The sequence below is a fragment of the Pollicipes pollicipes genome, unplaced genomic scaffold (assembly GCF_011947565.3).
Source record: "Pollicipes pollicipes isolate AB1234 unplaced genomic scaffold, Ppol_2.1 Scaffold_4740;HRSCAF=5597_pilon_pilon_pilon, whole genome shotgun sequence".
Taxonomy (NCBI): domain Eukaryota; kingdom Metazoa; phylum Arthropoda; class Thecostraca; order Pollicipedomorpha; family Pollicipedidae; genus Pollicipes; species Pollicipes pollicipes.
The window spans coordinates 15,892,847-15,946,905 of record NW_023596545.1 but is presented as its reverse complement, the minus strand read 5'-3'; the positions used below and the strand labels follow the sequence as shown (position 1 = coordinate 15,946,905).

General features: G+C 50.1%; 2 protein-coding genes across 4 annotated transcripts; both read left to right on the top strand.

Moving 5' to 3' along the window:
• The first annotated feature begins 7,309 nt into the window (after positions 1-7,309).
• LOC119099162 (lysM and putative peptidoglycan-binding domain-containing protein 1) lies at positions 7,310-14,003 on the top strand. 3 transcript variants are annotated; one of them, XM_037222270.1, is made up of 5 exons: positions 7,313-7,545; positions 8,301-8,502; positions 10,108-10,421; positions 12,129-12,222; positions 12,572-12,702. In XM_037222270.1, the coding sequence occupies exons 1-4, from the start codon at positions 7,535-7,537 to the stop codon at positions 12,205-12,207; spliced, it is 606 nt and encodes a 201-aa protein (XP_037078165.1). In that variant the 5' UTR covers positions 7,313-7,534; the 3' UTR covers positions 12,208-12,222; positions 12,572-12,702. The 3 variants fall into 3 exon arrangements, with proteins under 3 accessions (XP_037078163.1, XP_037078165.1, XP_037078164.1); XM_037222268.1 differs by lacking the exon at positions 12,129-12,222 and having other exon boundaries at positions 7,310-7,545; positions 12,572-14,003; XM_037222269.1 differs by lacking the exons at positions 7,313-7,545; positions 12,129-12,222 and adding an exon at positions 7,723-7,805 and having other exon boundaries at positions 12,572-14,003.
• A 3,340-nt stretch (positions 14,004-17,343) lies between these two features.
• Positions 17,344-51,333, top strand: LOC119097980 (SEC14-like protein 2). Its single transcript, XM_037220915.1, has 11 exons — positions 17,344-17,508; positions 31,270-31,345; positions 33,237-33,280; positions 40,961-41,081; positions 42,470-42,548; positions 43,839-43,969; positions 44,571-44,651; positions 45,891-46,084; positions 46,360-46,508; positions 49,595-49,743; positions 50,146-51,333. Exons 1-11 carry the CDS (start codon positions 17,467-17,469, stop codon positions 50,217-50,219), a joined length of 1,140 nt encoding a protein of 379 aa, XP_037076810.1. The 5' UTR covers positions 17,344-17,466; the 3' UTR covers positions 50,220-51,333.
• Positions 51,334-54,059: the final 2,726 nt, after the last annotated feature.

Below are 54,059 nucleotides of genomic sequence, written 5' to 3'. Positions count from 1 at the left end.
AGTGCCACTTTCCACTAACAGTGCCACTTTGATGGGCAGTGCCACTTTCCACTAACAGTGCCACTATGATGGACAGTGCCACTTTCCACTAACAGTGCCACTATGATGGACAGTGCCACTTTCCACTAACAGTGCCACTTTGATGGGCAGTGCCACTTTCCACTAACAGTGCCACTATGATGGACAGTGCCACTTTCCACTAACAGTGCCACTTTGATGGGCAGTGCCACTTTCCACTAACAGTGCCACTATGATGGACAGTGCCACTTTCCACTAACAGTGCCACTTTGATGGGCAGTGCCACTACAGCACAGTCAAGACATAATAAGGATGGTAATTCCAAACATTTTTTAGTCCAAATTACACTGTCAATGCTTTGCAATAGCACTACCCAATGCTTCCCTGCAGTGGCGACCACTGTCGTCATCAAATGACCAGGTGCACCTTTACTGGTGCCAATAAAGGAGGGCCTGTGATTGACCCAGCGGGCAAGTGCGGGTTAACCGGGAGCTGGTTGGCTGAAGTTTGAACTAGAACATTACATGGATCATTTGATACTCCTTTTCCCACGGCCAAAGTGCGCCTCGCAAAGAGTCTCTGCGGTAAACGGGAGAAATCAGACGTCATAGGGCATCCATAGACGGACAATCTCCGCGGGATTGGCCACACGACACATCGTAGCCACCACGCGACCGTCACCTAGCGAGGTGAATATCCTGGTGAGGAGCGGACACCGGCCGGACGGCGGACGTGGGCGAGCGCGCGCCGCTCGTCGGTGGTATCAGGACTGCGTTATTCCGCAAGGAAACGGCATACTAGTTTTGGTAGTCTCGGCTTCTGGTCCAGATATGCTAGTCTTGGGCACATAGCAATAACGATGCTTTGGGAGCTGTGCTAACGTGCTGCAGAAACAAATACTGAGGTAGTGCTTAGATATGATTTGATATGTTTGGTAACCACTGGAGGACAGAACGCAAAATCAGCTTTGGCAAGAAATGAATGCAGATTGTTAAGGGTTAATCCCACACATCTACGTCATCAACATGTTAAGGGCTTATCCCATACATCTACTTCATTAACAAGTGATAGATGCCATAGGTTTGTTGCTTAACGTGGACTGACCGCTGCCCCATACTCTGCTTCAACAGCTAATTGAAGCACCAGCAGGGTTTGTTATGCAATGCACTCATAGCCAGACAGGGCTAGACAGAACAGCTCCATGGAGTGGTCCGTTTGCTGGTGCGTGCGCAAAGCCGGCCACCATATTGGCACTGTCAAGAAACATGGACTAGCTCTCACAGAGCCATTGCAACGTATGGGGCGAGGTCTCTATGGAAGACCGTAGAGTCAAAAATTTAAGCTAGTGGGTGCCGATCTTAATTGGCAAAACGAGGTCCGGCTGTATGTCAACGTTCCTGGCCCACCTATTTCTTGTACTTCACTGTTCAACGAGCTACCCGTTAGTGGAAATCCTCGCCTCCGACCTCCACGGCCGCTGCCTGCGTGGACGGCTGCCGTGCCCGCACCGAGCGCCGCCGACCTCCACGGCCGCTGCCTGCGTGGACGGCTCGCCTTGCCCGCACCGAGCGCCGCCGATCTCCACGGTCGCTGCCTGCGTGGACGGCTGCCGTGCCCGCACCGAGCGCCGCCGATCTCCACGGTCGCTGCCTGCGTGGACGGCTGCCGTGCTCGCACCGAGCGCCGCCGACCTCCACGGCCGCTGCCTGCGTGGACGGCTGCCGTGCCCGCACCGAGCGCCGCCGATCTCCACGGTCGCTGCCTGCGTGGACGGCTTGCCGTGCCCGTACCGAGCGCCGCCGACCTCCACGGCCGCTGCCTGCGTGGACGGCTCGCCGTGCCCGTACCGAGCGCCTCCGACCTCCACGGCCGCTGCCTGCGTGGACGGCTGCCGTGCCCGCGCCTAGCGCCGCCGACCTCCACGGCCGCTGCCTGCGTGGACGGCTCGCCGTGCCCGTACCGAGCGATGGTGGGGGCCGCTATCTTCCCATCCACCTGGTGCTCTAGAACCCCGCAGCGGTCGGCTGCAGTCGTATCCGGTATGGTGCGGGTGATACCCGTTCGAAAAGTCCGGGGAGTGCGGGCCCACCGCTGGTGCCGATCGACGCGGTGCCGCCGCTGGGCCGGGCGGCCCCGCCGCGCTCACGCCAAGCATCGGCGAGACTAACGTTCTACCTGGCGTTCATGTGGTGAGTGGCATGGGGTTCACCCGCCTTTGTGCCGGATCCCGCGATGGGGGTCCCGGAGCGCGACATCTGATACTGCCGTGGGACGGACGGTGACGCACATGGTGCCGCGGTGGTGCTGCCGGTGACCACCGCCGGCAGCCGCGTATGTGGCGCCAACGTACGAGTTGCTGCCGAAGCTGCATCGTGCGCGGCGTGATATGTCGTCCTCCATTGCCTTCGCCCACTCCACGGTCTTCACAAAGAGACGAAGAGCACAAGTATTTGCCACGCTCAGATATCATTGGGCGCACGAGCAAGCGCCCATCAAGATCTGGGACTGGTTAGCCAGCTTTTTATAAATGAAATGAATACCTGCGGGCAGTCAAGACCAGCTTGTTACCCACACAGCGAGAATTATCACAGTAAGTGACGGAAAAAGATATACCCGATAACACAAACTCATATTTCAACTATCTGACATGGCATGACGTCTTGTATTCTAATGCACATATTAATCGCCTGGCAATGCATGAGGTCCGTGTTTTACCGATTTCATTGTGCCGAAACACTCCTTGATTCAACATTGTCATCAACTGATCAATAATGTAGCTGCAGCAGATCTGCCATTCTTCCAAAGGTGTTCTTCACGAGCCCTCCATTTCGACTGGCTGGCTCCAGGTATGCGCGCCGCCCGCCGGACTGTTGCGAGGCGCAACTAACTCCTCCGACAAAAATATCAAGCATTAGCGCGTACTTTTCTGTAAAACCACAGAGAAACTTCAATTAAATTACGAGCAATTATAAAGCTAACTGGTACATATCATCGATGAAACGTCGCACAAAACCTGATCATGTGTAACAGAAGCCTAGACAGAGAACAGGGACTGAGCCGGACGAACCCAACGATCGGAGAGGCGTGGCAATTGTGGGAAAGGGTACATGTTGGATACGCCATCGAACAAATGAATACACAACATCGGCACCTTCAGCTGGCCCAGTGTGTTATGAACAGCTCTCCTTCAATACATTTTTGTCAGATGCTGTTCCTCTGCAGGCTTACGCTGTGCAGCTTCGCCCGCTGATGAAGACATACCCGTCGGAAGGGGGCCACCAGCACCCTGATCAGCTCGGTGTGGTGGTTTTCCAAACCGTACTGGGTTTCCGGGAGGTGGCGGCCGGGAGCTCCCACCTCACCGGTACCGATGCGGCACAGCGCTGCACTCCCCAGCATCCGCCAAGACACTGCATGGTAAGCCATGCCAAGCTGCACAATGTAGCGGCAGAGCTCCCCCTCAGCATTCAGGACAACCTCTTGACAACTCCTGCGGGGGATTTACCAGTCCATTGCTCTTCTTCAGCCACAGACGGTGACTTAAGGTGGAATGTGGGGACGTCCGACCCCCGACGGCTCGCCAGAGTTTCTTGGCAGGTGGCGCATCCTGCTCTGTCTAGTGCCCTTCAGAAGACGAATACGGCGATATTGCAAACGGCATTGGCGACCACGAAGGACAGCCGCAGTCGGCAGCCATGATCATCCAGTATATCAAGCACCTCGGTGCTCTCGGTGTCACACGTGCCATCGGCACCGCACTGACTCGGACTGTGATCCACAGCTAGGATGGATGCGGGATGAAGCCCAGTGCTGCTCTTGCTGTGTCCCGTGCACGCAGGGTCCTAGAATTGCCGACCTTGGGTGTAAGGCAACACCCTATGAAGGAGAAATCTTCTCTCCTTTTCCCCATATTTTATGTGAATTTTTCACTCCCTCCTGTATGGGTGTCGATGTCTGAAATGATTGGGGGGGGGGGGGGCCAGATTCGTGGCAGTCAGCGTAAAGGGGCAGCGCCAAAAACTCCTTAGGAACTCGCGCCTAGTGTTTTGGTTATTAGTCATATATATATATATATATATATATATATATATATATATATATATATATATATATATATATATATGCATATACATATATGTATATACACATAGATATTCAAAACCACAATTCATACCTAAATATACACTATGCTTACACATCTTTTTAAAGCACATGTACGCATACATGGCAATCATGCATGGAAACCTTACAAGATAACATCCATTTCTTGTAAAGACACATGCTTTGTGAAGCTGAAAGGATGCAACTGCACCTCTCTCTTGCATGCTGGAAAATGAAGTTGGTGTATAATTTACTACTACGTGCTTAGAATTTGTGTATACTTATTCATCTGTTTACGAGAATCGTCCAGTGTCCACAACAGATGTGGCCATCATAACGCATTTATGCGCAGGTTTCCAGCACACCAAAATTTCATCGATGAAACGCACGCATTTAAGTGAATGTCATTGCTGACGAATTTATGCCAAATGCGGTTAATGTTTATCCCATGCATAAGCTACGAGCACGGTTTTCAGCCTTTCCAGTTATACGCTCAGGCAGATACCTTCCTGTTGAATATCCCTTTTCTCCGCTCTTTTCAATAAACACGAAATATATACCGGCTATACATATGGGGGGCACTGATCCAAGCTGTTGCGTCTCTCAAGGGAAAGTAACCCTCATCCGTTTCACTTCGAGCGCGTCAAAAATGAAACACCCGTCATATAAATGTAATGCGTAATGCAGATTGATTGTAACAACGTTGCTAGTTGAGCTGGCTTTTTCGTTACCATGGGGTGATATTTACATGCACATTCTCGGTGCTCCGTGAGTGTACCGACGCAAGGACGCAGCTTAAGTCTTGGTAATTGTGGGGTGGGACACCGGGATGACTAAGCCTGGTGTCCTGGAGAAAGGCCCCCCCCCCCCCCCCGCCCCTTAAAAACATCGGATATGGTCCATTTGATTTAGAGGAGAGCTCTGCCCTTCTTAAAAGCAAGGAGTCGCCAATAGATACGATGCTGTTTGTATTTTGAAGTCGATAAAACAAAGTAAACTCACCGGTCCTATTAATTTACAAAGTGTCAGCGGAGTCTTCCTAAGCCGATAGCACTCAGGGACTGTACCGACTTTTTTCTGTGTTCTACAGGGGTATCGTGAACGTAGATATTATATCGAAATAAGGTCGTAAATTTGCATTTACATCCACCTGTTTTGGTTCAACTTGTTGAGCATGAAATAGGGGAAGAATTACATTTCCAAGTTTTGGTCATGCGCACTCGCGAGTCTGACAACAAAAACCCTGACGCCCGGCGTTGCAGTCTCCGTGGGCCGCGCCGCGTCGGTCTCGTGTTTAATACTAGGCGCTGACAGACGGGCGGACGAAAACGACAACGTTCATGAAGGAAATACTTTTGAATGCTTTACGACGTCAATTGGAACGTTTGGAAAGTGCTCCAGGAGCATGTTTCATCTGTGCATTTTCTGGGTTTTTAATATGAACTGATTAGCATTCATAGCATGGCGAACCGTTGCAAGAATTTGGTGGTAGGATTAGACCGTTAAAGGTACAATCTCTATTTTCGTGTTACTGTCGCTGTTTATCTCTGCAGAGGATTATCTCAAAATTATTCAAGTTCAATATACGCCGCTGTCCATTTTCTTAATGGTGCGAATAGTTTTCAAAGATTTTTGGCAGCACTGTTTCGCGATGGCTGTTCTCGGGCTCCAGACACCCACCACCCGGTGTTAGCGGCAGTGACCAACGGCGCTCGGTCGCATGGAGACTGCAAACCCGGCCATTGGTGTTCTTGTTCCTAAGGTTGTGAGTACGCCGGCCCAAAACTGTTTTATGCAAGTTGCTTCACATGATGATCGTGAACAAGGGTGGACGCCTTAATTGTGTTGGCGTTTTTCATTTTTGACCTCATTGTGATTCGCCCTGTTAAACACTAGGGAAACCCCTTTTCTTCTATGGGCAAGGGAACCAGTGGGTAGACCAAAAGGGAACACATTTTATTTCCCGCTCAGGGGCTTCAGTCGTTCGGTCACAGCGTGGGATGCCTGCCGGCTGCCATGCCAGTGATACAGGGACGGGATCCCCTGGTCAATGCCAAACCCTTAAAGGGACACATCATACATTGGTGGTTTCCCTGATGCCGGAGGTCCCCTGATCCGGCCATTTGTTCCCAAATAGACGCAGGCCCACGCTGATGTAAAAGATCCCTTATCGTCGCAGGTGTCCAATAATTGGCATTGAGACTACAGTTCGGCATAAAATATAATCGCCGAGGCGTTCAGATCTGGCGATCGTGAACGGGATTTCTGGATCCTACGACCATCAATTGGCTCTCAATCAAGGTGATGCAAGGCACCATGGTGTAATCAAAGCTGGACACATTTAAGAATATATTCATTAAACGGAGAATTGTGCTGTCTAGAGTAGTCTTGACAGTAAAAAGTAGGCCAACAGCTGTTCCATCTGAGTTGAGCACTGAGCTTGTTTCACCATGTCTGATGATTGTTTCAATATCTTCAAATGACAGGCAATTCCTTTAGCGCCGATTGACGTATTCTGTTGATGATTTGTGGTTGCTGAATTAGACACGACGAACGTTGACGAGCAACCCAAGTGCCTTCCAAAGGTATAAAATGCTTACCCAGCAAAGTGAGGAATTTTCAGTCGCGTTTCATCATACCAAAAGAGCACCGCATGAACGATGCAAAATCATGCGCGAACCTCGCTCCAAATTTGGTTTGTCTCTTGGTAACAGTAAAATAATTGGATCTAAACTTCCGAACGGCATGATGTCGCTACGTTTTGAATTTCCTCTCCGTCTTGTCGTCTGACGTATCGGAGCCGTAAAAGACCAGCCGTTTCGAAGGTGCTCGAACGTCGATCACACGTGCCCTGCTTCTGACCGTCGAACGGCGATAGCCGTGAGGAGGCGCCGATAAGAGCCGACCCACGCTCCCAGCCGACCGCCCCTCTGCGAGCGCGCCTCCATCGCGACGGCCGGGCAGGCGGCGTGAGGCAGCGGACGGCCGGCCGCTCGACCGGTGTCACCCGGCCCGGCCTCCGGTGTGTCAGGTGCGACGCCGCCCGCCGCCCGCCGCCCGCCCACCGGTCGGGCAGGTAGTCCGGCCGTGACCGGCCTTGAGCGGGGCGCGTGACTCCGGCGGCGCCTTGGCGCGCAGTGCGCCGCCCAGCGCGCGCGGACAGGGTGCGTGTGAGCGAGAGAGAGAGAGAGAGAGAGAGAGAGAGAGAGAGAGAGAGAGAGAGAGAGAGCTACCGCGTTGGGAAAGTGGGCTCGCAGTGGAGACCGACGGCTGACGAAGATGGGGAGTCCGGACGACGTCAGTGACAAGGAGCTCACACTAGAGCACGTGCGGGCGGCTGCGGTCTTCAGCATGCATACGGCAGCCCCTCCAGAAGACGTGGTAGAAGGAGGACGCAGCAATCCAGTCGGAGATCATGCAGGGACAGTGAGTTTACCGCTGCCAATCGCTTTAGCACAGCGCTCGTAGAATCGGGATCGCAATCGGGATCGGCCCAGGCAGTGTAGGGTTCTGTTTTATGTTTGCATCCAATGACAGAGCTCAGATGGTCTGTTTTGGTTGGCCCGTCGACGATTTGCTTACGTTATATGATGTCCCTGGTCACTAGCACACGCTAAGTGGGTCAGCTCTTACTTTTCCTTCTGTGTGATGCGGAACGCAGAGCTCCGACAGGCGTTCAAACTTTGGTAAGATATTTCTTCGCTGTGGTGTTTTCAGTACGGCGATGCAAGAAATGGGATCGGAATTCCTAGTAAAACCAAATAGTTTTGCCCTTTTTATTGTCAAGTGTTTGGCAAGTAAGTGCATGCTAGTTACCAGCTATATCCCAGCTGTACCAAATCGTTGGTAAACGATGCGGGTAGAACCGTTGTCACGAATTGCTGCAAATAATCGTATCATACACGTTACCGAGTGAACATATTGCGGAGATGCATGAGTGCATCGTTTACACTGCAGCAGTGGGGCATTTGTGTGTCGACGGTACATGTTAAGACACTTGCCATCTAAAAAAGTAGGTACCTTCTCTTCACTCTGATGCAACTTGATTTTACCTTCAACTTGCTCGAGAAGTGTCGTTACCCAAAGTGTATCCCGTAATAATGCGAGTTCGTCCTAGTTGCCGTTAAATAGGGAGTGAGGCAGGCACGTGACATGGGAATCAGCTGTTTCGGTGATTTCAGAATGCTTGTCTTGGCGACATTGAATGAGACGAAAATGGCGTACTCGAATGATGAGGAGAGGTCTTTAATCTCTTCGTTTAACAAGGATCAGCGCAAGTATGGGAGTACATCAACATATATAAAGAAGCCTGAAAGGTTTATTACCTATGAAGTGCAAGTTGGGGACACGCTGCAGGGCATTTCTCTGAAACACAACGTCACGGTAAGGTGTTTCGTTTATGGCGCACTATCATGAGCATCGTAACGTGATCAATATGGGGACATACTCAGGATGTTTTTAATGCGTTCAGGATGTTTTTAATGCATTCAGGATGTTCTTAATGCATTCAGGATGCTTTTAATGCATTCAGAATGTTTTTAATACGTAATGCACCACATTGTAGTGCAGACCAATGATTAATTGTGATAGTAACTATATATTACATTTTTCATAAAGATGTCATAAACATGAGATGTGCATTGTATGCACTGTTGATGCATGCAAATTTTGTAGCTAAAAAAATGTGGGCAACTCAAGATGTGGTTTTACAGTGAGGTGTGGGTGCTCAGGGTATGGGAGGGTCAGAGGCCAATCTGCCAAAAAAATAGATGTCCAGGGTAGGAATGACAGGTGGTCAAGATTTAACGATTTTAGTCAACCGACTCCGAAAAGTCCTGTGCTCCAAGTTTGGCTCTCAATGCCACCAATTCCAGTGCACAAAAGCCAATATTGGAAGAGTTAAGATGCTGAGTTAAAAGTGGTGTGCAAAATTGCACTCAAACAGTTTTTGCTTTGAAGTGCTCATAATTCAGCTCAGTGTGTTGTGGCCCAAGTTTTGTGCACACAGGTACAAGGTTCATCACACTTTTGTGGCCTAGGCATTCAGTGCAGTAGATGCATTTTGTGCAAGCTGGTTAGAGCATAGAGCCACATCTTATGCTTAATCTCAAGAAAACACTATTAGACTGTATTCCAAGATAACATATAAACCATATTTTTGGCCAGCATTTAATGTAAGCTGAATAGGCTTGGTCTCGTTCCCTCCTGAAAATGATGCTTTAGTGAAATTTACACTCATGACATGAATTGTTCTGCCAACACCACAGTATAACTGGTGCTCAGTTTTTGTATGCTGCATGTCTTTCTCTGATAATTATTTTACAGGATGTTTGGAAAGCACTGTTATTCATTAATTTTATTTGTTCATTTGAGTACATAGGTATGTTATTTAATGCCAATCAGTTTCAAAATGGGTAGAGAGTGCACATAGGCCTATGACACAGCAAGGAAGGAATTTTTGGCCAAAAAATAGGTCCTGTTACAGAAAATGTTGATTTGTGTTATATAATCTGTATGTTGCATCCCATATGAAGCTCTCAAAATAATGTCATTCAAATGTGTGTTGCAAATTTTGCTGTTATTTGAATGATGTATCCAGCAGTGTGGCTGAGTGTGAAGGATGTATTATTCCAAGAAAGTGAAAGTATTACCTCAGTAATGTTAAGGGCACACATGTGCCTAGATCCTAAGGGTGTGCAGGATTCTGTAGGGTTCCATGCTTAAGAGATCCTGGGATTTGGGGGGGAGGGTCAGGCACATATCTGGTCAAGGGTGTCAGGTTTTCTGCATTCTGCAATAAGGTTTGCCTCCTCTGCTCACTCTGCTCTCAGAAATTCCGGACTCATGGCCAGACACTGCAGTGGACACAGATTGGTTTTAAAATGGCTTCTTTTCATTAGAAGCAATCCTTCTTCATTCAATGTATGCCAGAGGTCATACCAACAGTGACCACATGTTACAGCACCATGTCACACTGTGTTCTGGCAGATGGAGCAGCTGAAGCGGGCCAATCGGCTGTGGACCAACGACAGTCTGCACCTGCGCCGGACACTGCTGGTGCCTGTCCCGCTGGAACCGGGCGACGTATCGGCGCCAGAGGGCGCCGTGCTGTCGGGCTCCACCAGCCTCGACAGCCTCCACTCGTCCTCCTCGTGCTCTACGCGCACCAACGGCCTGCACCGCACCAGCTCGCAGACAGAGCTCGACAAGTCTGAGCAGAGCGCCGCCGACTTCCTCAGCAACATCGACAGCGTCATCGCCAGCAGCCGGCGCAGCGTCAAGAAGCTGGAGACCTGCCAACCGTGAGTGGTCGGCTGGTGAGGTCGGGCGGCTGGGGCGCGCCACAGCGGCGCCCGGTCAGGCTAGACCCTGCATGGCTGCTGTAGTTGGCTGATAGTTCCTGGTCTTTGTGCTCCGCAGCTAGTGGAATGTGTCTCCTTCGTCATACATCTGACATGTAAGGGTTTATGTATGCCACGGCTGCTGTGCGTGACACGTGTCTTTCGCGTGCATAGTCGTCATTTGGCTGTATTTTCATGTTGCAACTGGCATATTTTTAGGCATGAGAGAGAGAGAGAGAGAGAGAGAGAGAGAGAGAGAGAGAGAGAGAGAGAGAGGAGAGAGAGAGACAGAGAGATAGAGAGAGAGAGAGAGAGAGAGAGAGAGAGAGAGAGAGACGAGAGAGAGAAAGAGAGAGATAGAGAGAGAGATAGAGAGAGAGAGAGAGGAGAGAGAGAGAGAGAGAGAGAGAGAGAGAGAGAGAGAGAGAGAGAGAGAAGAGGAGAGAGGAGAGAGAGAAGAGAGAGAGATAGAGAGAGAGAGAGAGAGAGAGAGAGAGAGAAGAGAGAGAGAGAGAGAGAGATAGGAGAGAGAAGAGAGAGAGAGAGAGAGAGAGAGAGAGAGAAGAGAGAGAGAGAGAGAGAGAGAGAGAGAGAGAGAGAGAGAGAGAGAGAGAGAGAGAGAGAGAGAGAGAGAGAGAGAGAGGAGAGAGAGAGAGAGAGAGAGGAGAGAGAGAGAGAGAGAGATAGAGAGAGAGAAGAGAGAGTAAGGAGAGAGAGAGAGAGAGAGAGAGAGAGAGCCTATCCCTAAATGATTTTAAGAATGATTTAATTGCACATCCTGGACTGCATTGGAGGCAAAGTTTGCATGCCATCATGTGTTTGGCTTTGTGTCATTAATGACCCTTTCTTGATTGTTTAGAGCATTGTGTAGAATATAGGATTGAGGCTTTGCAAAATAGTTCAAAATCCCACTTATACCCATGGCCCTCATTTCAGTTATGATGACCCCTAAGTCCTTTCATTTGACATGTGTTTGTTAGCTTAATTATTAGGGTGTTTTGTTTTTTCAAACCCATTCCAATGCAGTTAACATGACCATGTAAATGATGCTACGGCCACTCATGTTGGAAATGACACTAACTAATAAATGATGGAGTGGGCTTTGATATTGCAGCCCCTATTTTCGGGAAATGTAAATATGACGTGAGATTGTGAGGCAATGTTTTGACCATCTACATACACACACTAAACCGCTGACAGCGTTCTTGTCAAGATATTGGGAAAAGATTGGAAATTTTATGTATGTTATGTTCTTGAAGTGTCCATGCTGGGTAAACTTTGTTGACTTCTACTACGCCTTCTTAACGTTCACATTCTGCCCCCCCCCCCCCCTCCCCCTCCCCCCAGATCGAAGCACAGATACCTGGATACGCAGGTCGAAGTATCTATGCCCCCTCTAGTTTTGTAAGGCAAACATCTGGCCGTTCCCGGACCATCCCCGGGGCGTGTGCTGGAACTATCACAGCGGCCTCGTTGGTCTTACTTTTTGCATGTACCATAGATGTGATTTGAGATGACATGGGGACAGACAACACCGGGGTTGCTTTGGATACACTCAGGTCATGTGTGCCAAATGAATCGGGCTGCCTACTGCATTAGATGTGCCGTCGTCCAGTTTGAGACGTTTCTTCACACCAGGTTCTACAGCGTCTGTCGCCTCTCTTTCAGTTGGGGAAGCGAGGCGGTGGCGTTCGCGCGAACCAAGTGGAATAACTTTAACGACGACTTTGACGAATCCGCCGTGTGACATGTGCTATATTAGGTCAGATTTCTTCATGCTCTGCTGTAATTGGCATGCTTTCGTGACTGTTGAGCAGCTGCTTGGCGCGGGAAAGGTCACTATCGCATGCCAGTTCCCTCGCTCCCGCCCGCTTTGCTAAGTGGCGGCTTTCGGCTTTGTTCAGCGCTGTGCGACTGCACCCCTGAGCGACGCTGAGCGACCGCTGTTGGTCGATCACTTCAGCCATACCGGTCTTAAAACGTGTCGTGCCACTGTGCTATCGGCCGTGCTCTCGCCAGCTCACCGTACACCAGAGCACGCGTGTGTGTGGGTCGCGGGCCGCCTGACTGTCGCGCCTGTCTGACCGTCTGCCCGACCGACCGGCCGGCAGCCTCTCGGAGACGGACGAGGACGTGCTGTTCGTGCGGCCGGCGCACTCGCGGCTGCGTGACCGCCTGTACCGGCCGACTGACCCGGCCGCCGTGCCGACCACGGCCGTGCGCGGCTCGCGGCGTCTCGAGGCCGCCCGCCGCCGCACCGAGACGCGGCACAACGACATCTTCGAGCTGTGATGGCGGCCACGGTCCGCGCCGCCGGCTCGCCTGGCGCGTCTCTCGCCGCCGCGGCTGCAGCGGCGGTCTCCGGCAGCACGGCTTGCCACGGGCGTGACGCGCGTTTGGTCGGCTGACGCTGCTCCTGGTTCGGTTCACGGTTGGGACGCACGGTGTAGACGATCTGTCCTACTTAACGCAGCCATCTGTCAGGGAGGGGCAGTCAGCTTGCCGCGCTGATCGTCTCTGTTACCGCCGGTGGACAAAAACAGAACCATACGGAGCAGTTGGTTTGCGTTGCGTCTTAAAGGCAGGGGAAACGTTTTGGCAGGCAGGAATTATAATAGGCTGCTTTGCACTTCGGACGAATCAATCTCTGCAGTGATTATATTGATGCTGATATCCTTGCTCCTTTTACTGGGGTATGCTTCACTGATTATGGTTGGCATTGTGGGTGATGACAAAAATTTAAAAGTAGAATGTGCGCACGTCATGCTCGGCGGGAGCTGGTCGGACGAGCGGTTCCTGTCGTTGCCCCCCTCTGTCGTGGAAAGCTGTGGTAGGTTTTTCATATGTGAGGCTGATGCCGCAGTTTCTGTGATGATCGGAGATTGTAAGTGTGCTCATATGCCGCCGAATGTTGATGTTTCGAACATGTTTATGTGTTGATTGGAGGCGAGGCAGGTGCTTACGTGCTCTTGCGAGTCAGCCGCGCTCGTAAAGTAAGTTTGTTTCTCACAATGAACTGGTCTAGTCTTCTGCGTAGCCTTAGTTTGTAACGGGATTTCATTATGGGATGCATACTGCAGGTTTACGTATAATTTTGAACAGCCTATGAATGCATAATTATGTTCCGTTTGCGCGATTATGATACGCCAACCTAAAGTCGCCAATGGGTCGCTTCCACCATCTAGGGGCCACTATCATTAAGGTCTAGTCACTTGATGGATACAAAGATGGCAGCACGTATTGCCGGGGGCGTTCATACAGACGATATCTGTTCCGACGGCTGGGCGAGCTGAGCACGCCGTGGCCATTGATGGCCGGCAGCTCTGGTATGCGGGACCGTGGGGTGTGTCGTGGCTCGACGGCTGTCCGTCGCCCTTTAGTGTTCTGACCGGCTCTGGAATCACGTCCGCATGATGCACCGACTGCTGGGTGGTGGCGGTCTGTGTGGTGTGGATTCCAGGTTGGCAACCATTGGACAGACTAGCTTGGAGGAAGAGTGTAACGTGTGTGGCCCATGGCGGCAAAATACATTATTTTATCATGTTTCGTCATGGAACAAAATAGCAAGCGATGTAAACAGATGATTGACATTTTGCTGACTGGGGCCCAATGTGTTTCACGCCTGTTGGAGACGGCTTACGTCATCGCTGCTTGGCCGTCCGGAACCACAACCATTGCAGAGTCTGTAATGAGGCGGAGCTGATGGTCTCTGACGAGACGAAGCGAAGCAAATGTTAAACGAGGCGAAGCCCGTGATCCTTAACGGGACGAAGCGGAGTGAGACGCGGAGGAGCTCGGGGGCGTACGTTGAAAGAGTTGATCCTACTGCAAATCGCTTCTTTAACTGCGTTGTCAACCGTTTGTTCTACACTCCACTATTTGTGCAAAGTTTTGGTCTTCACGGGCCTGAAGTTGAGGCTGAGGGGAGGGGGGGGGGGCGAGGGGAGCAGAACACCGTAATGACAGCCGTGCGACGACGGCATTTCATCGTAATCGTAACCGTGCCGCTAGCTGTAGAAAATGTGCACACATGACAGTACTTACCTTGCTCTGCATGCAGTGGTTGAAAATTCCCTTTCCTGGTCGCGAGTGGGCGTTCTCGAACAAAAAACAAAAAAAACGCAGCTGTGGCACGCCTAATCCCCCTAGATTGTTCCAGGTTTTTGTGACGCTGTTGGCGCTGGGCACCGAATGCGTACGTCCGTTGTATTCCTTTCTGTCGTGACATTCTGTTTGCCATCTATAAGCGAACTCTCAGGGACTCGCGCCTTTTCATCCCGGTGACATTGGCGTAATATCGGTTATGTGCCGTTCGTGCCAAAGTGCACCGCGGCAGTGTCCGTGTAAAGTATAGGCTAGATCATTCGCACATATGATGGGAATGAACGCCTCGAGTTTCCTCTGTCTTTACCTTCATGCCTACATGAAATGCTGTTCTGGCGTAATGTAGTTGGAAAGCCGTCCATCACTAAGTCACAGGAAGCGGATCTGGATAAGAGGGAAGCAAATATGGCTTAGAAGCGACCGTCACCAAACACGGCAGTCACTGGAGGCCATGAACGGGCTGCATGTGCTGGAGACGAATCTAACGATGGACAAAACGTCAAGTGGGCTCTCCATGCCTCGCCACCAGACTAGTGATGAACCAACTCCGCGAAAAGCCGGTGGCAATGTCCCCCTCCACTTTCCGTTCCTAAGCCTGCTTTAAGGTTTGCTTCGCTATCGCTCGTGCCCGAGTTACTTCAGCTAGCTCACCCACATTGACAGTAATGAGGCGGGCAGACGCCTTCGTCAGTGTTTGATGATCTCTGCAGATCGCCGGCCGGCGGCGAGGGCTTGTTACCCGCGCTTTGTCGCCGGTGAGAACGCTCAACATTCGCCTCAGTCGAAGCCCACACCTGGGAGCGTTTGACCGCGTGTCGCCTCACGGGACGGCTGGCTTACACAAAACCGGCCGCGCCGCCTTCCGGCGACCGCCAGGTGCACGCCCGGGGCTAGGTGGGATCGAACCGAACTAAGTCTACCAGTTACATGCGGATTCGCTTAGTCAACAGATTTCGGCCGTAAAAGATGGTAGCGTAAGAGCCAATTTGGTGAAATTCGGTGTTTGTGCGCGCGCGCGCGCGTGTGTGTATGAGTGTCTGTGCGTGTGCCTGCGTGCGTGCGTGCGTACGAACGTGCGTGCGTGCGTGAGTGAAAACCGACAGGCGCGGCCCTGCGGCCATTATGGGCTGTCATGGCTGCCGAGAATGGGTCTCCCGCGCAAGGGGATTACTCCCAGCACAGGCACCGCGTGCCAGTTCTCGCCGGTATGCGGTCCTCGACAGGAGCTCCTAACGCCTGATGTCGCCCCAGCCCGCCGCTGAGGCGGCCCCAACATACAGGGGCCACACAAGCCATCGCTGGCCGTGGCGAAATGCCAGGAACAGGGCGGAGCGGCACATGTCGATCAGAGGGTCCGTCTATGAAATATCAGCAATCCTGTGCGAACGAAAGGGTCCAGGTATTTCGCTGTACGCAATTTCCACGTGCGCTACAGATTTCGCATCGTTTTTTTTTTCTTCTGTGCACTGCATAGCGTGCCGCCAGTTGCGTGTCCTGGGAAGCCAGGGAAGTGTTTTTCCCATCTGGGGAAATGGCCAGAACCATGAAAGTAATGTTTTTCAGGGTGCAAGAAATTAGAACCGTTTCTGAAAACGAAACCGGTTGTTATGGCGATGAGTGTAGCAATTTAAGAGAAAACAATTTGCCTGTTGGGTAATCGCTTGTCAATGTGATTACCCAACAGGCAAATGTGACCTAAAGGACCTACCCAACAGCTTGATGTGTTGCGACAGCCATGTCCTGCTAATGTGGTAGTATACAAACTGGTGATACAAGAAAATTACTTAATAGGTGAACAGAAAGCTTTAGATGGTCTCGGAAAATGGACGTTAGGTGCTGGGAATGAGCTACCTGTGTTAGCTGATTAGAGATGACTAGCACTAGGTCAGCTGATCAAGAGATGGCCAGCACTGGGTGAGCTGATTCTGCAGAAAGACTGCGGTAGGTGGCAGCCCACGCGCCTTGGAACGTCTCTCTGTGCGGATAGAAACATTTCGAGACGAATGTTGACAACATTGGATTTTTACCAACTTGGTGTATCTGTATGTTCTATGATTAAATTATATAATGCAACTCTATGACACCGAGTTTTTACGCACAATGTTTTTGGATAGTTCTTTGAAATCTCTCTGGAAATGGCACCGAATGCAAGACGTGAACATCGATCACGTATCTCCACGTTGGGAACCAATATTCCATCTGTAAGAGCTTCCGACCTTCCAAAAGGAACGTTTTTTAAACTGGAAATACCTTGCTCCGAGAACCAGCACCGCGTGCAGTGTGTCTTCCAGCGCCTGTAAGATAGGTTTCGTGAATGTCTTAAATGAGTAATGTGAAAAACGGGCCGATCGGCAATCCATTCTACGCATCATCATTATGGGAAACTCATTGGGATGCCCGGCTCTGTTCATTTGGTCTTTTTTGTCGCATCATGCAAAACAAAAACAGGATTTCGGAGCAAGCCGAGATGATCGAAACGTTACCATCAAGAGCTATGTTTGCGATGGACTATCAAACCCTACCCTACCAGATCCGGTCGGGCTTCTCTCCTGTGTGGAGTCTGTTCATCAGTGGGCCGTTCATCGTACACATGACACTGAGGCTGGGCCGGTGTGACCTGCACGAGCTTGTGTCACCTGTCGCTTCGCAGGCTGACCCCAGCCGCTGTTTCAAGGTCGCGGTCGGATGCCCGGCGGAGCAGCGTGCTCCGGGCGTCCGGGGCCGGCGGTGGCGGCGGCAGCGGCGGTGGCGGCCGGCGCTGCTCAGTGCGTCGTGCGAGGCTGAGGAGGCGGCAGCACACGCTGCGTTAGAGGCAGCGCGGCGTGCTCGTGTCAGTGGGCGCGTTCCGGTGCTGGACTGGGCACTGCCGCCAGCTCTCATCACAGGCAGCGCCACCGCCACCATGGAGAAACTCACACCACAACAGCGCAGCAAGTTTAACGAGGTGAGGGAGAGAGGACGAGGGCGTCTGGGTCCGTTAGGCGCCGCCGGAACGCTGACGGGCAGCGCGCAGCGCTCCGCCCGGACTCTAACGGTGCCTCCGGACCACGGCGGCGGTAGCCAGCTAGCCAGCCAGCCAGCCAGCCAGCCAGCCAGCCAGCCAGCCAGCCAGCCAGCGGCAGCCCTCTGGGATCAGAGCGCCGTTGATCTCGGCAGCCGGCGCGCTGTCGCCGGCCACAGCCGACCGAGAAAGTAGCGGCGCGAACGGTGAACCGCTCGAAAGTTTCCGCCTTCTGGGCATTGGTGGTGGAGTGGTGCGCCACTCAGGTGCGTGCCGGCGCGAACCTGCACCTTATTTCGGGAGGAGTCATAATCGAATCATGGCTAGAGCTGCGTTCTAATGGATGAACGGAAAACGTTCCTTTCCAGGTTTCCTTGAGCCAGGCGCTAAGGTCAGCGAGACATGTTGGCTTGGGCCATTACAGTTCGCTACGCAACATGTATTGCACAAGACCATGATTTGCAACAACTTCATTCGGCGCTTCGTCGGCTGCGTTCCGACTTCATTCAGAAAACTTCATCGCGTCAAACTGTCAATCAATATAATTTTTGTAATAGTCACGTTAAAAAGATATTCGCCTATGGCTGCACAGCATCTGCACCACGGCTTTTGCCGCCGTTCCACAACAAACGGCGGGGCCCGTAGCGTAGCGGTTATCGCGTCTGCGTTAACCGCTGTGCGTCTGGGGTTCGACTCCCAGCGGTGTCCGCCCTTCCTGCCAGGACGAGTAACACGCTACTTCACAAAGCCTCAGCAGCAGAGTGCAGTCGTAAAACTCCAATGTCGGCTTCAGCAAACTGCGAAAAAGACCATTTGAATCATTATTACTCGACCATTAACTAAGCCTGCCGTAGAAAGAATTTGACTAAATTCAGAACTTCATCTGCCGCATTACGCTTACGAGCTCTCGGGAGTGATAGGCATTACATGGTTTTTGATTCGCATCATTTTTCGACCACTCTGAACGTCACCTGCTCTAATAATAAAAAGAACGATGGTGATAAGAATAGTTAACTGCGCACCACCAGGCTGGTGCACATCTTTGCACATACAGTCATAAAAGCACAAAACACACTCGGGGCAAGGCAGCAGGCAAAGCACCCAGTGTTTGCTGGACAGGTCAAAGAACCTTATCCAGGGTCATTACCTCATTCACCCATTTGATGGCGATAACGGACAAACCGACCCGGATGGGCGGTAAAGACGTTACGAACATCTGACCTGCTGACTGCCAGGGGGTCCAGTGTCATGAGACCGTACACATGTCGGATATGCTCACGTGTCCTGACAACGATGCCACTAAGCCCCACTTCGCTATGCTGTTTGCCTTCCACTGTTGTGTTTTGAGCGCGGTCAGTCAACGCATACCGTCATGCCCACTTAATTGGTGCACCGAAGTGTGCAGTGCCAGCCTCCCGGTCTGCAGTGTTGGAAGACATGCCAGCCCACTGTTGGATGAGATGGCTCTGTGATCTGGGTACTCACTAAGCAGAGTTCGTTGTGAAGACAAATCGAACGAGCGTTGTGCACACGAGCGCTGCAATTTCATCAAAGGCGAATCTCACAGGCGCTGCGTGTGATGTGATCCCACGTGCGTGTCACCCGTGGGCTAGCGAGTCTAGCGCTCTGCCCACGGGGATAAAGAACGCATTGTTTTATGCCCGCCGGGTACTGGAGCCTGCTGTCTAATGCCAACCTTTCATAGTTCCTGACCGATCACATCCTTTCCGGCGCTGTAGTTGTGGAGTGAGGGGGGGGGGGGGAGGGCCGGAAGCTTCTTTAGCCCTTGCAAAAACGCATCCGTACTCTCACCAGATCAAGCGGAAACAGTTAACGCGCTTTCATGTTAGACACCGACTATTCCATGTATTCCTAGACCGTTGCCATATTATTCTGGGAATACATTTAATACGCATTGCCTCCCCCACCTCATGAAAACAGTTCAATATATATATATATATATATATATATATATATATATATATATATATATATATATATATTGAATATATGTTTCACATTGAAGATATTGAAGTAAAAATCATATATGATCCAATAAACTCGGCAAAAGATTGCCATGTTGAACAAATATACTCCTCGACATGATGTTCTTTGATGACGTCATCATATCTTGCACGACACTGTTTTAAAGGCAATTGACAGCCGTTATGTCTGGAAATCGTGCTTACGAACGCCAGACATGAACGACTCGACAATGATATTGTTTGCCCTTGATCGCAACATGGCTAGTGAAATGACGGAATTTCAGTGACGTTCTGATGACGTCATGGATGCTTAGGTGATCTTGAAATAGTCACCCCGAGATAATCAGCACATCTTCGCCGACGTGTAGCTCGGAAATGAGAGGGTTTTAGGTCTAAAGGAGAGCAAGACCGTGAAATGCGCCAAATTATCTCCGAAACGGCTATTTTAGTTAAAAAGCCCATGCAAGTTTAGTTAAAAACCTCACGCAAATGAGGGACACTCCCTTTAAGTTGCAACGTGAAGTAACTACATTGCAATATATATTTTATGTATGCATAACGGGTACCAATGTGATGAGTAAATAATTGAGCATACATTTTCAAAGTGTACATTGTAGAAGAAGCATTTATCCACAATGGGACCGACCACACTTGGTGGCCGGGCTCGAGATGTCGCCACTGCCATACACCCATATCATCAGTGGAGTTTTTCCTCTCCGTCTAGGGGCCACTTTCGTCATGACACGCCTGTAACGCTACTCGTTCTAGACCGAAAGTGCAAGCACCGGCGTCGTGGCTTGGCCCGTCGGGTATTGCGTGGCCCCTAACACGCACGGCACTTGTGGTCTGTTTCCACTGACCGGCCAGCCACGTGGAACGGGAACGTGAGTGCTGTGAGCGTGGAACGTGGGAATCGTAAGCGACGGTGGGGTTGGGGGAGGGCGGGTGTGGGGGTGAGGGAGCTCCCGGGAGCCTTATCACACCACTGCACTGCTGCAGACATCCATCAGTAAGGCAGCTTAAATGAAATGGTTTTCAGTGTCCTTTCGTTGCAATGTTTCAAGTTGTCAATCGGCATCTGGATTGTTCAAGAAATATGTGCGACAGCAATCTGTTTTGGCACATTTTTGTACTTTTCTAGCCTACAAAAAGCGTTGCTGAAGATCTGTTTGGGGTCGAAATGAAAGCCACCGAAGTGACCAGTCCCACCACTGTTTTATAGCATTTTCCCTCGCCAGTGCTTAGGCGGGATTGTAACACGGGCTTTATTAACTGCGACGTCACGAAATGAAGAAGAGACCCCAGGTTTCAGACAACGGTGCCGACAGCTAGTGTAAGTCGGCGCCGGCATTTCTGGAGTGCAGTCTTGGCTGACTCCAGAAATTAAAATGGAAAGAAACAGCAAAAAAGTATATATCCGATGAAAACTAGAATCTGACGACGGCCTCCTGACCAATGCATTCCCGACCTGGAAGATTGGCACCAAGACACAACCTGGCTCAGCGGACATACCATCCTGACTTAGTGGGCAGACCATCCCGGTGCCGACAAATGTCGCTGCTGATGATATGAGCTCGAACATTCTGAAGTGTCAGCATGGGGAGAAAAGGACTGGCAAGTCGTTGGACACTATCAAAACCCATGAAACTATGGTGAGCCCATAGTGAGCTACCCTGGGGGCTTCTCAGCAGCCTGCAACCTCAGCACTGCCATCGCACAACTTGCACTCAAGCAAGATGAGCCAAGCATGCTTGTACTGAACCTGGTTCCCCAAGCTTTGCAATGGTGACCATCATAAAAGACAAGGTCAAGGGGCAAAGATCTTTATCTCAAGAATCCCCCCTCGCATCGTATGTGGCATGCCTTCGAGTTCAAATGGATTCCAATTTCCTGTCAGGCAGAGCCACGCTGTGGCGATAAACAAAACGCAAGGCTAGCGCCTGTAGATTATTGGGCTTAACCTGACCGAACCAGTCTCCTCCGGCTCCACGACATTAGTGCTGGACAGCAAAAACTCCTACTGACAAGAGCGCTACGGTATGCTATTGCCAATCGTAGAGCACGACAGTAGTGCTACGCGACACAACCTGTGCAACAAAAATTTGTGCCCGTCATTACATTTACTGCAAAAACGTGCACAGTCATAACTTATACACGATATTGATTTTATTGCAAAGACCTATGCGCGCCATTGGTGCAACACGAAAAAGCATATGCTTAAAAAAGCAAACACTAGTGTACACACGCACACACACACACACCAACCCAATATGTGTATATGTGTATGTTCGTATGTATGTATGCATATATATACATATATATATATATATATATATATATATATATATATATATATATATATATAGCCACTAAGGCCGTATGTCACGGACTGGGAACTTTTAGCCTCATTTCTCCCGTCCAAGTACTCTTACGTGTTCGCTCCCTCCGGAATTTTGACGAGGCTTAACCTATGACTGGAAGTACTGACCGGTATGATTTGTGAGGCAAGCATGTATGCCTGTGTCTTGTATAAGTATGGCAGTGGAAGTGATGTCGCTTATAAGTACATAGATGGCTGCAGGCATCATGATGGGTACAAGCTTTTAAGCATAAGCTTTGTCGTGTAGCACTTATGCCAAGTACAGATACTCACAGTAGAAGTATGCATGTCGCAAATAATTGAAGACTATTTGAGCCTTGCTATAAAATCGCTTACAGTGTAAGTTTTACAGCGTAAGGTTTGTCGTGTAGTTCTCATGCTATGCATGAGTTTTTGCAGTGGAGGCAATGCCTCGTTTAGGTGAAAACTGTACGTGTTCTTGCAGAAGAAAATATGGCGTGTATACGTTTTTGAAAGTATATTTTATCGTGTAGCTCTCATGCAGTCTTTGCAGTAGATGCAACGTGGCGCATACCTCAAGCCTGCGGACGTGCCATAGCCGTAATCTTGCAGTAGATGTAACGTCTCGTATATCTCAAACCTGCAGACGTGCCATAGCCGTAATCCTGCAGTACATGTAACGTCGCGCATACCTCGAAGTCTGCAGACTTGCCACAGCCGTAATCATACCTCAAGTCTGCAGACGTGCCACAGCCGTAATCATACCTCAAGCCTACAGGCGTGCCATAGCCGTAATCTTGCAGTACATGTAACGTCGCGCATACCTCAAGTCTGCAGACTTGCCACAACCGTAATCATACCTCAAGCCTGCAGACGTGCCACAGCCGTAATCTTGCGTAGAATAATGTCGGAGCACTCCTGTCGGTAGGAGTTATTGCGTAGCACCAATGTCGTGAGACAGTCACTGCTTCACCTGCCCCCTGCAGGGAGTGCCGTAGCGGGATAGCGGACCGTACCATGACCTGTCCGCTTCCGGGAGTGCCCGAGCCTGACAGAGGACCGTACCATGACCTGTCCACTGCAGGGAGTGCCCGAGCCGGACAGAGGATCGTGCCATGACCTGTCCGTTGCGGAGAGCGCCTTAGCGGAATAGCGGACCGTACCATGACCTGTCCGCTTCCGGGAGTGCCCGAGCCGGACAGAGGACAGTACCACGACCTGTCCGCTGCAGGGAGTGCCCGAGTCGGACAGCGGATGGTACCATGACCTATCCGCTGCTGGGAATGCCCGAGTCGGCTGGATAGTTATCTCACTGACTGGTCAACTGCTCAAAGACTCTTCAGTACGACGGGGCGACCTATTTTGTGTCAGATACCGTAAGTAGGTTATCTGAGACTGGTGTGTATTTTCTACAGATTGCATGTTACATGTGTCGACCGTTACTTTGAAGTTTAGCGGTTGGGGTGTGGTATTTTTCAAATGTATTCGCTGTGTTGCTCGAGGAAATGTTCAGCGGCCTAAAAGTTCGTTCGACTGTGCCCCACCATTCAATGCAAGTACAGATTCAAACACCCACGATACAAGTCGGATCAATTTTGGATCGTAAGGCGAAATACAGTTGATGGTTCGTCTGCTGTATACATTTTCAACTGCCTGGACATTGCGGGGCATCTCAGCCAGTCCCGAATATTTGCGAAGCTTTACATGGTGAAAAATGTGAAGGGGGAATATTTGCGTACGCATTTGATGATCAATGCGTACCAAATGGCCTAGAACTAGCTGAGACATATTTTGCACCCTTGATACACGAATCAGTTTCACTTCATTGGGGTGGGTGCTAGTGGCACCAAATGCGTCTTCCTCAGGGCGGTGAAATCAGCGGCAACCACCTCCTAAGGTACGACATTAAAAGCGTACGTCTTTCTGAATGTCCTCTTTGCCTAAGCCAGTTACACAGCACGCACACCCACTCGGACCACCACTAAATTTGCGCATAAGACCCGTCAGTCCTTGCGCCGATGCACGACATAAGGCCATGCCGTCCGATAGCGGTACCTACCACGGCGTGTACCGTAAGCCGCGCAATTCGACCTTTATCAAGGTGTCGTCTTTCGTGCAGGTGTGGGGGAATCGGACATGCATGGCTCAACCCTCTGAAAATGCGCCGCCGAGCTCGAACAGCGATCAACTTATTGTACCCAACAGCGGAATGCCACTTCAGGCGGGAATGGCATTTGTTCAATATTCGAAGTGCATGGAAAAGTGATACACTGAGAGCAGGTCAATGTGATCATGAGAGTCAAACCGGCTGGAAATTCTGACCGGGATCCCTATTGCCTTGTTGAAACACGAGGGTACGTTGCAATACAACACTTTGACAACTGTTGTTACTTTGCAGGTACGAATGCTACTTTGCGACGTTTGTAAAAATATTTGGGCTCAGGCCGGTGGCTGGTTTCCCAAATGTTTTGGGAAATCCGAGACAAAAATGAAATGTACAGCAATTGGAGGTCAAGATACTCCCTGCACGTTCTATATCCTTCATTGATCCGGACCATAACCATAGGTATATAATGTCACTTTATCGGAGACGGCTATGCCCAGAGTGTGCAGTCGGCAAAGACAGGAATTGTGCATCGCATTAAACTAAACCCACATGTATAAGCGGCCGAGTTATGGGTTATCAATAACATCAACGACGCGCGCAAATAAAGCGACATTCCATGCATTCGATACCCAGAGTGAGGACAGTATTAATAGCCTTATTTCTCGTAGAATAACCAGGATAATAGAGAAGGAGAGAGAGCGAGAAAGAGAGAGGAGCAGAGAGAGAGGGGAGAGCGAAGAGAGAGGGAGAAGAGGGAGAGAGAGAAGAGAGGGAGAGAGAGACAGAGAGAGAGAGAGAGGGAGAGAGGGAAGAGAGAGGGAGAGAGAAGAGAGAGGGATAGAGAGACAGAGAGAGAGAGGGAGAGAGATGAGAGAACTGAGAGCGAGAGAGCGAGAAGAGAGAGATGAACTGATGTTCAGTTGCATGCTTTTATCGGAACGAATATCAGTAGCTTCTGATATCCGTTCCGATAAAAGCATGCAAGCGAAATATCAATTCATCTATCTCTCCGTCACACTAACTACTCCATGAGAAATAAGGATATTAATACTGTGATATCTGTATACATAATGCTCCTCGCAAATTTACTCAACAACTCACGAAATCCGAAGATCAATGGTGAAGCCTTGATTCATCAAGCTTTTATTTCGGCTGATGAACGCATGCGTTTCCCAAGAGAGATTCGTTGGGTTGGGTTCCCCAGGCGCAGGCAATGCCAATTGTGCTTTAGCACGCGATTCAGCTATAACCAAATCATTTGTTACGTGATGAGAACATGTATGCGGGATGTGAAGCTATGGCACTACAAGCCCTGACCAGCCCCCCCCCCCCCCATCCAAACGCTAATGTCCGCAGAATAGCAAAGGCACGTCTCAAAGGCGCATCTCGTCGAGGTACAAAGGTGCATCTCGTCGAGGCTGGCAACGGGACTTCACTTGCATAGGTTTTTAGGAAACAAAATATAACATACATTGCATCTGGGGCGGTACTACAAATGCATGCTCTAATCAGAGCGTGTATCAAAACACACTTTCCTTTGTCTCAGTTCTTGCTTTACAATGTCGTCGGAAACCTTGGCCATGCAACGTAACTCTTTGCTTTGTCTTACTTTGTGCTTTACGTTGCCGTCAGGATCATTGGTCACCACGCAGCCTAGCTTACTGAAACGCCGAAATGGCGATCAACAACGTAGTGCATTGTGTGCAAAACAGGCGCGAGGCCGGACTTTTTGCAGTCAGCTGTCTAGATCCGCACCGGCCACCATTTTACGTCACGTGGCTTATTGGAGCAAGGCGCTTCGGATACTGGGCCTTCTTAACTGGGATGTCCATTACAAGAACAGGAAGGCCGTCAAAAAGTTCTTCTTGGTTCATGTCCGACCAAACTTAGAGTATTGTGTACAGGCTTGGTCCTCCTGCTTCCAAAAAGGCATGGCTTATCAACAGTTGCTTTTTGCTGTACCCTTTACAGCCTATGTGATAGGCTGGAGAGAGTGCAACGAACAGCAACTGGGATGATAAATGGGATAGACAACTTATAACATAAGGATAAGGTAAAGGCCTTGGATTTATATTCAGTGAAATATGGTAGATTTAGAGGGGATCTGACAGAAGTATTCAAGATTGTGAAAGGGAAAGACAATATCGGTCTACTAGGAGCACTGGGAACTAGGCCGAGACTCGAAGGAAATCAGTTTCAATAAGCGAAAGGTAGGAGTAGAACTATCAAGAGGAAGATGTCATTTAGTCAAGGAATAGTAAATCACTGAAATGGACTGACAAATGAACTTGTAGGAAGTCCCTCCCTAACTAGATTTAAGAATCGTTTGGACAGTTTCTATATATATATATATATATATATATATATATATATATATATATATATAAAATAAGTCTAAGGATCTCATTTATAGCTAAATTCATGCAGGTTAGGTGGTAAGATAGGTTCAAGGATGGATGAGTAATCTAGGGTAGGCCAACCATGATGGGCCCGTTTGGCTCTTTGCTGGCCTGATGTCTATATGTCTGCATATCTATATGTCTATATGTCTATAATACATAAATAAGTTTTTGTATCAACACCACGGACATTTAATGGCAGCATTGCCCAGCTGGGGTGCCCTCCTAACCCGTGAGCTGTTCCTACACCCCTACCAGGTGTCATCGCAATTTGAACTCCACGATAAGCATAAGCTGTAGAAGCAATATTGCATATACGTAAAAGACTACACAAGCTTTTGCAGTAGAAGCCATGGCAATTTTACACTTTTGAAACATAAGCTGTGTGATGTGGCACCAATGTCGCGCGTAAATTTTTGCTTTAGAAGTAGTACCGTGTATAAACAACGGTTGTACAAGTGTTTGCAGCACAGGTAATGACAGATATAATTTTTGAAACATTAGTTTTATCGATTACACTGATATCGTGTATAAGTCTTTGGAGTAAAAGTAATGCCGTTTATATGTAGCAGCTGCATACGTTTACGCAGTAGAAGTAATGATGAGTAAACATTTTTTGAGGTAAAAGCATTGTCGTGTGGCACTTCTGTCGTGCATAAGTTTTTGCAGTACAAGTAATGTCGTGTGTGAGAAACGACTGTAAAGGTGTTAGAAATAAGGTGTGTAGTGTGCAGTAGAAGTAATGACTAGCATGCATTCTTGTAATATGAGTGCTGCCGCGTAGCACCAATATCGTGTATAAGCATTGGCAGTAGAAATGATGTCGTAGTACTCCTGTCGGTAGAGCTTTAACTGTACCACTCATGTCGTTGGACCGATGTGAAGTGGCGCAACGAGGATGGTGTGCAAATCACTAACGTGGGATGTTTGTAGCACCACCAAGCTGTGGCGTGGTGTTCGGAACACCACGGTGATCTGCTCCAGCGGTGTTCGTGGCGCTAGGGTGTGGTGTTTGAAATATCTTGGCTACGTGCCCAACGAAACAAAGCTTGTTTTCACGCTGAATGGATCATTTACGTTATATAAACCGATAACAAAGGCATGCCAGTAAGGCACCACCACTTCATGATACATGGCCGCACACTCGCGTCTTGAATAAGGCTGCTCAGCATGGCGCAGGCAGAAGCACCCATATGGTGACCTGTGGCGAGCCGGCCGGTAAACGGTCCTCTGGTCCCGCCGCAGTCACGGCGGTCACGTCACATCAGGACGGCATTATAATTTTGTCGATGTGGAGACGCTCACCAGTGTCAGTACCGAGTAGCACAGCTCTCCACAATAGCAACAAAAGCGTTTGTGGCAAGACTCAGCTAACGTGAATGCGGCATCCTGGCATGGTTACCGCGTACTATTTGCGTTTGTTTTTCACAATAAGCACTGCTGCATGCAAACCAATACTGCATTTCATCCATTTAAGAAGGATATCACACTTTAACCATCTTTGCGCAAATTAGCACGCAGTTTGATAGTTTATAAGCAACATATTAAAGGACACATACAGTAATATTGCAAAATCGATTTCCGCCAACTTCTCATCCACATCCTCATCCACACCCACAAACATAATAGACAGACAGACTGACTACCACAACCCATCCATAGACTATGTCGTCTAGGAACCCCAGTCTCCGATGTCGCCAGGGTTTTTGTCCCGCAGCGGCTATGCGGGTCGTGGCTGTATCTGGAGGTCTCGCGTACCTCACATATGCTTTCATTTCAGGCGAAAGTAGCATTTTCGCAAGAAGGGTGGCGTGGTCGCTTTTTGCTGGCACACTGGGCGTTGCAATCATGCCGATCTCTCCAGTTTGAGGCCTTTTCCCACAGTTTGGTGCAGTGGTATTGATGCCTGAGGTTATTTGAACGCCTCAAACGGCTTAGGAATTTGCCTTCATGCTGTCAATTCTGGATGTATGAACCATGCCACTAACCGGAGACCTATTTGTGGAGAGGTAGCTGCGCCGTTTTATGTGATAAGATTGCCACAAATAGGAGCGCAGCAGGGTAATGTCAATTTTTAAAACATTATTTGCCTTTGAGGCCATGAAAAGCTTGGGCGTCAACTAACACTAACTTCACTAGCTTAGCTTCACTAGCTTCACATCACGACTTTAACACTCGCTTGCGGCGGGACGGGTTCCTACGAAGCACACTGTTCCAGGAATCCTCACGGGATAATCGTGAAAGCAGGAAACCGGCTCTGGGATCATGCGGATGTGAGTCACTCGCTTATGCTATGCGTGGCGCTTGAGACCTGCCGAAACGGAGGCGTCGTGCTCAGATCAACAGCAGCAGCTGTCCGCTGACCGCTACCCTGCAGCAGCTGCTGCAGCTGGTCACGTCAGGTTCAGGTCAGCGGGAGCAGCTGTCCGCTGACCGCTACCCTGCAGCAGCTGCTGCAGCTGGTCACGTCAGGTTCAGGTCAGCGGGAGCAGCTGTCCGCTGACCGCTACCCTGCAGCAGCTGCTGCAGCTGGTCACGACAGGTTCAGGTCAGCGGGAGCAGCTGTCCGCTGACCGCTCCCCTGCAGTAGCTGCTGCAGCTGGTCACGTCAGGTTCAGGTCAGCGGGAGCAGCTGTCCGCTGACCGCTCCCCCGCAGCAGCTGCTGTAGCTGGTCACATGTTCATATCAACTGCAGCAGCTGTCCGCTGATCGCTCCCCTGCAGCAGCTGCTGCAGCTGGTCACGACGCGGTGAGCTCTGCAGCTGTTGTTGTTCTTGAGCTGGTGTAGCGGCTGGGACGTGGCCCTTCTCCTGACGGCGACCTGGTCTGCATTCAGCACCGATACCGCCAGCCGATCTCACTGCCGCGACGGGCCGGGACGCCGGGCCGGTGCGCCGGGCCGACTCTGGGTCAGTGAGGCGTCACACAGGCTGAGTACCGGCCCGGCCACTCGGGGCTGTGGCGCTGCGGTGCCGGCGCAGTGGGGCCGTCAGTCGGGGGGATCGGAGGGAGTGCCGGTCAACGACGACGCCGAGCCAGTGAAGTGCCACTAGCCACGCGGAGGCAGTGAAATGCGAATGACATGGAGCCAGTGAAATGCGAATGACATGGAGCTAGTGACGTGCGAATGACCTGGAGCCAGTAAGAAATGTTTGTGTGATGGGTTAGGAGTGTTGGCCATTAAATAGCGCCGACGTCCCAAATAACTTATTTTATTGCTTCATGCTCAGTATTAGCCCCAGCTACGGGCAGCAAGGGCGTGCATAACACAGAACCTTTGCTCCAATTGGCCAGCATGTGGAAGGTATGCGTCCTGCTAGGCTGCACAACGGACACAGGATAGCAAGACCATCGCGAGGCCTAGGGATGTGGGTACGCTTTGCATGGTTGGCATTCTGCGTGCTACTCCACTTCAACTGGCTCCGCGCGCTTCCCTGCAAAATCGTGCTGCACACATCGGAGCTCGTTTCAATGACGCAATGTCTGGGTGGACAGCTTTGAAACGTTTCGTGGTGCGCAGCAAACTTCTTTGGGTTTCCACGGTCCTTGGATTCGTAGCTGGACATTGGGATAAGCTAGCCGGTTCTACAGCTCGCCAAGTACGCTCGACTGGCCGCTGCAGCTTTTTCTTGGCCCGTTCCGGCTACCTTGGATATCAATCGCTTGATTATTTGGAACTGTGTTAAGAACAGGCCAAGTGTCTTGCAGACAATCAGAGTGGGCGCAAAACAAGTTCGAATGGCCGGAGAAACCTTCACTGGCCTTCACTTACCCACTTGCGATATGTAGGGTACGTCATACAGGGATGGCGTCACCGATAGAGAGGGGTACGGGGAGGGCCAGTCCGCTATCGTCGAAGAGGAGGGGGCGGACTGTGCCACTCATGCATGCGAACGATTTCAAACTATCACGCATCACATTTTAAGGCACTTAACACACTCATTTACAGAAATTTTGCCCAAATTCGAAGGGTTTTGGAATGAATCTGACATTTGGCCCCATGGAAAGGATTTTGGTTACCTGTCCGAGGTAATGGCGATAAAGATATCGTAGGCAATGCCTTGTTTCATTTTAGCGGGGCGTCGCAGGAAAATCTTTAAGCGTGTCACAATTGTTCTTGCCACTTGGACACTTGTTTTTAATCTGTACTACACGTCAAACCATAAAACTTAAACTGTACCTTTTGAAGTCCATCTCACTCATGTAACCTGAAGAGACCCCTTCCATTCATTTCTTCCCTCTTTTTTGGCTCGTAACATTCGTATTTGAGGTCCCATGGCATATACTGCCTCTGGGAGGCGCCCAGGGCAGCACCACGAGAGTGACAAAGCAAAAACCCCTCTTGCCATTTACCAAGGAGGCAGGGTGCTGCCCGCCCTGGTGACTCCCTGCCTTACCGGGGTGCAGCGGTCAGCCCCTGCTCCCCTCCCCAGCCTCCGTGACTCCCTGCCTTACCGGGGTGCAGCGGTCAGCCCCTGCTCCCCTCCCCAGCCTCCGTGACTCCCTGCCTTACCGGGGTGCAGCGGTCAGCCCCTGCTCCCCTCCCCAGCCTCCGTGACTCCCTGCCTTACCGGGGTGCAGCGGAGGACGCGTGGGGAATCGGCATAGCGATGCTCATTTACGGGAACGCCAGTTATGGAGCGCATTATCCATCATTCCTTTTGTATTCAAGTGTCTTTTTTATTGTTTTGCGACTTCGTCTCCTGTCAAAAGTCAGAAAGTCAGTCAGAGAGCAGCGATGTTGTGTTGAAAGGTGGTGATGTCTATGCATTTATCGTGTTGAGCTTTCTTGTGGCCTACTCATTGCGAAGAGAAGCGTTGAAGCCCTCAGGTGAGCGCTCACATGATGACAGTGCGTCGGTATGTTTCAGTTTAAGGCCCGCGTGCTCGACGTCTGCGACAGCACTCCCTACAACCGCGACATAGACCTGTTGTCGTGGCTGGTCGGTAAGTAGCCGGCCACACCGCGACATAAACGTGCTGCCATAGCTGGTCGGTAAGTGGCCGGCCTCACCGCGACGTAAACCTGCTGCCATAGCTGGGCGGTAAGTAGTCGGCCCTACCGCGACACAGACCTGCTGTCATGGCTGGTCGGTGAGTAGTCGGCCACACCGCGACACAGGCCCGCTGTCATGGCTGGTCGGTGAGTAGCCGGCCACACCGCGACACAAGCCTGCTGTCATGGCTGGTCGGTGAGTAGTCGGCCACACCGAGACACAGGTCCGCTGTCATGGCTGGTCGGTGAGTAACCGGCCACACCGCGACACAGGCCCGCTGTCATGGCTGGTCGGTAAGTAGCCGGCCACACCGCGACACAGGCCTGCTGTCATGGCTGGTCGGTGAGTAACCGGCCACACCGCGACACAGGCCTGTTGTCATGGCTGGTCGGTGAGTAGTCGGCCTTACCGTCGGCAGCTGACGGCTCACGCCCCGCTGCCGTACTCCAACAGTCGCACAGTGCCGTCGCTGGAGCGTGCTGAGCCGTTGCCGCCAGGTGATCACGTTTCCCACACTTCTTCGCGTCTTAGAAGGGGTTCTCTCCAATGCTCTGAATTGTTGGTCATACCGTCCACCGCTGTCTTTCAAGAAAATCTGTCCATCTGGTATTGCATCGCTTTTGTCTGTCTTTATTTATCACAGAAACGCAACTGTCATAGGCAGCGTAATCGTTGCCTAATAGGCATGTTGCCTGTGCTTATGTATGCGTATAGTATGCCACATAGGTAAATCGAAGTAAGTGTTTAATTTTGTCTCCAACGCACGCTAACGTTATGCATATGTTAAATCCTCCTAAATATCGTCTTTTCGCGTCAGCATGCTTGCGTATCTCGGTCATGCACATGTGTATGCATGTGATATTTGCTCACCATTTGAAGTCATATGGCGCTGGGAGCACATCAAATGGGCGGGAGGCTGCTGCAAATAGAATAACCGGGCTGAAGTGCCCGGGTTTGGCTGATCAGAGGTGCATGGATGTGAAGGGGGTGTATTCAGAGCCTTGCTTATTCCGGCATGGGCAGCTTAAGCGGGCAGCGGCCATGGGAAAACTCACAGATGGCCTTTGTCTGCTTTGATCTTTGCAATGAAAGGGAGTGTGACACCTTTGGAAGCTTCGCAGAAATCGTCCGCGGGAACGCGAGGAACAACTTGTCAACGTTGATGCATAGTTCTGGAAGTCACCTTGGCCAGTCAAAGTCTAAAATAAGCAAATGATTCTGAAATCGGAGATGTGAAAGGTCGGTCAAACCAGCAGCACCATCTCACTTCAAGTTTGCTTACCAGCATCATCGGGCTGGGCCTTTAGTCAAGGACAAAACAGACATATCTGAGGGTTCTCATCGATTCGTAGCGATGTGTTATCAGTAGGCCTCGGCGATGCTGACAAGATCAAGATTACGTCCTATCTTATTTCTCCCTCATGCGCGCGGAAGCCACAGTGTTATGTGGATTAGACTGGATCCTTGTAGAGTCACTAAAAGCACTTTTTTCAAAATAAGTGATCATAGTTTCTCATGCGGATTATTGCGGCAGTGATATGCTGACCGTCTGATGAGAAGTATTTTGGCAGCTGGTGGGTAACACTGAGGCAATTATTGTTGAAAAATGAATTTTGCTAATGGTGGCAATTGCCCGGATGAACAATCATGGGTAATCGTGCTTCCAAGTGGGATGACTGGGTTCATGAAAGGTTATGTAATAAAAACACTCGCGTTACGAATCTGGCGCGCCTGATCCAGGTACGTTGTGCACATTCTGTTTCGAAGTAGCAAGGATCACTCTCATTTCACCGGCTTGTGCTTGCGTTTCGCCTCTCATATTAGTTCTTGTTTTCTTTCAGCTCGGAGCTTCGACCTAGATTGTGCAGTGGACATGATGAGAAAGGTAGGTGGGTTCCCCTCCCCTGGGATGGAAGCACAAGGGCCTTTGAGGGGAAAAGCGCATTGCTTCGCTAATGTAAGGTATCTTATTATGGTATTCTGTGGTAGCTACAGCCGTGAGCGAGCCAGATTGCTACCAACTATGTAATAAGTGCTTCATCCCAGACCTTTATGTATATTCTACTTTTCACCCCGCGTATAAGTCTGGTCAGGGTCAGACACGCCCTGGAGTGCATTTGCAGTGACCCGAACGGCACAGAATATATACTGTCGACGCTCATAACGTCGCTCATGACATCATACTCCATATATTTTGCACCGTTTGGTGTTCGCGGCGAACCGGACGACAAAGATTCTACGTGACATCACGTAGAATCTTTGACGGTCGCACAGAATCTTTTCTTGCGACTCGATCGGAGTGAGATGGAAATGGCGTAACAGATTCGGTTACAAAAAGGTCAATTTGCGTGCCCAGGACCGGTAACGAGCGATGAAAATAGGTTCATACAGTAGAAAGAACCTTATTTGCCGTTTCCATTCTTAGGAACACTCATAGCGCCTGCGAACAAAAACCCCATGTCTCTGCATGCGCAGTTATTGTCGCTACAGTCACGAAAGTGTAAACAGGAAACGAGTTGCGCTGTGAAAACGCCCGGGAAAGATTCTACGTGACATTACACAGAATGGAACACGCTTTGTGCGCCGCGAATACACCACTGAGCTGAGCCATGGCTTGATCAACCGCTCCTCAGTGCGGACTGCTCTGCCCGGGACGCGGCCGCGCAAAGGCCTGGCCCGCATGCTATCTCGTTCTTCCGTAGTGGGGCTCAAGTAGATTTAGGGCCTCGGCATGACAGATGTCACCACTCCTCCCTCCCTTCCCTGGCACGCCCTCCTCCCCCTCTCCCGGCAATGACACGGCGGCTGTCAGCGGCGCCCATGTCCGGCCTCAGTCCGCCGTCTCATTTCCCGGATGGAGATCGAGCGCGGCACGCCGTCGGATGAGCGTTGCCATTTGTTGTGTACCACGCAGCTCCGTCACGGGTCGGTCAGGTGTGATATGCCGCATTTGATGCGGCATCGCGACTGTTGGGCTCCCGCGATTGGCCGACCCAGTCAAAATGGGCGAGTGGAATCAAAGCTGATGTCATCGCTGCCCATCACTAATTGTGTCCGTTTGTCAACGCCAGGGGGCTCACCAATTTGGTGCCAGTCTATCAAATCAAATCAAATCACGTTTGAAAGGATTGACTATGGACCATGACCAACACAACATAGTTTTTAAAAGATGACTGCAGAGCTAATAGCTTGTTATGAATTGAAACTCTTGTTACAAATACAAGGTGTCAAATTGTTATGTTTCCGGCTTCAGCCGGTTACCCCACAAGCGACGCTTTTACACCTGGATGCAGACTCCACATGTACGTATGCTCTCTTAATAAGTGATTTTTAAGATATTGATCTGACCCAAGCTCAGAATGTTTTCCTTTTTGTTTTTGTCGTTGAGACCATGGTAGACAATTTATACAAATAGGGAGAAAACGCCAGCAGCATCACTATTACTTAAGCGTAACTCAGCATGAATCCAATTAAAAGTACACTTTTCCTAAAAGCTCATAGCCGGAACCACACATAAGACCTAGACGTCTTTCAGAATTAATAGGGTACGGCAGGCTTGCACGACTGTAGGTTTAAACGTAGTTACAACTCCTCGGCTTCCATGCTATACATTTACCTTAGCTTCTAAAATGTAATCAGCTCAGAAAACAAGTGACATTTGTGGTAGAACTTTTGATGCAAGTTTTCACATGGAATTTTTGTCGCGGGCAATATACAAGGCATCACTATAAATGTTTGCAGTGCCTCATTTCCAAGGCAAAGGAGATGTTGCCAAACAATTTTAAAATGCTGTTTTACACTACGTCATATTCCTGCAACCAGCTCTGTCTGGAAGGCTGCGAATGCGTGACACCAGGGGCGCAGCCAATTTGGGGGGGGGGACGGCCTCCAGCCCTTAGGCTCATATTTTTTGTTGTTTAAAGGAAGAGTTCCACACTTTTATGAACTTTTGTATTGAAATAATCACATTGAAGGTCATTCGGTGTGGTTCACAGCACTGTTCTTCTTTAAGGAGTGTTCCACATTCGTAGAGAGTTTTGAACTGCAATAGCCATCTTGAAGATCATTCGGTGCAGTTCACATCCCTTTCCTTTTCACAACACAAATCCTCCACTTTTTCAGCTACACGCCCGCGAACATGTGCAGATTATTTCCGGGAGACTGTTCGAAGGTTGCCCAGGCATCCTTAACACCATGACAAGGTTATTCAAATCCTACCATCCCATTAGCCGTGCGGCGATAAAGGTAAAAAAAATGTTATTGTTGAGTCCTTTATATCTGGCGTTTGTGCGCACGATTTCCAGATACTACGGCCGCCAGTTGGCTCTCAATCAATGTTTGCAAGGTACGATGACATAATCAAACAAACAAGGAGCATATTTGCTAAACAGAGAAATTACGTTTTACAGAGCGGTCTTTTCTTCTCAAAAGTACACAAAGGTTTTAAACGATGCTATTTCATCATGCATTTATCATATATATATATATATATATATATATATATATATATATATATATATATATATATGGTTCCTTCAATATCTTCAAATGTAGAGCATTCCTTTTAAGACTTAAAACCCTCTAGTTTCTGAGCTACACAGCCGGAAAGATGTGCAAACTATTTCACGCAGACTACTTCAGGGTCGCCCAGGTGTACATCACCTACATGCATGCATGGCTGAGCTAGCCGTCGGATCTATCAGTTCTGGGGTCAAACCCCATCCCACGAGGTTCATGAGGCTGCGCGTCATTCACCTAATGCTGCTGCTTGGTGAGCACTCAACGAGCAGGACATGATCGGCTCCCTCGTCTTCGAGGAACCGCTGAGCGAGACCCCACCTGTCAACCCGGCGCGCTACATCTCCGTACCGAATTTGTTTCTGGGTGACCCTGAAACGGGTCATCACTGACATAGCTGATAATATAGCGCGCAGAGCGCGCACGTGCTGCACCGTGCGCCGTGCGCCGGCACTGGGCTCAGCCAGACGGGGTCACCGGTCACACGGCTCTCGTGTACCGGCACTGGGCTCAGCCAGACGGGGTCACCGGTCACACGGCTCTCGTGTACCGGCACTGGGCTCAGCCAGACGGGGTCACCGGTCACACGGCTCTCGTGTACCGGCACTGGGCTCAGCCAGACGGGGTCACCGGTCACACGGCTCTCGTGTACCGGCACTGGGCTCAGCCAGACGGGGTCACCGGTCACACGGCTCTCGTGTACCGGCACTGGGCCCAGCCAGACGGGGTCACCGGTCACACGGCTCTCGTGTACCGGCACTGGGCCCAGCAAGACGGGGTCACCGGTCACACGGCTCTCGTGTACCGGCACTGGGCTCAGCCAGACGAGGTCACCCGTCACACGGCTCTCGTGTACCGGCACTGGGTCCAGCAAGACGGGGTCACCGGTCACACGGCTCTCGTGTACCGGCACTGGGCTCAGCCAGACGAGGTCACCCGTCACACGGCTCTCGTGTACCGGCACTGGGTCCAGCAAGACGGGGTCACCGGTCGCGCGGCTCGCAACTTACTGCAGTGGCCAAGAGACAGCATCTGGACGTCCGCTTTATCTCCAGGATACCATCAAGCGGCCGGTGCACCCACTGGCCCGAACATCCCAGATTCCTTGTCATGGGGTATCTCAAAGCACACGATACGGATTAAGACCAAAGGGTCTGTGGGAGCTCACGGATAAAATCAGGTAGGCTATTGGGCGAGGTCAAGGGGATGTGTCGGTAGACGTGAGGCTTGTGCGTGAGGCTATCCACAGAGCCGACGTGTGCCTTAAGCGAAAAGGAAGCACATTGAGCACTTGTTCTAGATAGATCATTGCTCTTTTACTTTTTTCCCTTGCAAAATAACGCAGCTTATATCTAATATTTTTGCATAACACGCTGATTCCATTGCTTTACTTCAAACGCGTGGATGCTATCGGCATTTAAAATGTGGTACATACATTTGAAACATCCGATGCCTTACAGACAGCTCATCATGATAACACAATGATGTAGCCTCCGCATTGTTTTATGTGTCCCCTCTGAATATTCCCATACTTTGCATTCGTAACAAATATTCATCACTTCCCGGCCCAAAAGCAGCACCTGACGTTTCATTCGACGTTAAACTCCGGCCGCTGTCGCGTACAGCGTTTACCAACCTACGCCCGTCTTAGTGGGGTGTCGCAACGAAAATGATTTGTTAGCGCGTTACGTAAACAGATAATACATCTCCAATTGTTCCCTCGTTGTTTGCGAGAGGCTTGTGCCTCACGAGGCAACAATTCGTTGCAATGTCTTGGCTTTAGCATGGGGTCTATGGCATCGGGGAGCAGGCAGTAGTAGTACTTTCGGCGGTGTGTGTTTTAGTCGATGGCTTAATGGCTGACGGAAAAGCGCAGAAATACTTATGTTCTAGGGTTAAGTACCTCATGAGGCTGAACAACTGCTGGCAAACTCTAGATATCCTACTTTTTCTGGGAAAACAAGCTCATAATGGTGTTGGCAAGCACAGACTCCAGCCATCCCCGGACAATGGGAGATTTCATTCAAAACCCCCAAACTTCTTTAACAAAGACATATCATACTAGAGTTTTGAGGTTCCAAGGTCATGGATTGTAATCCTTGCATGAAGGTAATGTCAGTAAATGACGGCTCGTCTTCTTTCAGAACATACGTCCTTGAACTTTTTTTATTTCTTCGTTCATTAAAGTGGGTGTGCTGTATTTGGGGCATATTTGAAAATCATACCTTGGTGACACCTCAGAAACCAGCTATGTATAATGATAGTTCCGGCAAGTGCTACTGTAGTACCAACCAGATATACTAGATTTTAGGATTAGACAGTAAGGTGCTTAAATTCGCTGACATTAAATTGATAGGGGCGTCAAAAAATGCAGACCAGGTGGAACTAGGCTAAGAGATACTTGTGAAATGGAGTTCTCTGTGACAGATGCCATTTAATCTTAATAATTGTAAAGTGGTGCATATAAATAGTTCTGAGAGCGAATGCATTAGTTATACAATGGCAGACTGAGAATTAGACCAGATCGAGGAAGAAAAGGACTTGGGGGGGGGGGGGGTTATAATTTTAAGGGATTTAAAGGTCGAAAAGCAAGGTAGAACTGCTAGGAGCAAGGCACTTTAGATTCTGGGAATTAGAAAGAGCAATGTCCATTACATGAGTAGGAATGTTGTCAAAAGTTGTATTTGGTTTATGTCGGACCGCACGTAGAGTATTGTGTACAGGCTTAGTCCCTATGCTTTCAAAAAACTATAGATAGTCTGGAGAGAGTACAGTAAAAAGTGACTACGATGAATGATGGGATTGGCAACTTTGAATAAAGGATAGGCTTAATTCATTGCATTTGTATTCACGGAAATATCGTAGACTTAGAGGGGGTCTGATAACGGTATCCAAATTTTGAAGGGGGTAGACAAGGTAGATCTTCAAGAAACGCTGGCAATTAGGCCGAAACGAAACTGCATAAAGATTATATAGTTTAAAACTCAGCTCTGGCTGGTTCATCCGAGATCAAGCTGGAGCAAATGTCTTGGGTAAAACGTTATAAGGAATGCTGTTGATTTTGCGACCAAATAGAGCAGGCCACACCTTACATCAACAGATATTGAGGCAATTTGACAACTGGGTCGGGCTCTCTTTCAGTTATTTTTCTCCAGTGATTGCATCAAGCTCGTTCTGGAAAATTACAATAAAATCTGAAAGAAACTAGGCTTGGACGCCATCACGTCCTGATTTCACATGCCACTAGTAGCATTCTTCGATAAGCAATCACAGATCACAGGTGCAGCGTGTCCGTGGTCATGTATTACCGTTTTACCCACCGCCGTAGCACCGACGACTTCACTACATAACGTGCCGATAATACGGCCTCTAAGTTTGGGCTCGGGGTGCCATTATGTGAGGCTGGGAAATTCACTTGCTGAGTATTAAATGCTATATATTCACTTGTCCACTTGCTACCTTCATGAAATGACGCGATAGATGTTGTTCTAAACATGGATAGCTGATATTTCGCCGCTTGTTTCTATGCCATGTTAAGTTAAAAGGGTAGGTGAAGTGCCTAGTAAAATTTCCTCGTGGACCAAAAACACAACTGAAAAACAATCTTCCCGATACAGGAAAGCGGTCACAATCAAATTCTCACGCGTACCTTCATCGCCTCCACGTTCCGCTCTCAAGTGCAGTTTCGTTTGCAGTCGTATGTGTATAAGAGGGAGGTGAGGGGGGGGGGCAGACCCCAGAAGGAGGTGGACGTGGAGAAACCCGTTTTAATTTATTATCGCCGTAGGTTCACCATTTTTCCCAGCCCAGCCTACCCGCCTCCACCTTGTTTTGCAAAACTACGCCCCTGTTCCCTGTAAACTGTACCCTGGAATACGTCTGGCCCCTCGTGTAAACACTGTTTTTTGCGGGGTTTTTGCTGCTTGCTGAGATTGGCTCCGGAGAAACATTACCAGCCGATAATGCCGACAGCAGGTCCGTTTGGAAACAATGCCAGCCGCTAATGCATTCCCGGTATGTCTACCATGCCACCGGTGGAACGGAGAGGTGCTTGGGGTGCGACGCCGAGTGAGACACAGTTCAGACGTGAGCCAGACGGGTTCCGTGCCGAGAAGGTCATCGCTGTTTCACCCAACTGAGCTGCTCCCGGAGCCCGCCGTTAATGTATTCGGCGGTCTTGAATCGCGTGTCGTATTATCTATGCGCGCCTCAATACGAATTGATGCACCTTACTGGCAAGTGTGCGTGTTAGATATGCCTAGATTTTTTACACAAGCCGACGTGCTTTTAGATAAAATAACACTAGTGGTTCACATGCCTCACATAAACTACTGTCAACCACGCTCTTACTCACCGGCCCCTTTTCATACGCTTAATGGCCGCAATATTCTAGAAGTTATGAAGCTAATGCGACGTGATACATAAATAAAAGCCATGTTTCATGGCCATCCAAAGAAGAACAGCCCACAGAGTTATGAAATACAAAGTAAAGGAACAACATTTATGCCTACGCAAGCAGCTGAGCTTGTATGTATCACACACAGAGCCGGCTGCGTCCGTATGCTCGACTCAGAGTGTTTTCCGTCTTTTTGCGACATCGATAACTGACGGCGTGTCGACGGAGCGACATGGTAACCCAGCAGGCGCATCCGGGAGTGCCGCTCGCCCGTCAGGGCCAAACAGAGGGCGGCCGGCTGGCCGGCCGTGCCGTGCTCTCGGCTGGCGCCCAGCGGCCGCCCCATCGCTGCCTGGCGCACGCGGCGCCGGCCGGACCGGCCGCGGCGCCGGGCGGCGGCGCCCCACGGCCGCCGAGAATGCCGCCGCTGTCGCCTCGGGGTGAACTTCGACGATCTGTGTGGATTTCAGCAGGGCTGAATACTGGCGGCGTGGCCCAGTGTTGCCAGAGCATCTCACCACTGCCCTCGGACAGCTGTGAACCGGTGCACTGAAAGAGCGGGCCGTAGGGTCCCGTTTGACTGTTGGTTACACGCTCCCCACCCCTCCCCGTTTGGCTGTTAGTTACACGCCCCTCCACTCCCTGTTTCAGTCGATGGCGTGGCGCGAGCGGCACGGCGTGAATCGTATCCTAGACGAGTGGGAGCCGCCGGCGGCGCTCCTCGAGTTCTTCCCGCGCGGTTACGATGGGAAGTCCAAGGCCGGCCTGCCACGTGAGCTGACTGCGCTCACCTCTTAATGGAACCGTTGCCGGAGAGCGTCGTGTTGCTATGTGCCGTCTAACACACTTCAGTATATTTTTTGCGATGATATATGCGACGCATGCGTGCAGAACTGAGATATTCAACGGTCGTTTTAAAACTTTGCTGAGGTTAAATTTTGTAACACTCACTTTTACACACGCACACACACGCACGCACGCACGCGCGCACACACACACACACACACACACACACACACACACACACACACACACACACACACACACGCACGCGCACGCGCGCACGCGCACGCGCACGCGCACACGCGCACGCGCCCACGCGCACGCGCACGCGCACGCGCACACGCACACGCACACGCACACGCACACGCGCACGCGCACGCACACGCACACGCACACGCACACGCACACGCACACGCACACGCACGCACACACGCGCACACATGCGCACACACCTACACACCTACACACCTACACACCTAGACACACACAATCGACGTAATAGCCTTGCCATAAAGTACCGATGAATCTCACGGAACGATATTTCCGAAGCTGTCCGATACTGTCAATTCGCAAAATTAGGGAAGGCCAAAGCGAGAGCAGTGTGAAACCTCCACTGAAGTGTCCCTGCCACAATGGCCGCTCGATAGATGCCCGGCGACCACTGAGCCCATTGGTAAGTTTGAGGTGGTGCGTTTGGTTTTCTTTAGACACGCTACCTCCCCTTGACAGACTGCCGGGACATGGAGGCCACAGCCTTCATCAAAAACCCGCCGTGTTGATCAGCCAAACGATTCTCTGCCCACAGTGTTGATCAGCCAAATGAATCTGCCCACAGTGTTGATCTGTCCGTTGGCGTGTTGCTCGTGCGCCAGGCCCAGCTAGCTGGGCCGCCTGCCTGTTATGTGCGTGTGTTAACCGCGGCGCTCATGAGCTAACTGATCCCGGCGGAGTGTTGCCTGCACTGTTAATCGGCTTACCCGGACCGGTAGTGCGTCGCCCGCAATCCTCGCACCTGCACGTTACAGCCTACTGAGGGTATGACTGCGATCTGTGATGCGCTGCGGTCGCTACCCATCAGTCCGATGCTGCGTTTACCGTAGAGTTTATCAGCTGACTGAGCTCAGCTAGTGTTGCCGGCACGGTTTGTCGATCCAGCAATGCGTTGCTCGCGGCGTGAACCGCCTGAGCAATCTCTCATATGCGTTGTCGGCACTCATACTGCTTATTCGTCTGCTGGGGCTAACGGTGTGTTGTCCGCGTTTGTTTCGGCTGGCTGAGGCCGACTGCGTGTTGCCCCAGTGTTTATCGATTGACTGAGGCGGGCTGTTTGCTGCTCTCAGTGTTTATCGACTGAGGCCGGCCGCGTGTTGCCCTCAGTGTTTATCGGCTGCTTGGGACAGTTCGACATCCGGGGCCTGATCCGTTCGTGTAGGAAGACGGACTTCATTAAGTTTGCGTAAGTCAGCGCTTAGACGACAACTAACATCGCTCATTCTTTTGTTGAGGATGAAAAGACTCATACAGATTGGGAACGCCATTTTGGATCCACTTGCACTTTCAGTTGCTCATTGCACTGGTTTCAACCCTCTCCCTACAATGGGCTCTCGCCCCAACGGTTTTCTCCGGAACATATTTGGAATGGAGAATAGTTTACATATTTTACTCACGCAAAAACTTGAAGCTTATGAGCTTAATCGTTGATGGCTTATGTCCTCTTTTATAAACAGATCGGTCACATTTTGCTCAAAAAGGACAAGTAACGCATAGTTCTCTAAGGAAATATTATCAAGACTTTTACAGACCGACGTGTTTGATTTTGTTTCACTGTGGTGCACTCCTGTTGTTCAGGCTGCTTTTGCAAATTGCAAGACCCAGTTACGTTAAACCTGACCCTTGACTTTTGATTCAAAGGCTTCAGATTCAATCGTTATGAAGACATGCAGCTCAAACCTTTACGTAGCAAACCTTTATCTTACAGCTTTCAAAGGGCTTTCTAACGCCATCTTCCTCAGCATGTGGCTTGTTTAGTTATTTAATGCACGGACGCACCTACACAACACTAGCGTTCACCCCACTGACCTGGCATAACATCACAGGTCAAACAGTACAACCTTCACCCCACCGACCTGGCATAACACCACAGGTCAAACAACACAAACCTAGCTTTCACCTCTCTGACATGGCATAACGTCACAGGTCATATCTGTTGATGGCCTATAGCGCCCATCGGGCAACTTATTTTTCAATAGCTATCCAACGCCGTATTACACATTGTGGTAGGATGGTAAGTACTTGAGATAACAGGAGTGATCGAAGAGGGTTAATTTGATCCCCATGACCAGATTCAAACTGCCAAATGTCACCTTTACCGGTGCTCATTTACACGCACCGGATGCAGTTTGATGGCAGCTATGCAATTCCGGTTTTCTTGTGGTTCTGGCTTTTTTAGTTTCTGGTCTACTCTGGACACCTTCGTGAAGTTAACAAAACAACAGTAGTGAAGTTAGCAGAAAACGTCCACAGGACAAGGTTTTCACTATTGTTATCCCGTTGCGTTAAGGTGACATTCCAATTGAGCAGCACAATATGTGAGGCGACCTTCTCATCACATGTCAACGGTAATGCCGGCTTCAGTGCGCCAGCCACTGTCAGACGCTGTAACGTAAACAGCCGTCGACTGCGGCCTCTGCGATGAGAGGGCGCTTCTCTCCGCCGCTGGACTGTGACGTCACTGGGTCTACCGCAGGCTCTACTGCTTCGAGACGGGCGGCCGGCACGTGCTGAACATCTCCCGGGAGACGGGCGTGCCCGTCAACCAGTTCCTGCTGCTGTTCGACCTGGAGGGTCTGAGCGTGGCTCAGGTGGCGTACAAAGAAGGTGGGCGGCGCGGCGCGACAGCACACAGACGAGTCGCGAAATGTTGTTTGGCGACGCTTGTAATTGCGATAGCCACATGCGTCGTGATCTCTCCTGCTGATTCGGAGCAGGACGGCGATACAACAGCGCGGTTGACGGGCTCTTTCTCGGTTAGCACTTTCTCAGCGGTGATGTATCTGCGGTGATTATGAAGCACCACACAATGACGTGTATTCTACAATCGTGGCGGCGTTTTGTGACAAACATCGCTAAGCCGTTCACTAGCCATTTAGTTATCGTGAATGCGCAGAACGGAGAACAAATCAGCCACAGCACGGAATCGGGGTGCAGTTGGTGCATGGCCGCAGGAGAATAGTCCGTAACTTACACCGTTCATTGTTACGACCTCCACGAACAGGGTGTAGCGGTTAAGTATTCTGTGTTATCGCTCAGACAGTGTAGTCACACTTTGTAACCAGCTTGCGAATGGATTTCGTCATTATCCCAACACACGGGGTTTCACCTCGCTACTCACCACAGCATATTCATGTGGGGTTAGTGGCCCATGGTACTGATTACAACCTGTTTAGCACGTTTGCCGTAATACGGTCTCCGTTCACAGGTTTTGAATTATTCCTCGAAATGACGAGGATCATGGAAGCAAACTATCCCGAAGGCTTGGGAGTTTGCATGGTGATAAATGGTAAGCATGGTGCCAAATGAGTGGGCATCCAGAGCTTAGATATAGATCGCAAAATCGCAGGCGTAGGGAGTCGTGAGCTTCATAACCAATTGATGGTAACAAGCTCGTATGTAACGGGGATAAATTGTTTTACGAGGTCACTGGAAGTCACAAGTGGTATGTGAATGCCTGTCACCTAACGTCGAAAAGCCCCAATTCCGAAACAAGGAGGGAGGCTCGCTTGCTCCCTCAAAGGAGCAAGCGTGCCGAGCATTGTGGCACGTTAAGCTTTCACCGCCGAATTCTGCCGTGGACATGTGGAATTGCGCGATCGGGTGGTAGGGGTCAGGGCCCACACAACAAGCACTGCTTAGCGTGAGCTCTGACCCCAGAAATCCATCCATTCAACGGGTCCGGAGAAAATCTTTAAAAAGGGGTGGAACGTTTTTCCCAAGTATGTAGGAGCAGTCATCGGCTGGCATGAATTCGGTGTCCAAGGCTTTGGCAGTGAGCCTCGCTGTTTTGCCCTGTCCATCGACGTTATGCCAGTGTGCTCGGCCGTGCACGTCCTATTATGGGTCTGGCAGACGATTTCATTTGTCAGAGCACAGTCAGGACTGAATTTCAGAGCATATACCCAATGATCCTGCGACTTCTGCCGCGCCACCATCGCCCCGCGCTCCATCCCCGTGACCTCTATGATGTCGGCATAGTTCACTCTCTGACCGTGTTACCTCCTTTGCGCCGCCCGCGCTCAGTTCCAACCCTGTGACCTCTATGGCATCAGTGCTGTTCACTCCCTGAGCCTCCGACCCCGTGCTCTCTGTAGCACCGCCTGCACTCACTTTCCAACCCTGTGAGCTCTATGGCAGCAGAGTAGCTCCCCCCCCCCCCCCCTCCCTGACCGTGTGACATCTGTAGCGCCGCCAGTGTTCACACAGGCCTGGTCGATACTGTTTTCATCTGCAGCGCCGCCAGTGTGCACACTGGCCTGGTCGATACTTGTTTTCATCTGCAGCGCCGCCAGTGTTCGCACAGGCCTGGTCGATACTTGTTTTCATCTGCAGCGCCGCCAGTGTTCGCACAGGCCTGGTCGATACTGTTTTCATCTGCAGCGCCGCCAGTGTGCACACTGGCCTGGTCGATACTTGTTTTCATCTGCAGCGCCGCCAGTGTTCGCACAGGCCTGGTGGATACTGTTTTCATCTGCAGCGCCGCCAGTGTTCACACTGGCCCGGTCAATACTGTTTTCATCTGCAGCACCGCCAGTGTTCACACTGGCCTGGTCGATGATCCGGCCGCTGCTGCGTGGCACCACGCAGAGCAAGATACAGATATTCGGACATACTGGCTGGCAGCAGCGGCTGCTGGAGCTGGTGGAGCCAGACCAGCTGCCAAAGCACTGGGGCGGCTCACTGATCGGACCCGATGGGAACCCGTACAACCGGCCGACGGTGAGGCAACGCTGGTCAAGGCCATCGCACAACGATTTATTGGATGAGATGCATGCAAAAGCAGCAATTTCGGCGAGCGCCCGCCCATGCCCGCTGAGTGTGACTTATCAGCACGCCAAAAAAGACCTACTCAGTTCCACGCCTAGCATCTTCGTTTGCACAATCCATGCTTAGAGACCAAGTGTCATGAGGTTCATGTAAAATCTGGTGCAATGTTTGTGACGATTTGTCTGAGCACGTCCGGCCCTGTTTTCTGAGAATAATACCTCCAACAGGTGTGCATAGGCGGCGAGGTGCCGTCGAGCTTCTTCCAGGACCCTCACGAAATGGAAAAACTGGCAGCCCATGGCCGCAAACTGCATGTGCGCAGAGCCGGCAAGAAAGAGTACAGAATCGATGTCGCCAAGCCCAAGACGCAGATCAGGTACCCATGGTGAATGCATGTCTTCTTAAACAAGAAACGGTGCCAGAAAATCAGTTTTAGGTCAAATGTGGCGAAATTGGCGGCATAATGTCAAGACACATTCGGTTTTCGTCTTTTTCCCGGCATTTCCACTTAACGCTGCAATAACTTCGAAAAGTTGTGGGCCTGAGCGTGATCGTTGTGAGAGGTAAGTACGCCATCAGTCAAAGACAAGCCGCTAAAGGGCCCGTGTGGGAGCTATTTGGGACACGGTGGGATTATAAAGTTGCGTTTTGACACGATTTGCCGTTCAAAGCAAGAAAATATAAATTGGAATATTTCATGGGAGCCACAATCTCTTCCAACAACACCCAGCGTATTGCGCATGCCCTCATAAGGAGGCATTTCTGCTCACGCGCAACCTCGCTTTGGCTATCCTCTGCCTTTACATAAGGCCGCCAACAGCATCTGTACGATTACTTACGCGGATTGAGACAAGGGTGACAAGCTTCGTGGCTCGTGCCATCTGCGGTCGATAATATTTTGAACATTGCAGATGTGCGGTTTAGAAAAGCAGAAGAATGCATTCGCCATGCCGAACGTGCAGAACATTGGCTTTCGCAGTCAGCAGTGGCGCGCATTGAATGGTAGGCTTCACCTTTAAGTGCAACCAGTGTGGAATGAAGTGGAAGTAAGCGAGTCCATTGACATCATTGCTGCGAAAATTTTGGTCAGTAAGCGTCTAAAATAAACAAACAAAACAGCGAAAAATATTTGAGTCCACTTCGCGATACTGCACGCTATTCTATTACGTATGGTGCTGTTGAACCTCACTAGCCCGTCATCTTCCGTGGATTTAGTATTCAGAACAGTGGCTGCTTCCGCAATATCTTTCAACCCATGTCGCGAAAGCCTGTTGCAAAACTCTTGTGATATAGTTATTGTAGTGCCTGGCTACCCCGTTGCTTTTCGTTACTCTTTGTCTGCGCCAGCCTGCTGCCACTGCCGGTCGGAATGGTGTGATATTCCGCCCATGTTGGGTGATCCGATCGTAGGTTGGAAGAACCAGGTGGATGACAGTTGCATAGATTAAAGATGGAAAATATTTAGTTTACTGAAAAGGTTTTGTCTCATATCCTACAAGGATGCGATGGCACATTCTTCTAATTCACTCAGTAACTTCCGTGTCAACATGATACGTCTGTTTAAGCTATATTTCGAAGTTTTAAAAAAATCATCAAGGTATGGGCCGTGTGAGAGACAAGCGTGGTAGCCGCACATCCATTCTGGCAGCGTTTCAGTCCAAAGCGCGAGGCCCGGATACAGCACAAAAGTGCCAGTGTTCGTTTTTCGGGATTTGCTCACGCTGCAAAGTCGCTTTTCGGAGCAATACTTTTGCCGTTCGTTCCATAAAACATAACGTCATAAACCATTGCGAACAAATAGTTTTGCTTTGCTGCATCTGTTTAGGATTATCCCATTCCCAAAGCTCCTATTATTTTCGGCCAGTGTCTCACCGCTAATTTTCCAGGAATATGATCACTGTCAGCAAGCATTGCTGCGCTCTTCTCTGCGAGCGGCAATATAAAACTAGACTCACTCACTGACAGCGCAACAAAGTGTTCAGCTATACATTTTTCGCTGCTGCTTAGCCGAAATGCCGTCCAAGGCAATTCCCGCTCGCTCTGTCTCCGCGCGACGTAATTCCCGCTTGGCAGCGTGTTTTTATCGACCGTGGAATCGCTCTACTGCGCAGCTGCACGCCGCTATCTTACGAGTACCGCGGTAAATTTCTCATCAAACGTATGGTGAACTCCGGTGGTCGAGTGGAAAGATAGCGATATCATTCGTCCTTCAACCACGAAAGTTCACGCGGTGTAATGGCGCAGGAGTGCGCCGGGGGGGGGGATGGGGAAAAGGTGCTTCTCCTCTCATTTGCATCAATGTTTGAATTTGATATGAACTGTCCTGCTGGGTTTATTAATTCTATACATAAATGAGTTTTACAGGCGGTTAAGCGGCTGAAGGCGGTTGAAACATTTCACGACATTCACAAGCATGCCAAATAGTTTTACTTTACCATGCCAAAGTTTGTCTCAAGCATACTAATTCCTCTTTCCTGTATTCATGGGTTTCTATGGACCTGTATTGTGGAAGTCGCGTCATGGTTGAAGTTCGCACATGCGAAATTCAAGGGGGGACGCGGGCGGGGGCAATCCCCTTACTCTCTGCTCAACACCTCTGTTAAACTGCGGCGTATGAGCACTTTTAAGAGATTACTTTAACTAACTTAACAACATTCTCGACTGAACTATTTTTTCCTTTACTAACTTTAACTTTTACGTGAGACGGTAATGATAGTCTCTTTCTTCGAAGAAACACAGAAGACTGGAGAGTTAGATGCGTCAATATTTCGGTGATGTGCTTTTATTGAAACGAATATCAGTAGTGATATTCGTTTCGATAAAGATTCGATATCGTCATTGCTGATATTGGTTTTGATGAAGGCATGTTGCCGAAATATCAACGAACCTATCTCTCCAGTCTCCTGCTTTTTCTACGAGCAATAAGGCTATTACTGCTGTCCCACCTATATTCATAATATTCCTCTCATATGCACTTAACACCTTACTTAACTTTAGCTCAACAAACTTTAATTTTAAATTTACTAGCTTTGACTGGACCTTTTCAGCTCAGCAGTTTAGTTTAGCAATCTAGTAGTTATCAGTCCAGTTTGGAGTCCAGTTTTGGTGACGGTGCCAGTAGTAAAGCTTCTGCGGCGTCCAGACCGTTGGAGCAAAACAGCACCCATGTGGTTTTGATTGATAAGTTTCAGCTGGAAGAGCGCAAGGGGTTACGATTGTGCTCTGTTGACGATTTTGAATTATTTTATAATCCATCTAGCATTCTAATATAATAGTGGCGTTGGAATCATTCGCTGCGAGAGCCGAGCGGGTGTCAAGCGCGCATCGTTCTGAGCTCCCGATGCTAGGTATCTGCGAACACATCGAAAGAAAGATATGTAAACAACACGGGTGCGCCGCGTCGTGACAAACCGACCTGCATATACACGAGAGTACTGCTGTACAACTGTCCGCCTTCCGCAGCTGGCGATTCTGCACGAAAGGCTACGACATCCTGTTCGGGGTGTACCGTGAATCTAACGCAGGGAATGACGAGCTGGTGATCAAGGAGCGAGTCTACAGCCATCTGGTGGTGGAGTCTGGCAAACTCGTCTGCTCGGATCCTGGAGTCTGTAAGTTGGGTGCTTCTTTTGAGTGGCGCGGTGATCAAATATTTTTCTGCCAATTAATAGTGGATAAAGTGCGGCGATGCAGTTCAACCCTCGATCTATTAGTAGGCAACCGTGCTCAACTTTCATCTTTCTAAGATGACCTGGTGAAATGTGCTCGAAAGACTCTTTTGTATTTATCAGGTCACATTTGTGCTGCTGTCTTTGTGACATTCGGTGACTGACCGGGACATTTTGTGACATTTTGTCATGCGTGGTGCTGCCTCCATGATGTTTCGGGTTAGTTAATGTTGCAAATGTTGAGCATCTTAATGATCCTTCCATGCCTGAACTGGTCAACCCAGTTCCGTGTGGATATCCTCAAATTATTGTTCTCATAAACTGAATGAATCATTGTCTTTCCAGATATACTTGAGTTCGACAACTCCTACAGTTACTTCCACGGCAAAGAAGTGTATCTAGATGTAGTTGTGGTCTGAGCGTTCGCAAACCCCCTGCACAGCATCGGCTCAACGCAGATCACCTGGCCGTCTGCTCAGCAGCCAGACCTGGCGCCTGTACTCACACTCGGGCTCAGCGCAGAACACCTGACCGCCTGCTCAGCGACCAGACCTGGCGCCTGTACCCACACTCGGGCTCTGCACATATCACCTGACCGCCTGCTCAGCGACCAGACCTGGCGCCTGTGCTCACACTCGGGCTCTGCACAGATCACCTGACCGCCTGCTCAGCGACCAGACCTGGCGCCTGCACCCATACTCGGGCTCAGCGCAGATCACCTGGCCGGCTGCTCAGCGACCAGACCTGGCGCCTGTGCTCACACTCGGGCCCGCCAGCATACATGTGTACGCTCAGCCAGGCGGGGCAACCAAACGCCCTTTAGCCCGCCAGGGGCGTGCGTCACTTAGCGTCACAAAGGGCCGCACGTGCAATCCCTGACAAGGCGGCCCAGTGGAACCCTCTGTCTTCATCGAGGTCGAAGAATGCGTGGATGTGGGAGAAGTAGCATAGATGCAGATAGATCCTTCCACACGTGCAGTCCGCGGCAGCGACGGATGGAGTGCGTTCAGCTCCGCGCCCGGACGTGGCAGGTGATGCTTCGTCCCAGATGGCGCTGACTGCTGAGTTGTGGGCAGGTGGCGCAGCGGGCGGCCAGGTGGCGCGGTGAGCGGCCGGGTGGTGCGGTGAGCGGCCGGGTGGCCCGGTGAGCAGTCAGGTGGCGCGGTGAGCGTTCGGATGGCGTGACTCGCGCCGTCGCCAGCGCGCGCCAGCCTCCCGACCAGACTCGCGGCCAGTGTTGAAAGGACTAATGGCGCGGCTGCCAGCTGATAAGCGGCAGCGGCTCTGGCCAGTTATATGCGTGCACGTACGTTTGTACTGTTCAAGATGAAGCGCGTCAAATGCGACTTAATCAGACATTGTAAGTCCGACATCCGAGAAGAGCTTTTCAAACCGGGCTTTAGCCATAAAGGTGTGTTGTGTAATTGTCGCACGACGTATATCGCTCACGAAGAAAAATATTTTACTACGTATGTACTTTTGTCCAAATTGGAAATCGGTATGATGACAATATAGTATAAACAATGTAACGCACCGAGCGGGTTTAGAACGGCTGCATGCGAGTCCTTATAACGGGGCTGAATGTACGATTGACTACGACCCATCGTGATGCAGCAGACTGAAGTGCAGAAAAGAGGAGGATGTCGTGTTGACAAGCCATGGGTCGATTCACTTGAAAGGAACGAAGCGCTTGCTAAGCGCGAGAAGTCTGCGGGGCTTGAACGGTGCATGTCATCCACGCCTGCTCCTGATGTGGACGGTGATGATGCTTGGTGCGCACTGAAAATTGATTGAGTACGTTATCTGCTGTTCCTCAAGCTGTCAATGGAAAAAGAAAGCCAGAAAGACAGTCGTGGATCGTGCGCTTCCGCTTTTCGTCCGGTTTTCTTCAAGATAAATTTGCAGCACTTATCCCTATCACTGCCTCGCTCATTCTGTGACATACGCGGCGTCTTATTGGGGAAGTACTGCATCAAGAGCGGGCAAAGCCACCTCGGTTCGTAGACTGTCGGGCCCTCTGCCCTATGTGAGGCAGACGTGTGAGTGTGTCCCGTGTGAGATCATGTCCCGGTATTCGCCAACGTCCCTCACCTTTGGCGGTCAAGGAAATATCATGAGGCGGCGACCGTACTTTTTTTAGAGGGGCCGTACTGCTACGGCACTGCATTGCACCCTAAAGTCTGTGAGCAATAAAACTAGCTAAGTGAGCTTGATCAACTGGCCTATATGAGCAAGGTCTTCGCAGCACACTGGCAGGCGTCCGAGAACCATAATCACAAACGCTATCCCAGATTCAGCCAAACTGGCTGGGAGAACGCACCAGTAATCATCCAAATATACTGGGCCATCGTGACAGGATGCGACAAAAAAGCGACAGCTTTATACCCACCAGTTGGAATGTACTTGTGCAGTGCTCGCTCCCTAAACCAGCAAAAACCGCTTTTATAATAGGTCATTGGCGACTTTCGTATGATTTCGTCGGTTCTAAGATGAGTCGTAAATAATTGAGGAGTGGAATGTTGGGGGTGAAAAAGCTTGACGAACCGAACATGATCAGTGACAAAAACAGACACTTTTGCGAGCGAAATGGTGACGAAATCGCGATAATATAAACAGGTTACGACATACCAGACCATATTACAACAGACCATCCGAGCTAGACGAGGTTTCAAGCTTATTGGCCTGTCCTCACTAATTTTTACATCGGGAGCACGTAAAGAGTATATATCGAAACGCTAACCAAGCGCCAACTTGTCGTAACGCTTTGCGCTCAAGTTGAGCCGCAAGATATGCCAAGCATAACAGCTTTAATCAGAATAGTTCTTAGCAGGTGATAAAAATATATTACAAACTATACTATATCAATGCTGACATCACAGATGGGTGGTGACACTGCTTTTCAATGCCTCTCAGATCAGTGTTTTTACAGATTTTTCAGTCAAGATTCTCTTCGCATACTAATCGGTTTAAAATTCTAGATAACTAGGCTTATCACCAGTTGAAGGAATCGTGACTGGCCACAGTATCTTGCGGCGAATATGATCATTTTGCGACGAGGCGAGTTAAAGCGTCATGCCATTTGGGACCGATGGGCTCGAATGCTCGTCACGTATTAATGAACTGGATTCCGTGCAAAGCTGTGGGCTGCCGTTCGTTCTTTCATGTCGTGAGAAGCGGACTGGCTTGAAAAGCGTAACCGATCATCGTTTTTTATGGTGCTGTGCGGCTCTTCTAAGAAGCCACCATCGAGGGCTTCCCTGGGAATAGAGTTAAAAAGCCCTGCCGATCTAGGATGCTTGCTGTTTGTGGATATCAAACCCGTAGCTTCAGAGGTCAACGGAGGACATTGGAGCAACACATGCCAAGGACTCATCGGGAGATTTCTGCTGCTGAGAGGAACGTCGGCTTTGAGGTCAGATGCCAGACATTGCTGGTGCAGGCCTCGCATTGCCCGTCGCACCTCAGACTTTATAAGAGAGTATATATATATATATATATATATATATATATATATATATATATATATATATATACAGCGAAATTATGCATACGCACGGCTGTCACCCGTTCGTTTGTAGGACGTGCCCTAAAATATTGCTGCAGCTGGTCCACCGCATAGACGTTGGTGAAAAAGTTTTGCTGAACATGATTAGGACAAATATCACACCGACTGACGAACGCACTGAAACAAGATTTACGATCTATTACAAAAGCAGAACAACTAGCAGCATTATAACGAAAAACGGACTGGCAACGGACCAAAAGCAACTAAAGCGCACCAATATGGTGTATGAATTTAAATGCCCTTACAGAGACTGCCGGCTCCGCAGTTCTACCTACATTGGTATGAGTTAACATCCCCATCACGACCCATGACTATGCACCTGCAGGAGGGAGAGCCACACCAACATATGCGTAAAACCCACAACCAAAAACTCCCACGCTCTGATCTGACTGAAAACACACGTATTCTAAAATCATTTCAGGACAAACGCCGTCTACAAATTCTTGAAGCCACCCTGATCAGATAAAAAAAAATGCTTAACTTAAACACATGACTCCAGCATTTCGTTAGAGTGAAACTCAAGGAAATTGTGGTGTCCCAATATTCGGTGTCACCAGAAATGAAGGCTCTGGGGCGTTTTAAAAGATGCGCTTGAACTGAATGCCTTTATAAAATAAATCTTATAGCGCCCCGAAATCAATGTCTTGATGCTTCTTCCCCGAATAGCCGTCCAAAGTTTAGCAGGTTAAAATGC

What these genes read in the sequence shown, in the direction of transcription:
- LOC119099162 (XM_037222268.1), top strand. An exon ending in CTCTGAAACACAACGTCACG is followed by an intron (nt 8,503 to 10,107) that starts GTAAGGTGTTTC and finishes GTGTTCTGGCAG; the next exon opens with ATGGAGCAGCTGAAGCGGGC. An exon ending in AAGCTGGAGACCTGCCAACC is followed by an intron (nt 10,422 to 12,571) that starts GTGAGTGGTCGG and finishes ACCGGCCGGCAG; the next exon opens with CCTCTCGGAGACGGACGAGG.
- LOC119097980 (XM_037220915.1), top strand. Translation starts at nt 17,467, where the DNA reads ATGGAGAAACTCACACCACAACAGCGCAGCAAGTTTAACGAG. An exon ending in ACGGACTTCATTAAGTTTGC is followed by an intron (nt 42,549 to 43,838) that starts GTAAGTCAGCGC and finishes GGTCTACCGCAG; the next exon opens with GCTCTACTGCTTCGAGACGG. An exon ending in ACCCGTACAACCGGCCGACG is followed by an intron (nt 46,085 to 46,359) that starts GTGAGGCAACGC and finishes TACCTCCAACAG; the next exon opens with GTGTGCATAGGCGGCGAGGT.